The sequence below is a fragment of the Pyrgilauda ruficollis genome, unplaced genomic scaffold (assembly GCF_017590135.1).
Source record: "Pyrgilauda ruficollis isolate IOZ18807 unplaced genomic scaffold, ASM1759013v1 scaffold19, whole genome shotgun sequence".
NCBI lineage: Eukaryota > Metazoa > Chordata > Aves > Passeriformes > Passeridae > Pyrgilauda > Pyrgilauda ruficollis.
In genome coordinates this window covers 6,869,055-6,940,672 of record NW_024518095.1, presented here as the reverse complement: position 1 = coordinate 6,940,672, position 71,618 = coordinate 6,869,055, and the positions used below count along the sequence as shown (strand labels likewise).

Here is a 71,618-nt window from a genome sequence, read left to right as displayed (position 1 = left end):
CTTCCCCCATTTGCAACAAGGATAACATCTGTTGCTTCTTTGGCTGAGGTCATCATCTCTAAATAGAAGCCCCAAATAAAATGGGAAACATTTCCACTGCTGAGAAATAACCAAGGAGTATAGTTTGGTTAGAATGCCAAACACAATGGAACAATTCTATACTTATAGAAAAAAACATTATCTTTCTAAAGAGATGATTGTGAATCCACAACTGTCATCTTAAATTTTAAAGTATTTGGTAAGTACCACAGTATTGACAAATCTTCATACATATCATTACTTTTGAAATAAAGATGTCAAAAAAGCACAGAAAATTTTATTATTCTTACTGGAACAGCTTAAAGTTTCTACTTTAAATTCAGATTTTTGTTTCCAATGTTATGTATGGATCATTTTTACCAAACCTATTCTCAGGGAAGTGGAGAAAGTATCAGGATAAAGAATAGGCAATAAGGCTGAATTCTTTCTTCCCTGCCCAAATACTTCCAAAACACCTTACGAACTGTAGATAATGAGAAATACCAGAATTCACCCACTTCACCCATGTTACCATTGCCTACATAAAGCTGCAGTGTATTTTGTGTCTAACTTGGATAATAGCCACAAGGCTCCATCACACGTGATTGACGTGAAGCTGTTTCCAGCTTCCTGCCTTTCCAGATGCTGGGAACTGGAGAGAATAGACACCAACACTTCAGCTCCATAAATGGAGGATAAATGAATCAAGTGCTTCACCCCACCTGGCAATGACCTACATCCACCTGAGGAGCAGCGAGAGCATTATTGACAAAGCACCTTCCTGAGAGACGCTGATTGCCACATGAGGTTTACAGCCTTAACAAGTTGAGCTGGAAGGTCCTTCGGCTCTCTGAATGTTTCAGATCCATCTCTTAAAGAGAGTTCAACTGGAACTCTTTGGAGTCTCTGAGCAAGACTGAACATAAATGATTCGCATGCAGAAAACCTCAAATCATTTCAACCCCTTGGCCAGAAAAACCATGCTGTGCCTGGAAGCACCAGAGCAATGATGACAGAAGAAAAAAGATTTACGGCGTTGTTGTCTAATATAGGTTTTCCAGATATGTGCCTGGAGTCTTTCGTTTGGTGGTTAACAACCATGCCAATTGTCTGGTCAAAACCTAGAAAAAAGATAAAAACTTAATTTTACAAAGCCAACCAAAATGAAGATAAACTTAGTAACCAAGTATATACACCTTCCTAAATTTATTTTACTATAACACTGTTAAATCTCTGTAAGAAGACATCATCAGACTAAGCTAAATTACAGTTAGTTTAATTGGTACCTTCAAAGAATGGGGTAAAAATGCAGTATTTTACATTAGAAGTTGCTTCTTTTGAGAAGTTACACTTCTGTCAAATCTTCTCTCTTTATGTAGTTTCACAGCAAAGAAAGGAATGAAACAAGCTAAATTAGAAGAGGAAAAAGCTGTTCCAAGTCACTCTAAAGCAAAGGATGCTGTTTTGAACAGAAACAACTTATTAGCAACATGTTTTCTGGCAAGAAGACGTATTTCTTTTAAAAGGAAAATTATGGAAACAACATTATTACTTAATCTGACAGAAAACAAGCTCCTAACAAAGGCTGAATTTATAAATTCTATTTACATAGTAATTTTATTCTACTAGCAGCTATACTACTATTAGCTATTACTGTACAGATACCATTATCCTATGTTTTGTCCAGCTGCAACATTCTGTATGTTGACAAAAGCACACCAATCTAGAATGCCTGATCTTAACTCACACTGCAGTGAGTGTAACTCACTACAGTGCACATGCACACTTTTAAGGTTGGAACATTCCAAATGAAATCAGTGTATTTTATATTAATTTTTCTTCTTTTACATTTTACTTTCAACACTCACAACCTGGAAACTTCAAAGAAAGCTGCTACTTTAATAGAAAAAAAATTCTGCACCTCAGACAAAACTTAAAAAAACCCCTACTACAAACCTCCCTGGCAGATATATAGTTGGTAATACTGTTTTGAAACATATATTTAAACCTGGCCTTAAATAATGCAGAAGAGCTACAGAAAAATCAAACTTCAAAGTCTAATAGTCTAACTCTGAACACTTGCTATGTTTTAGAGAGTAGTACTTTCTTTGAGGAAAAACTGGAATTAACTGTTTTCTCAATATATGCCTCAATTGTACATAAAGCGTATATTCCGATCTTGAACAAGTAGGTAGAGTAACCAGTCCTTTTGTTAGCTTTGTTATTTACAGAATAGATATAGACTGACAACATGGGCAAATTTGAATCTTATTCTGCACAGCTATTCAATGTTTTAATTAATAACTGTGCAGTCAGGGGTGCATTTTCTTTCAGAAACAGTGGGTATCACAGGCTGTTAGATACACCACATCTAGGAATATCACTAAAAGGAAAAACATTGACAGAAAGGATTAGCAGCATACTGTTTTAAAAAAAAGAGACAATGCTTTATTCCCACTGCCATATTTATTGTTTTTCAAGATGCTTCAGAAACTAGAGGATTCCTTCTGAGTCCACACTGAAAAAAGTGGGCTGAAGGAGAGGCACAAATGAGCAGCACAGTTTTGCCAGAATCACATCACATATATACCACAGCACATACATGCACAACATAGTATACATACTCCAGGAATGCTTTTGAATTTGTAAAAGAAACTGTGTAACTTGCACGCTGTCCCTGCTGCAGTAAAAAGGTAAGTTGCTGAGCATGGAAAAAACACATGAAATGAAGAAGACATAGATGCTGATAAATGCAGGCATGCACTAGCTAAGTTTACTCCATTCTCTTAATTCATCTGCCTGATTAGGAGCTTGAAACATTGCCTGAGTGCTTAAGTGTTTCTTGCTCAGGACAGAAATATCTAAAAATTCATCAAATAGTTAGAAATATCTAAAAATTCATCAAATAGTTAAACATTCCATTGCATTTCAAACTTTACTGGAATTACAAAGAATAGAGCATAACAAATGCTGTATAGCCAAATCCAGAGCATCAACAACAGTTTGTAGATCTCACTGTAAAGGCAGACCTAAAGGACTTGTGTCTCTGAGGCAGTTCATCTGCACATTCATACCCTGACCTCCAATTAATAAGTATACCAACAATGAAACCTATAAACTTAAGTTCTCTCTGTAAACAAGCTGGCAAACAAGACAGTGTCACATATGGTTTCTAAACAATTTTGAAACATAGGATAAGTTTACAGCTTAGCCTAAAGGTTGTCTGTAGTGTTTATTCACAGGCAATGATCCTTCAAGGCAAAGAGTAAACACTGAAATAATTTAGAACCAGCCAGTCAACATTAAAAAAAAAAAAAAGCAGCATATTGTCTTTTTATTTAAAGTCACAGCTAGTTTGTGATAAGCTTAACTTATAGGAAACAGTGCTCTGTATTATAGAGCTTCTACAGGAAGCAGCGAAAAAACAGAAGGTAAACTATTATTCACTTTTTCTTACTTAATTCTTACATTTGAGCCTATTGCTAAGACTTCAAAATTAGGAATGGAGCTTCTGCAGTGACAACTTAATCCCAGTAAACGGATAATATTAAACCAACATTTTTTCTTATAAAATGTTACTATAATTAGACATATACAAAAGGAGAGGGCAGCAATTGCCTCTTCCAAGGTAAGCCGTTGGGTATCTCTGTCTCTTTGTCATCAACATGACAATAAGCTAGAATAAACAAATCAAAATGTGGAAAAGGGCCAACCACTCTCGCTCCTTTTCACTACTATGTCCATTTGCTCCCTTTGTCCTTTATGCTGCTATTTCTGTAATCTTTCAATTTAAAAATCATATCCTGAGCCCTTCTTGAAGTTCAAGTCAAATTTAAGGTTACATTGGGAGAAAGGGGGAAAGTAAAAAAGAAGACTCTTACCACTGTATTGCATCGTAGCTCCCAAATACGAATCGACAATTGATCCCAGTAGGCCAGCTGCTGCAGCAAACACTATAATGGGCCATTGCGGAGCAGATATTTCCAGATCAGTCACAAAAATGAGCTGAGTTATAAAGTAGGCTATACCTACTGTCATGCCTCCAAGCAAACTTGAGATCAGGCCCACTAAAGTAACAGCTCCATTAGTACCTAAAGCAAATAAAATGTAGCTGATTTACAAACTGGTTTTAAAAGACTTGTATTAAATGAAATGTTTTACATGAAATCCAAACTAAAGCTCCATAGTGAGCTTCTCTCCTTACATCTACTGCAGCTTTTTACAATTCCCATTATGCTGTTTAGCAGCTTAAGCTGTACCATTACTGCCTGTTACTTCTCCTTTCCTGTCTCTAGGGCTAGTTCTCTAGAAATATTCACCAGCATTAAATTAAATAAAACTAGACAGCACACACCTCTCAATATCACCTTGTATTTGTCTGGTCTAGGTGGTGGTGGGGAATAAAAGAAGAGATTTGCTCAAGAAAAACAGACCTTGAGATGTGCACTTTAAAGCAATGCCCTCTTTTGGAAGTAGTATACTAAGACACATTTCACCAACACATATAAAAATAAAAACCAAATCCATAGACAGAAATGTTTGATAGCTCATTGAATAAAATTTTGAAGAATGTATATATAAAAAAAATTCCCTTGCATTTAACTCCTATCCAACAAGATCTGTACCTCTGATCAATTTGTCAGCAAGGCATATTGCTTTAAAGCAACAACATCCACCATGGAGACAACACTTGACAGACAGAAAGTTCACTTCATTCACCCTTGGCAGGATATTAAAGGAAATGAGTGATTTGGTTATGATGTGAATTTTCTGTACTATCTCTATTGAATATATATGTATTCTACTGACTAAAATAATGCCTGAAAACTATCAGTTGATAACTTCATATTAGCAGTATTCTTCATATTAGCAGTATAAACTCTTACTATTGTCAGAGATTAGAAGTGACAGCATTCAGAATGATTTTAGCTCCGTGGTTGCTATGCCCGTGCATCTCATCAACAAGATGCAGAAGAAACACGGCTGACATATGCATATTCCATTTCAGAGAATGCATTCCTGGTAACCTTTTCAAATCCCAGATTTCTGATATTTCTTTTTCTATGTCTTTCTTGGAACTTTTCAAGTTGGATGCATAATTCAAAACAGATTAACAAAATATTAAGAACATGTAGAAGAGGTTACACCTTACCTACTGGAACCTGTTCCCAGGTCGTTATCAATCTTGGTTTGCCTTTACTCATAACACTACCAATCTCTGAAGCCCATGTATCACCAGCAGAGCATGCCAAAGCTCCCAAAAGGGATAAGCACATCCATGATGCTGTGTACTCCTTTGAAAAGTCAATAGGAATTTCACCCGGTCCACTTTCTATCATATATAAGAGAGCCAGCTCAGTAGGAACACCACCATTACAGAATACCTGAACCCAATTCCTCTGGCCACCTGAAGTATAGAAACTGAATTTTAGTAATTTCAGGCAACAGCATGAGGCAAAAGCAAAATAACACATACATAAAGTTAAATTTAAAAAGACACACATTCAAAACAGAAACTTTATGGCAATTTATTTAATAGAACAGAAGCAAAAGCAAAGTGGCTCGCTAATATTCAGGGATATCTAAAGAATTAAAAAAGAATCTAAAAGAATTAAAGTATTTTGGCTTACCTTCTTTGTATTCTGAATCTATTTGTTTCTTTATATCTTTTCTCCACTTAGTAAGTTTTGAAGAAGTAACAAAAAATACAAACAAAGAAGAGAAGAAACTGTAATTTGCGACTGTAAGGATAAATCCAACCACTAGTCCTATGAAGAAAAAAAGAAGTACATAAAGTTCCTTCATGTATCAATGGTTGTTTTACAAAGCAATTAAGTATTTCAAATTTTCTGAGTATGAAGAGTATCTTCCTGATAAACCTTAGACAATGATGCAATAAGAGACTCTATTGAAAATTCCTAATTTTATTGTAACTGAAGCATGTGATTTTTAAGACTTTTTGCCACAAATCAGTTATACTGTGCAAAATTAATAAAGAGAAGCAATAAAACCCCCAGAATACAAAGAATATATAATTGAAATTCAAGTACTCTGCCTGAAGAATATTATTATTTTTATAAGGAGCAGATATATACCTGTGGCTGTGCCTCTATCAGCAAGTTTATCATTAATTTAGGTATCAAATCCCACATCCAAGGTCTTTAAGATAACCTGTAAAACCCTCCTCCATATCTTAGCAGATGCTACTTCTCTATTCTTTTCTTTCTTTCCTTTTTTATTTTCTGATTTTTATTCCACCTCTTTATTTCTGTAATTTTTAAAGTATTTAATCTCCTTGATGCAATTCATTTTTATGTCCCCTTTCATGGGGGAGGCCTAATTTCACTCCTCACCATGAGATTACAATTCTAAAGGACTGAAAGAAAAACGGTTACATTTAAGAGCAAATGCCAGTAGAAATTGGCTAGCAGAGCTGTTAAGAGGTCAGAACATAAAAGTCAGAAAGATTTTTGTCAGTGTAGAAAATGCTTCCCTTAACTCTCACAGACAGAAGATTTGCAAAATGGGTGACAAGGGAAGGAAGGATTTGAGGCCCTGTTTTACTCCACTGAACATCAATTCAGACAATGTCACAAGACAAGGGTGAATCACCTCACCCTGAAACGTTGCATCAGATTTCAATAAACACTATTGTACACTACACTGGGCTTTTCATCATGTGGTCTAGAAAAACTTTTCAGAAACAGTCATTTGTTCTTAGTGAAGTACAGATTTAATTTTCTTATTTTGGCCAGGCCAAAAAATGCCTAGAACTGCTTCTGTTACAGAAAGGGGAACCATACAGAAAGGAGAACTGATTTCCCTCCAAGCAGGAAGGCTGCTGACATGATCAGTTTAGGGTTTTTCTTTACCACTACCTCTGCCATTTCTTTGTTTCTCTATGAATCCTTCTATAAGCTAACCAAACCATGTGATTTAACTGCATACTGTACTGAAGTTTAAAAGAATCTTCCAGGTTTATGTAACTATAATAGTATTAATTAAATCAATTACCAACAGTAGCACAGGGTTAACTTGACTGTTTAAACAGGCATGAGAAAAAAAATCCTAGTATGAATCTGGGGTATGTATGCTTACATTTACACTTTATTATAATAGAACTAGGTAAAGTCTTAAACTGCAAACAATAAAAATGACCTTTAGTTTACCAAATGTTTAGCTTAAGTCTCAGAAAAAACATACCTCCCAATGCACCACTGTGGTCAAGACTCTTCTTCTTAAAACCCTGTGTAGCAATAATTAGTGGAACCAATACTGAGAAAAGCCAGCGCCATGGAGAAATGGGTCGTAAAGTACCTGATAAATCAAATAACAGGGTTACACATGATCCTCATAAAGCCTTTATGTCTTCACGTCTGAAAAGTCATTATTTCCTGATATATACTTAAATTTTGATCTTAATAGAGATTGAAACTTTTTATCCTTCAGAAGAAGGATATTCATATGGACAGAAGGACAATATATCTGCAATTATCTACTCAATTTTTCCATTCAGCTATCAAAAGAAAATATATTTAATGAACTGAAATTAACTACAAAAAATAGCAAAATGTGACAAGAAATTAATATGGTGATATTTTCCATTCTAAAAGGGATTTCTGAACTTCAAAAACTAACATCTGAATTTACTGTGACAAAATTCCACTACCAAAAAAAGCCAAGCAAGACAGTCTGCTAGGTGAAAGTAGTGTGACCACTTTATGAAACATCAGCCCTTTCAGTTCTTCTGAAAGATGATGTAAGGCTCTTCAAAATATACTTTGAGCTGATGACTTTCTCAGCAAGATTTGAAGTGACAGTTTCAGTCTGAAAAACACACAAACTTCTAAAAGCTAAAGCCAATAGCTAATGTAGGTTCTGAAATAAAAAAAAATAAAAATTAAACCTTGAGAAGTTATTATATCCCCTATACAAATACAAGATATCACAAATCTTGCATTCAAGTAAGTCTTAATCTTGTAAAAGAAAGATTTCACAGAGGCTTGTCTTGCTGGAATGATAAACATGATGGTTTTCAACAAGAACTTTTGTGTCACCAGGACCCCAACCTCTGCACAAACACTGGCTCCCTGGTGCAAAGCAGGACATAGTGAAACACTCATTGCAACATAAAGATTCTCAAGAAAAAAAAGCTCTTCTATGTACTGAAAAGCCCCAAAGCCATAATAGGTGAGCAAGGGGGGTCTTGCAGCCCAGGGCTGAGTCAGAAATTCAGAAGACAAGCACCAGATGTGGATGAAGAGCCCTCCAGTGCTGTAGCCTGGTATTGCTTATCACAAACCAAGGCAGCTCTTGGTGCAAACTTGAGTGTAAGCAGTATTGGAACACAAAGGAGTTCCTTTTGTTTGGCTAACAAATAGAACTTTCATGTCTTCAAGGTCATTTTCAAACTAAACTTTTTGGATTTGTTTGTAGGAGAGAAAAGTATTTGTACTAAATTACTAGTAAGTAAGACCAAGGTAGGATGTATAATAATGAATGTGTTCTTCAACATTCTGGCTTCACTAACATCTGGCCCACTGTTTGGTGCTTAAGAATTATTATAAACTGTACATTAATAAAAGTACATTTGTAGTATTTTTGTATTTATATTACGGACTGTGAATTTCACCACTTTTATGGGCTGAACCATTTTAAGCCCATTAACTACTATATGTTTCATTCACCTCCTTGAAAAGCCATGTCTTTCTACAGTCTCAGGCAAATGAACAACAAGTTTTATGTCCTTCTTGTTGCACAACCATTCCCTACAAAAAGGAGGATTTGTCCGCAGTCTTCTCCTTTCTATCAGGCCCTATCCTGATTAGCTGGTACCAGGTCTCTCCATGCTTACTCCACTCATATAACAGAACGGGGACTAGAATATCCTAATTGTCAGAAAAGCAGACACATATAAATGAAGTTGCACGTTTAAATCCCACTTGGGTAGCTACAAATGGCACAAATAAAAGCTGGTTGTGAAGCCTGCTTCTGCCTACTTTCTACACATCTGGCATCTCACTACAAGCCAAACCAGAAATAAGCAGACAACACAGATTTAATGCTGTACCAGAACTAACCCATCCTAAATCACTGAAAAACACTAAGCAGAGACATACAATTGCCTCTACAAAAGTCAGCTTATACTGGTGGAGTATTTATTATAGCTTCTTCTGGACCCAGGGTGTTATTAGGCAGTTGAAGATGTTCATCCTCTATCCCTAGGCACTTTCAGCAACACTGCGATGACACTGGAGCTCTTCCAGCATCAAACCGGCTGGGGTTCGAATGATAAGTCTTTACCTGTCTTGGAAAAGCAGTTGAATTCTTCTAGGCATAAACTGATACTGCAGGCAGCATCAGTATCAGCTGCTTTTGCACACTGCTGTAAGAATGGTCCTAGAGCCGAAAAGAAAGACTACAGAGAGGACTTGTGTCCCTGCAAGTGGGAGCAGGAGGTGTCCCTGCATACAACTAAGTCACAGCCAGACTGAGTTGCCCAAGCAGAATGCTGAGCTGACAGTACACACCTCAGCCAGCCACTCCATGTACACATCCCTATCTTCTTATACCATTTCCCATTTCTCTGTCCTCGACTAAGCAAGTCTTCCTGCATGACCTGTCCCACACGCTGCGGATGTTGCTGATTCCTAAAACAGTCCTGAAAGCTGGCACACTCCTTCCATGCTGTCACATACTTCCCCTGACACAGAAAGACCTCTATCAGCTCAGTCTTTCTTTTCACTTAAGTTTTATTTGCTTTCTTTTGAAGAAAGAAATCACAAAGGACATCAGCATTTCAAACAGAACGTGATCCCTGAGCAGAGCTGCAAGTAAGCAGCTGTCAGTCTCTTCTAAACCACTATCGCCTACTGTAAGAGGTGAGGCTATCAGCTCTACAGACGGAGGAAGGGGCTGTGCACACCCCATTTCTGTCTCCTGCCTAGAGGAGCCGGAGGGGAGGGCTCGCCCGTGGCCGTGCCATGCCAGCCTCTCCCCGGCCTTTGGACTCACCGTAGTACGTACTTGCAGTCATGGACACGATCCAGAACGCCAGCGAAATACAAATGAGCAAGTTCAGGATGACCATATTCGCCATCATCTTGAGGTATTCTCTGAAGAAATCCTCCTGGTAATAGGACATGGGAATCAAGAAGGACAACACCTGAGGGGAAAACACAAGGCGCAGGGCATCAGCGATACCGCCACCATCTCCTTCTCCTCCTCTTTCTCCTCCCGCCCGGCCGGAACTGCGGCCGGGCCCGGTCCGCACCGTTCTCGGGGCGCTGCCGGGAGGCACCGAGGCGCTCATGGAGAGGCTGCTGCGGCCACCCCGGCCGGCGCACCCGGGCTGCGCTGCGCGGCGCCGGGCGGCCGGAGGCGCTCGCACCGCCCGGCCCCGTCACCGACCTGCTCCCTGCGGCGACAGGCGCCGCCGCCATCCCGCCCCGCGGCCTCGGCCTCCCCGCGCATGCTCCGCAGGCAGCCGCGCGGGCCCGCCCGCGCCTGCGCCGCAGCAAGGGGGCGCTGCGGCTGCGGCCGGGGCCGCGGCGTGAGGAGCGCTCTGTGCCCTGGGCGGGGATGGGGTCGCGCCCCTCCGACAGATGCTGGCAGCGGAGATCCAGTTTGCGAAATAAAACCAGGAACGACACGCCTGTGAAAGGCATGAAGTCTGTGGATAATTAGTGAGACCAATGAGTGCCTGGATGAGGTTTGAAACTTGTTGGAGCACTTCGAAGTTCATTAACAGCAGAAGAAAGAGACTTGAAACGTTTCCTAAAGCTGACTTGGGATGAAAACATGCCAAACCTGCCTGGTGGCTTTTCTTGGGGCACGTCAGAATGATTCCCAAAACACTCGAGTTGTAAATAAGCTGACATTAGCTACAGGACAGACTGCACAGCTCCCACTTCCACACATTCGAGGTTTCGTCAACAAAGCACAGTAAGAGGTGAAACTTCACAACTTCCCAAAAACCCATTGTTTTGAGGCAGCAGCCTCAAAATACACGAGAAATATATGAAATAAATAAGATTTCAGGCATCCCAGGAGACAATGCTGAAGAAGCATTTAAGTATTCAGCACTTGTTCTGTGGAACCTGGACCAAAACCTTCAAGTGGTACAGATGAGTCACCTCATGAACACCATGTGCTTTTTTCTTGTAGACTTCAGCAGCAGCAGCAGAACAGAGTATTTATTTAAGCATTCATCAAGAGGCAGGGTAATACAAAAAAGGACAGTAAAAGATCTTTGATACACAAGAGAAGTAGTTTTAAAGCTAGAAAATTCAAGTGAGCAATCTTGATTTAGGAGATGATAATTTCCTTACTGAATTTGGGAATAATTCTGGCTTGTGGAACCCATTTATTTTTGAGGCATGTTCTCTTATTTACCATTCAGCATCTGGAGTAGATTTCTGTCAAGGTGTGAACACAGCCCATGTGTTCTTTTTCTTTCAGAAGAAGAACATGATTATTTTCTCTCATAAACTTGGATATATTTTCATGTTGTTGTGAAAAAAAATACTCAGTTATGACTCAGAGCTGCATCTTCAGATGTTGTCTAAGCTAAGAAACTTACTTCTTAAAGATTTACAGATACCTGGTTTTAGCTGAAGAAAGTAGGCCTGTTCCAGAGGCTAAAGTTAATACTTGGGTGTTTACAATGTATTTTCTCCAGGCAATTAAAGACAAAACTTGGATCAGGTGCCTTAGAGAAGGCTTTATCTTATTTTCTGCTATACCTATTAGTAACAAATACTGGTAACACCCAAAATTTATCTCAAGTAGAGATACCTGAAACAGTAATACTAATGTAGGAGTACTGTTTTTGATATATCTAGTCTTCCTTCTTACCTCCCAAATTTTCATTAAACATCCATTTGAGGTCTGAATTTGAGATCTAACAATCAGAGACTCAGTAACTGGGCTGCTTTGTAAGAACAGGACACCTTTCAAGTATAGCACTGACATGATATTGCTTAGGTTCTTCTGCAAAAATCTGACTAGTTGAGATTTTCAACCAGAACAAGATCAACCCTACTTAAACTGGTGGCTGAACAAGCAGCTACTTGTTCTGGTACAGTGAACTCCCATAAACATACTCATTCAAATAAATCCTTAACTGTAATAAATTGTTTTATTTAATTTATTGATTACTTTTTGTTTTCTTAACTGTAACAGACTGATACTGGAATTTCTGGTGGAGAAACAAATGTTCCTGCAGGAATCCTAGAGCCCTGGCTGTTATGTGTGGTTCTGTAAAACTGTGGGACTGTGATTAATGATAACACACAAGCTGGTGTGAAGAGGGGGCAGGTTTGTGGAGCTCTAAAGGACTCTTCAGCTCCCCTCATAGATCCCATAGCCATGTGAAGTAGCACTTGGCACTGATTTAGGGACATACCAGACTATTGCACTGGTTTATCTACAGACCTGGTATCTTGGCTTAAAGGCAAGGCTGCTGCTGCTGTTGGAGTTTACCTGAGCAAGAACAGCAAAAGGGAAACATTATCTCCACTGCTGGTGTTAGAGTGTTAGAAAGGTGGTTCTGGTCAGGAAATGTCTAACAACCAGTGCATGAATAATGTTGGCTTTGACTCCTTTTTCAGCTCTGAGTCTTTTGTTAAATGTGGCTTCATACATCCCTCTTCCAGTGTTTCTGAATGCCAACAAATTTTCCTGCAGTAGCTTGGTACACATTAAATGTTGCAAGTAGATTAGAGAACAAGAAAGAAAGGCATGCAAAATTAGACTTCTTTCTACATTTGGAAGCTGAAAGAAGTAGCTACAGTTTTGAAAGTAGTATCTACAACAGCTCTGTAATTGCCCCATATATTGTGTTTAAACTACTCTATTCTAGATGTTGCCCTTTTTTTCGCTAGGCCTTGTAATAATAACAACACCAACACCACTTTTAATTAGTAAAAGCTGGGTTTTTAAAAAACTTAAATTGCCATCTAGATGCCTACAATATTGTGAACACAGAATGAATGTATTTAAAAAGCCATCCTAAATCAGTCAGAAGAGCATTATGTATATTTAATACATTCATTTCTTAGTAAGTTTTTACTTATAACCCTCCCCCATTCGTTATTCACACCTAATAGTAGTGATAAGCTTGAGAATTTTAAGAAAAAAAAAACCAAAAAACAAGAAACAGTTGCTTATGACAAATAGACCTGAAAGCTTTTCCTCACACTTTTCCATCCAAATTAATATGTGGAATAAGAAAAACATGAGAAGTTTAAATTAAAAAAAAATTGGAATTATAAGCTACCCAATATTTAGAAGAAGAGTTTCTTCTTACCTTTTACCTAAATGTATGGGATGCAAAGCACTGCCAGTGCAGTCTCTAGGAGAAAAAAAAAAAAGAAAAATAAAAAAGTGTTATGTAATAAGAGGCAGGAATGTGAGATTATTAAAAGCAGCGCAACAGAAAGAAGATAATAAAATGTTACTGTACACAGCATGCTAATAACTCTTTTATACTCACTCTTTTCCTAGGTATCTAGTAGATTTGCCATAACACAGCATAACATTTCTAAACTTTTATGACGATTTTAGAAGTAGACTTTCTTATTTTTTTGTATCTCTGAGATAGAACTTTCTATTTGTCTTCACTGCTTAAAACATTATTCACACTTATGCTTGATAGAATGCATTATGAATAATATAGCTTGAAAGTTAAATACTAATTTAAACATCTTTTTATCTCCTTTGTTAATCTTGTATTCTCAATAACCAAAAACTGATTGAAGAAAAAATACTGTTCAATACATGAAATTAAAAATCTGTAAAAATTGTTAACATTGTATTAAGTATAGCTGTTCACAAGAGCCTTGAATAATATTCACACTCTTAGAAAAGACAACATAGTAATACTGTAAAATTTTATGCTGATAGTGTATTTAGATAGCTACAGAAAACAGAAGGGGAAAAGTTATACTGCAGATAAATATTCATCTTAAGTAGAACATTCATAATTAGTAGTCACCTGTGAAAATGCCAGTCAAATTGCAAACAGTAATTTTCATACCAAAGGAGTTGCTATACAAATGAATTCCTAACATTTTTGAGGCAGTTAAAAATGTCAGTGCTTAACACTATAGCAAAACTATTCATACCAGGATTTGGATTGTGGACTATAAAGTAGCAAATTAAGAATAAATATCCAAATCGTTTACCAAAAAAGAACAGAACCTAGCATGAAGCTTAAAGTATTAAATTTATTAAATATGTGTGGATAGGCTTTTGCTTTGTGTTAGATGAATTTATCCAAGGACAATGACATCAATTAAATTTATTAATAGTAGCCTAATTGTTCTTTTCTGGGTCATTTATTACAAATGACCCAGCTTTTTACTATGTGTTTATGCTGTGATTTTCTACTCTATCAACTAATTCAGGAAAGAACCCACATACTGAAAGTAGCATGTGTTCAAGATTGTGATAGCTCTAGTACATTTGCATTTTACAGAGGAGGAAGTTAAAGAATTAAACTAGAGTGCCAAAATATGTTAATGAAAAAAAATAGAGTTCAGCAGTGGGTAATTCAGTAACGGGGAAGGGTAACAGTAAGCAGGGCAGGTAAAGATCTAAAAGAACTATGCACAAGGAATGACCATCTTCAGTCATAGACTTGCCAAGATGGTAAAGAGGCTTTAAACTAAAGTTGCCAGAGGAGGAGAACCTCCTTCCATCCCAGTCCCACTGGGTTGATGCCAGTGCCCCAACAGAGATGCCCAGAAGCTGGAGGAGGATCACAATGATACCTAAAGATTTTTAGCTTCTTTATAAATTTGTAGCTTTGTAGATTTTAATATATAGCTGTATAGTTTCTAGCACTTTCTTACACTTTAGAACAGTAGTTACACTTTCTCACCTGTCACCTTCTTGAAATGGTGTTTGGTCTTATTTTCAAGGAAAAGGATTTCCAACAAGGACAGCTTATTTTGCACCAGCACATGGGAGACATAAGAAGATACAGGGCTAAGAACCCCTCGGAGGGACTCTAGTGGGGCAGGTCCAAGGGTGGGTTACCAGGGCAACCAGTCTCCCATTGGATGTACTAGCTAGGTATACGAATTAAAATTATAAAAACTATGAAAATTTGATGCTACGTGTGCACACAGGGAAAAGCTTTTATTAAAAGACTGCTCATTATTCTGTCCATTCTAATATTGTTTGGAAAGTTTTTCTTCTGATTTTAGGCAGCCATAGGTTAGCAGGAGAACACCTGAAGAGCATCACAAAGGATTTCCAGCTACTGCAGCCAGTGGGTTGGTTTCATTGGGGTTCCCAACATAAATGGCTCTATGCAAACACACACAGCATGGGGAATAAACAACTGGAGTTAGAGATGTGCACATGCCTGCAGGGCCACACTCTTACTGGCACAATGGACACATGGTGGGATGGCTTCTGTGACTGGTGTTCGAATGAAGTCATACCAGAAGGATACATCTCTTCAGCGACAGATAGGAGCACCCTCTCATTCACAAGCCCTCACCTTCCCAAGAGACTTCATCCATATCTATTGGAAGGACAACACAGCAGGCCATAAGCAATACAGGAGGTTCCTGAAGTGTGTTGATGATAACTTCCTTCTCCAAGTGACACAGAAGCCAACAATGAGACGTTCTTTGCTGGGCCTTGTTCTCACCAACAAGGAGGGGCTGCTGCAGCATGCGATGCTCAAGGGCAGCTTTGGCTGTGAGTGACCATGGAGTGGTGGCTTTCAAGGTGCTTAGGGCCGTGAGGAAGGTGCACAGCATGCTCACTGCCCTGGACTTCAGGAGAGGAGACTGGTCTCTCCAAGGGTCTGCTTGGTAAAGTACCACTGACTGGCATTGGAGCTGCATCTCTGCTGTATGATGTAGAGCACAGTCTATGCAGAATTATAGCCATGCAGGGAACAGGATCAACTGGATTTCAGATTGAGATAACTTTTAAATGATTCAGAATCACTAAGTTACATACATTTTTATCCTGTGAAAACTCATGTCCTCCACATCTGCCACAGTAAGTAGGTGTAACTTGTCATACATAATGACTCAAATCAGCAGTTTAACTTGTTTAGGCAGACTGAACAGCAGTGATGGAACTATGCACGTATATATTTTTCCCACACTGGTCATAGTTAGATTTTAGGGTCTTGTTGGGGTTTAAACCCAACAAGTTAAGTTTAAATCCAACAAGTTTTAGTTGGCAACTAAGAACCCCACAATCATTCACTTACTTCCTCCCCACTCTGGTGGAATGGGGAGAAGAATCAAAAGCAAAACTTGTAGGTTGAGATAAGAACAGTTTAATAATTGAAATTAAAAAAAGAGTAATAATAACGACAGTAAAAAGGAAAAACAAGTGACGAACAAAGCAATTGCTACCATCTGCTGACTGATGCCAGACACCATCCCTGCACCCCAGTTAGCCCTCCTTACAGGTAACCCCCTCAGTTTATGTAACAGGGCAGGATGGTCTATGGTGTGGAATATCCCTTGTGCCGGTTCAGGTAAGCTCACGGTTCAGTTCACGCTATGCTCCCTCACAGTTGTTTTGGGTTTTCTTGTAGTCATTGGGTTTTTTTGGTGGGGTTTTTGTTTGTTTGTTTGGGTTTTGGTTTGTTTTGGTAGGTAGGGGTTTTAGTTATGTTTTTTAATTTTTTTTTTTGGTGGCTTTGGTTTTTTTTTTTTTTTTTTTTTTTTTTTTTTTTTTTTTTTTTTTTTTTTTTTTTTTTTGTTTTTTTTTTGTGGTTTTTAGTTTTGGTTTTTGTTTATGGGTTTTTTTTGGCTTGTGTACCACCTCACTGTCAGAGCATGAGACCAAGAAAGTCCTTGGATAAACACAGTTTAGCAACAACCAAAACAGCAGGGTGTTAATCTCATACCAAATCCAAAACACAGCAATGCACTAGCTACCAAGAAGAAATTAACTGTATCCCAGCCTAAACCAGGACAGATCTTCAGCTCAAAAACTCTGTCATATGTACATTTAGGTTCTTTAGCAGACAATTATAGTAAATACTGCTAAAGATTTAAGATGACTAACTTTCATTGTGCTTAAAATAATTTGTAAGAGATACTGGGAGGTGAGGGGGTCAATCAAAGCTATATTTACGTACAGAATAACATCTTAATAAAAAATATTGCTTCCAGGTTGTTAGTGACCAGGCCCGGATTCTTACAAGCTTGCCAAGCATTTTTAAATTTTTTTTGTGTTTTCTTCTTATCAAGATTGAATGTAATGAGCTGATAAAGAGATATCTGACTGCAGGCATGACAGTTTTATCAATTCAAAATCACTGAGCATGTAGAAGACCAATACTTACTACTCTTGACTTGCCAAAACTAAGCAGAACAAGGATGAAAATTTGATTTACTGTTTTAAACTGACTATTCCAACCACCAGACTAATGGATTTCCTAGGGAATGTCTGTATTACAATAGTTTTGTTTGCATTCTATACTGACTTTAGAAGCTTTCCAACAAAAAAAAAAAAAAAACAAAAAAACAACCCAAACAAAACAACAAAACAAAAAACCCTGTAACAAACAAAAAATAAACAAATAAACAAAACAAAACAAAAAATCAGTTACAACTGGTATGTTTTGATATTAGCTCAGCAGCACTTAGCAAAAAAAAAAAATATATATAGTATTCTTAAACATTTCCTAATAAAGAAACCACATGAACAGGCTATCAAGTCCAACTATTTGTGAATTTATATTTCATTGTAGAGGTTTAAAACGTAGACCACACTGTGAGTGAAGATGGAAGATGAAGAGCAATGGAAATGTGTGGCTCATTTCAAAAAATAATCTCCTTAATGGGATGGTAAATTACCCTTTCTTTGAACAATGGCTCAAGTACCCAAATGCTGTGTCTATGTAAATAGTTTTTGACTGAGACTTTTCAAGCAGTTGCTGATAATGTCTTTATCTGCATCTGAAATAAAAGGGCACTAAACTACACAATGCTGTTTGAAGAGTAAACTCTGGCAGTGTAATCAATGGATGACAGTGTTTCATCTGTTGGCTCTCCAGTCAGGATATGACTTTGTATCTTCTCCATTGCCTTTTGCCAACATAGTGTTCAGTTGCTCTAGGCCATAGTGACTCCAGTTCTCTGCCTTTTCCATGTGAAGAGAGTGGGATGCTTTTGTAACAAAACAGACCCCATACATTCTGGTGTGAACCCTTTGTGGCTGTAAGATGCTTCAATGCCATGCAAGTCAGGGAAGATGTAGTGATATAATGTGAAGACTGACCCAAAAACTCAAGGGAGATGATATCAACACCACCAAATGGATGAATGAAACCACATGATGAATACTGATGGGCTCCTGATAGTTCTGATAGGAGAAATACAGTAACCATCTCTTCACTTCACCCACTATTGAATGTAGTCCTCATTTATGTCTGTTTCAGTTGATTAAGATTGAAGGCACAGCAGAGGTTACTGCATATGTACTTATTTCAGTTCTGACTACGAAAGTATAGAAAAGTAGTTGCCATACCTCTTTTCTGCAGTTATATTTCTTGGTTTACATTTATAATCCATTGTATACAATCTACTAAGGTATGTAAAAGGCCTCTTAAATCACCTTCAAATTTATTTCATCTTTTTATGTTACTAAAGCATGGAATAGTTGAAAGTGAAGTATCAAAATTAATATTATTATTTAAACTGAATAAAGGCACTATTTGTGGTACATTGTGGCTGGGTGTTATATACAGATGAGAGGAACAAGCATCACCTACAAAGACACAGCTTAAATACTGAGGATATTGTGTCTCTCTGAATTAGCAACAAGTACTTTATGTTTCTATAGCAGTTAATCATAAGAAGTTAAAAAAACTTCACAAATGGGCAAAGTTTAAGGAAGAGAAATAATATTGGTCAATGCCTTGTTCCAGATCACATGAAAAACTTAACAACAACATAAAACCAGATGATCTGCCATTTTTTTATACATAGTGAAACATTTTATTGAACATTTCTAAAAGTTGCCTTGAGCCCTAAGCAGAGTCTCTGGATCCTGTAATAAGATAAATTATAAAATCTTTCTTCAATTGTTACCCATATAACGACTATAAGGAAAGTTAATGAGGGAAATATTCAGCTGTGAATTGAATGCAAATTCAAATCCACAGCATAATGGGACCTTCCTCATTTATTACAATGTAGAAATCTTGTACTGATTTGGTCTTGTGCCACAGAAGACTCTACACTTTAGTAGTAGCCTATTAAAAACTACTATGGGCAGCAGTGGTGTCTTACGTTTTTGAAGAGAATTATTTTTCTTACTTACACTGCAGCAATTATTAAGAAGATTATAATAAATTAAAACTCATAATTCTTAGATTTACTGCAGATTGTAAATTTGTATTTATAAGGTCGTATCTGAAAAATTATATATGGTGTCTTACCTGGGCAAATGTTCAGTTTTTTGTAAAACCAGATTATTATTACTTCCTCGGAGAGATAAATATTGGAGGATAATGCACTTGCCAAGTGCACTACAGGTTAGCTGTATTTTGCAGATAGACAAAAGCCGCAAGTACTCTATGGTCAATAAACTGGATTTTGGGAAATCTACTTTGTAACAAAGAGTTTTCTTATCATTGACTATTTTTTAAATCAAAAAATTAAGTCATGCAAATGCAATATTCTGACTTTGCCAGTACAGAATTTTGGTCCTGGTTCTCCCAGGGCAAATACCCACACATCCAACTTCAAACACTACCACAGAACTGAAGATTTTTCAGTTTAGAAACTGGATAATTTAGTATGAAATGTGAAAATATCCTGGAAAACTAAAACTACAGAATGAGGAAGGAAAGTTTTACCAACAAGAGGTGGCTATAACAACACAGGTTCAAAAGTTATGCAGAAATATCCCTTACCTTTTTCTCTTCAGTCCGGATTCAGCAGAGCTGGTGCAGAAAAAGTATTTCAAAAGTAAAATGCGTTTAAGTCCTATAGCAAAGATTCCCAATGTTTTCAGCAACTGAAGTTTCTCATCAGAAAGACTCTTGCACTGCCTATTCTGCTGCTTTGCTGTGATAATGTATTCCTATTCTTTCAGTCAACAACCGTAAAGTGATGCCACAGGAAATCACTCCGTCCTGAAGCAGATTAAAAATGGAGAAGTCAAGACATGAACAAACAGGGTGGAGCCCAAGCCACTCTTCTCGTGCCAAAACAGTGTCAATTAAAGATTTATTTTTTTATTCTCCTGACTTCAGAGATCCACCCAGTGTCAGAAAGTGGTATTGAAGTCCCAGAACATCCTGTCACTCTACACAACACTCTAAGGTAGCACTAAATTTTTAATCTCTGAAAAAAAAGTTTTGACAAGCTGGGGGTGGGGGTGTGTGTGGAAACACCTTCTTCATCTGTGAAAGGAATCTGCATTTATGTCTTATTTATGCCTTTCTCATAACAAGCATAAACAAAACTTGGTGCTCTGCTTTTCAAGATACTAAATTCTTCAGTTCTGTGAACTCTAGGACATCACTATAACAACAGGAGGTTATCTCCCAGCTGCCAAGTCTTGCAAGTAATTTATTTTTTCTTGATGACATGGACATTTGATAATATGGCTGGAGAAATGAGAATGACTAGGATTCAAACAAAATCTACTCAGAAGAAATCTCAATAAATAAATAAAAAGTGAACATTTTAAACATCCATAATTATTTTAGTAGAATGGCTCATGACTTTTAAAAAATATATTTTGCAGACTTTTGTCTTGAGACTTTACCAGCCTGCTTTTATGTTAATTATTTGAGACTTCCACATGTAAATATGTCCAACTATCTGGAATTCATCTTATATGTTTAATTTCTCTTATGTCAGACACTGATTTAGATGTCAGCCTTAGGCATGCTGGAGCTGTTTTTTTTTTTCCCTTCCCCTAAAGATTCAAACCCAAAAGAACATTTGTCAAAGACTGTGAAAATGAGAAACTCAAGAACTCTTCCAGAGTCAGAATGCCACACAGAGAGCTTCTGAATTTGTTGTTTTTTTTTTTTTTCCTGAAAACTGATCTTACAGTTTTATTAGGAAAGGCTCACATGCAAATATAACTAGTAATTAAAAAAATTCTGTACAATAATCAGGGCACTAGTAGCTGCTGGCTGCCATGAGGTACTGAAACTTTTGCAGAAATGGCTCATGGCATGATGTTCAAGAATTGTCTTAGGACATTTGCATATATACAGTCAATTTGAGCCTATTGATGTCACTCCCTACTAAATAACACAAGGAGATTTCTGCAATGTATTGCCCCTCTGAAGTCACTTTATATCAGGGGAATTGAAACAACCAGCCAAGAAACTTTCCTTTCTGCATTAAATAAGAGAGAAGATTTTGATTATCTATTTATACTGCTAAATGAGAAAAAAAAAAATAGCAGCTGCGTGCAGCTGAAACACTGACCTCTCAGTAACTGACACTGTTTAACTGTAAGGCTACTCTCCAGATGCGTTTGGACTGCTCTGAGGAGACGATTCCAGGAAGTCCCTAGAGAGTGGGTTAGTCCTAAGCACCAGCTGGTCTTGAAGGATTGAATCTAAGTCCACCAATTTAGCAGAACAGGCAAAGTCAAATATCAACCCTCTGTGCTTTTGTGACTACCAACCCCTTCAACTTGTTTCCTTGCCAATTTAAAGTTCCTGAGCTTTCCTGAAAATAGTGTAAAGAAAGTTGTTTGGAGTTGGACAAAACATTTAAAATTCTTTAATTTTCTGACATATTCATAGTTCACATTACATTTTAAAATAACAGTGAAGTGCTGCAAGAAAAGCTGAGAAATTGTCCTGGCACTGAGGGTCATGTCACACCTCTTTATCATATCAGTTTAATTCTCCAGGCCTGCAGTCCCAACACTTCACAGCTACCAACTGAGAAGTAATATGCATACTCCTTTTTAGTAATATCACTTTTATAAGCCATTCATTTTTTAAAGTCTGGCTCCCTTGTTGGAATGTTTAATAGTATAAATAATCAGGCAACCTGGTGGCACAGTCCAATGGGACGTGTTTTTCCGCTGGTGTGAAAAGACATCAAATGGAAAAAAACAAAATAAAACCTAAACAAAAGAAATAATGAAAAGTCATTGCAGCTGGTTTGTTGTGGTTTTTTTTGTGGTTTTTTTTTTTTTTTTTTTTTAATTTAAAGAAACCCCACCTTGATACTCTGGTTCTAGGATATCCCCTAATTTTTGCTGTTCCCCACCCTGTTGCAGCCCTTTTTTAAAAGGGAAAACTCTGCATATTTCCAACTAGCACAGACACATTTTCCAACAAAAACTCCTGTCAACAGCCAGGACTCTTGATATTCTGTCCTTAACCCTGTACCATTACATCGTGGCCCTGCCTGTGGAGATTGCCATGATGCCCTGCTGTCATAGAACGCTTAGTACCCTTCCATGACACCAGAAATTTTCTCCTAGAGAAGACAGACATAATCCCTCTTTTAGATGGCTCCCTGTGGCTCCACAGGCCATCCAAGAGTCATAGAATGGCTTGCATTGGAAGTGACCTTAAAGACCATCTACTTCAAACCAACCTACCATGAGCAGAGACATTTTCCACTAGATCAGGTTGCCCAGAGCCCCCTCCAACCTGGCCTTGAACACTTCCAGGGATGAGGGATCCATGAATTCCCTGGGCAACCTGTTCCAGTGTCTCTCCATCCTCATAGTAAAGAATTTCTTCCTAGTATTGCTACTCTCTTTTAGTTTTAAAGCCATTCGCCCTTTTCCTATCATTACATACCCTTGTAAAAAGTCCCTTTCCAGCTTTCTTGTCAGCCCCTTTAGGTACTAGAAGGTGCTAAAAGGTGTCCCTGTACCTTCTCTTCTCCAGCTGAACTGCCACAACTCTCTCAGCCTGTCTTCATGGGAGACGTGCTCCAGCCCTCTGATGCAGCTCCAGGATGTGATGTCTGTACTTCTACCAAAGGAGTGGAAACTTATGATTGCTCTCCAGTACAAACTGCTGTCCTGATTAGCCCTTCTGTACTTGCACAAGAGCCATTGGCTTTCCTTAGCCATCTGTGTTACACCGATTCCTGATATACCTTTGGGGCTATGCACAGGTGTGGATAACTTTAAAGCAGTTCAGCTTCTTAACACCCCCTTGCACTCCTACTCAAGTGCCTTGCTGCTATGCTGAAGCTCTTCTGCAAGCATTAGTACTGCCTGCTCCTAGCAATAGTAAAATATTAAACTCATGGTTTTCCTTATGATGATACCAAACAAGAAATGGCCTTAACTGATCAATCAGCAAGGACAGTGGGTCTTTCTGGCTGGCACTGTCCTGTAAATGCTCTCATCAGCCTTTCTACACAGCAGTCACCATTTGCTTATCTTTCAGAGCCGTTTTGCAGGACTCAGCCCTAGGAGATGAAAACATTGCCTGGCTGTGCCAGGAGTGCCAGTTACACCTTGAGTCCTCATGGCCGTCCCCAGATGACCACCTTGTTGCACCTCAGCTTCTCCTCACTTACTTTGCTGGTGCGACTCAGCTGGTGGCTCATTCTAGCAAGGGGGTGTGATTGCATTAGTAAAACAAGCTTGGTTTGCCCCAAATTTTCTCTATGACCACAGCAATACTTCAGCACTTATCCAATTTGTTTGGTCCATAATATCAGATGAAGGGTCAAAACCAAAGATGCAGCACACCTAGATAGATGGGTTTCCTTTGTGAATTTGCAAGTGGATTTTATGCAGGTGTCCAAACAATGTAACCACAAATACACTTATTTAATCATAAACTTTTTCTCAGGATGGGTAGAGGTCTGTCCATGTAGAAATGCTGATGCTGCTACTGTCACTAAGAAACTTTTCAGACAATGCATCATTTTGGAATACTCATTGTACCACACAGTGACCAGGAGACTCACTTCCCAGGACTGGTTGTCCAGGGAGATGATCTGTCAAGCCCTAGGAACCCAAGGGCATTTACACTTTGAAGCAGCTGAAAGGAAGAAATCTGTTTAAGAATTATACTGGCCAAACTTTGTGAATAAACTAGCCTAAAAGGGACAAATGCTTTCCATTTGGCCCTAATATACATCAAGATCACTGTGAATAAAAACACACACTATGTCCACGGGAAATTGCAACAGGTAAGCCCATAAGGTTACTGCATAGCTCACCTAATCCACCACATAGATCCAAGCTACAGGTGAGCTCTAACAGTGGCAAGACTATTCACTCACAGGTTGAAAAAAATATCTTTCCAGAACTTGCCTCTGAATGTACCACCATTGTGGACCACAGACCTGAGTCTACACCAAAGTGACACACACGACTCAAGATCAAGAGCATCAGATCCATAAACACGCTCTGCCCTCAAACAGTTGAAATTTTTTGTATCTTTGAATAAACTATTAAAATGCCTTTCTTCAGTTGGCCTACCATTATGCTAAAGACTTAAATATTTCAAAATGCTGGGTGTGTTCCAATATCCCTCTTCACTCTAGTGAAGATGTCATCATGCTTCCCATAGCATGTAATTTGTCAATAAAACAACCCATCTGGAAAACCCTGAAGGCAGAGATTCCTTGTCCAAGATCACAGATGGGAAGTGATCCAAATTGATCCAATAGAGATATGCATGAAGCTCCAACTCCTACCTATCACCTGGGATTAGTTGAACAGGGAACACTTGTTATTTAAAAGCAAATGCAACATGCCACATGGGATAGAGTAATTCTCAAAACTGCAGGACATGACAGGATATTGCTTCTATATGTTTCTACAGTGTTTTTAACAAAAAGAAAGGTATTGTACCTTCCATACATAGATGACAATGCAACAGTATAATTTCAGAAAAAAATCTCAGGAAATTATTGTGAAGTTTATTTCTTCACTTCTTTCTCCTTCCAGCATTCTCTGTGGAACCAAATCCATTGCAGTATTTACCTGTTAAATAGAAAAGTTACAATTGCTTATATTATTTTGAATCATGCTAATTTGAGCTTTTAGTTTCAGACTTTATGTTTTGAGGAATATCTGAAGTATTTAAAAATAACTGAGGAAAATACCAAAACAGAGGAAAGTACTGCAGGTAATCTACTCTGTATGTACTTGCATATCTATCCAAGCGTAAAAAATTACCACAGACACTTGGTCTGTTAAATATCTTTAACTTGGCTGTAGCATCTGCATGCTATACCTAACACTATAAATAACTATGACCAACCCTGTCTGTACACAATTTGAAGAATTGAACATGCCATCAAAGGGCAAAAATAAAGCATTACACTCACCACAGTCTTTGGGGTTAATTATGGGCTAGGTGTCCAATACAAGTTCAAACTCAACAGAAAAAGCCTACAGTCTTCTTTGCGCTAAAGAGGCCATGAGTTCTATGGTTCAGTTTCTGACCTTGCTTGCTTACCTCTCTTCAACACGTTGCTCACTTCTAGGAGTTCTTGCTCAAAGGCTTGTGTAGGGTCTCAAGGAGCAATGCAGAATCCTCAGTTGAAAACCTCTGAGGATACAGGAAAGGGTGCTGAGGTTCCTGAGAAGAAATTTCCATTCTTTTTAGCAACATCTAGCAGGAGGGAGTTAATTGCTACTTGAGTGTGTTTCATCTGAAGTTATCTGCAGTGATTATTTTATGTTCCTAAAAATAAAGTCTCTTGCAAAAGAAAAAAGCTTCTTCCTATCTTTTGGGAAGACAGAACTCTTAGAATCAGCTCTTCCATCAGACTATTAATACCTGAGGTGAAAACCTAAAATCACACTTTGACATCTTCCAGATTTTAAAAAAGTCTTTTTCAGTAACTGATAGGCATTGAATAATTGCAGTCATAAAAAGGAGGTTTTTCTCAGCACTAAGTGCATGTCTGAGAACATAACAATGTGACTGTATTTTACCATTAATTCACCATAAATACCAACATAAAAATTCCAGACTACTTTTTTATTTAAAAAGCTTTTATAAATAGTCTTCTGTAAAATATCTTATTTTAGTCTCTTATCTCATATAAATATCTCATACTTTTACCTCATCCAAGGTAAGATTCTTTTAGGTATTTAACATAATTTGCTCAGCTATATCTCTTGGTAAAATATTAATTAATTTTAAGCATGTCATAAGGCAAGTATTTAATTTTATCACTATGCAGCTCTGCCTGCTATTTGAATGTGATTCTTTGTTCTTTTTTCAATCTTACTGTCTCCTCAACTTTTTATTCTTTTTACTTTCATATGTATTTTGAAGGCATTGTGTTCAAGACAGTGTGTTCAGACTATGTTCAGTAAGAACTTACCTACACTTAGTGCTTATTTTGAAGTTGGATGTTCCTAATTGGAATGAAACGGCTTTCTTCTTTGGAAGATTTCACACAGCTTTCTGTTAAAAAAAAAAAATAAACAAACAAACAAAAGAAAAAAGAACGAAAAAAATCCAGAAGAAATTAGTTAAGAAACAGAACAACAAAATTATGTCAAATTGTGCAACAGTATCAAATTGTGGATTAACTGGACATTGTGTCAGCTGGCACAAGCAGAACACAGGAAAAACCACAAAACTGTGGAAGACATGCAAAGAATATATTTATCTTTGTTAGCTTACCAACAAGGGGATCTACCCTGAACCTATGATCGTAATTGACACTTGCAAAGCAAGAAGAACAAAAATAATTTTAGCCTAATCCAAATATTATAGTACCAAAATATACTGAATGTCTTTTATATTCTGAAATCTGGCCAAGTTATTGTAACTAACAATACTGTTAGTTACAGAAGACTGTGCTTCTGTAAAAACAAAATTCACTTTACTTTTTGTCATTGAATTTAATTTAAATGGTAAACATGTTACTAATTTCCTGCCTCAAACTTTGAAAAAAGTCACACTCTGTGCTCATGTACTAAAATATACAGTCTTCTGTATTTTAAATTATTCTATTTGTCCTTTACTGAAAATATACCCACTATTTAATATTTTTTTTTTCTCCAGCAGCAATATAATCTGTTTCACAGGCATGAAGTCAAATGCAGCTAAAATAAAATGTCTTCATTTTTTCTCTTAAGTTTACACATTGCAATGAAACCTCACAAAAAATTCTTTATCTATTACTTGTGCCATAAGCAAGGAAGTTTCTACATGTTTTCTATTCGAATGGCAGCTTCCTTGCGGTTTTCAAATGTTTATGGCCTTTGTTCAAATGTGTAGGTAGCAAAACCATCAGAAAAACACATTCTTTTTACATATGCCCTTTTATTCCCTTTTATAATAAAGAATTTAACACTGTCAATTTCTCTATTTATTAACTGTGGTGAATCTGCTTCTTTCTGAAAATTTAAAATTACTCATGTGATAACCCTAGATGATAGCAAAAAGCTAGGAATATCAGATGACTGAAATGAAAGAAGGGACATATGATACCATAGGATATACAAAACCACTGGAAGATTCTCAGGGTATTCTTTTACAGATGGTTAAGTACAGATGGTTAAGTTTTCCCTTAGACAGAAATTTATAATACAGATCATATAGCATTTTTGAATAAATTCAGCACACTCGTTGGATGAACAGTAAGCAAACATACAATAAAAATCAACAGAGTGGGTATACCCATGTCAGGGTAATTTCCCATAAAAGAGCTGAAAAGTTTTACCAATACTTTACAGTTCTATAATAAACGTTTTCCTTTCCAGTCTAAAAGCTACTGACACTAATTTCCTACTGGTGTATGAAAACACTTAGAAATGAAGGTAACTGTTCAAATGCAACTGGAATCAGATATATGCAAAGCTCTGGGATGTCTAAGTAAGGACGTGTGCTGGGAGGGAAATTCCTGCAGCTTACATGTAGTGATACTGAAACTGCTTTGTAACTATGGTGGATTAGATTTCAGACATGGACATAGGCACCTAGCAATGTTTACAAACCTGCTTCACCTCCAGCTGCTACTTGAGAAAGTTTTCAGTATGACCTATGTAACATTTGCATGTTTTTAGTACTGTGGGATATGAAAAATAACGTAAGCCTGATTCCTAGAGACACCAACAATTTGAATAGAAGTACTGACACACACAGCATACTAATGTAGAATGATGTATATGTGGGCTGGGGAGGGGGAGTGAAAAAGCAAGCCTTTAACTTGCTTTCCTGTAAACACCTTCAAAGAATGCACATTGTTTTAAACAGAAAAATAATTGAGAAATTGAGGATATGATAGACACCTTCCATTACTCTATCCTGTTTTGTATGAGGTCACTGCAATGGAATCTGTTTTGAGTCATATAGTTTGTACTGTTAGATCAAAAAAAGAGGGCGAAAAGTGTTTTGAGCAAGGAAAAGTAAGCTTGTTTGGCACAATATTTTGGACTTTACAAAGCATATGCGTTATCCACTCCCTCTATTCTTGTTGAATTTAAACAAAGTCTAGAGAGGAAGGCAAGGGAAAATAAACAGCAACATGATACTGAGTTTTATTTTGGTGCTTGTGATTTCATAGCACGTTACTCACAAAACAATAATCTACAAAACATCTTAATAATTCACTCTTAGGAATAGCATGAAGACACAGCCATCTTTCTCCAAGTTTGAAAACCATGGCAAATCTGCAAAGGCATTTAGCATGCATAATTCAAAGGTATCTCTCAGGTTTCCCAGTTTTTAAGGTCAGGGTTTCTGAGTTTTGAGGAAACACTAATCTGACTTGGAAAGGCTTTATTTGAGTTTTTTTCCTTCACAAGCAAGTCATCACTGCTCTCCAGTCAGCAGTCTTGGTAGGATATTGCATCCCTTAACAACCAGCTAGCTAGCAACAGAATGCTACTTAAGAGATATGAAAATAAAACAAATGATTGAAAGTGTTTATGCAGTTGTTTTACACACTCTGATGCTCCCTTGTCATTTGTATCTCTGAAGGCATTAGGGCATTGAACTTCTAGGCAACTACAGGTCTGGAAAGCTTTGCAGAAACCTCTTTCTTGAAGATTTTAACATTAGTTTAGCTACTAGGAGGGTTCTGGGGGTTAACACCCGCTGCTTTCCCTTCCTTAGCAGCCTGTGCACTGTTTGGGGAGAGCAGCAGGGCACAGGCCACACCGACAGAGAAATGGCACCCAGCATCCCCAATGAGCACCCAGGAGGCCCAAGCCCCCGCGGCCTGGACGGCGCTAAAGGGAGCTGCCACTGATCATCCCGCGCCGAAGGGGAAGGCAGGGGAAGGCAGGGGAAGGCAGGGCAGGGCAGGGCAAGGCAAGGCAAGGCAGGGCAGGGCAGGGCACCCCGCCGCCATGCCACAGCTCCGTGCCCTCCGATAAGATGGCGGCCTCCTCCCTCCCCTCCCTTCCCTGCCAACATGGAGGGCCGCGCGCCCATTGGCGCTCGCTGCCCGCCGCCGCCGCGCGATAGGCTGAGGCGCCGGCTTCCTCCGGCCGTGCTTTGCACGGTCTGACCCCGAGTGAGGAACTACATTACCCAGGATACCCCGCAATAGGGGCGTTGCTCCGAGCCGCTACTTTTCTTGCGCATCGCGGCTCTGTCTCCTCCCAGGCGGGAGGGACGGGGCGTGGTCTCGCGAGAGTCCGCGAGGGCCAGCGGAGCGGGCGCAGGGCGCGCTGAGACCGTTGTCGTGGGCCCATGGCGGCCGCGGAGGCGGCGGCCGCGCCCGACCCCAGCGGGCTCTCCCCGAAGGAGGAAGGGGAGCTGGAGGATGGCGAGATCAGCGACGATGACAACAACGGCTTCGGGCCCTATGGCGGCGGCTCCGAGCGTGCTGGCGGCCTCGGTAGCGGCGGTAGCAGCATCAGCAGTAGCAGGCCGTACTCGAGGCGCCGGCCGCCCCCCGGGCTCCACGGGAGCGGCTCCATGTCCTCCCCCGGGCGGCCCTTCCCGCGCTCGCGGCACCAGCCTCCTCCCGACACGGGACACGTGCACGGCCACGGCGGGTACCGGCCTAAGGACTCATTCCGCTCCCACCCGCCGGCGCCGCGGATGCCGCCGGGCTCGCACTCCGACACGGGCCCCCGGCTCTCCTTCTGGGAGCGCAGCCACAACGCGCTGGATCGGTTCCGCTTCCGAGGCCGGCCCTACCGGGGAGGTGGGCGCTGGGGCCGGAGCCGAGGCTGCAGCGATCGGCCGGGCAACCCTCCGGGGAGACCGCCCGGAGGGGGAGGCGGCGCCGGGTTCAGTAGCAGCCAGGGCTGGAGGGAGCCCTCGCCTCGAAAATGTATCCTTGAGACGTCAGCAGGGTGGGGGGCCCGGGCTGCTGCGGTGGGCCTGGGTGTGGCCGTGCCGCGCTACGTGGCCGAAAGCCGTGGGGAGGGACGCGTTTCCCTCCCGCTCTGGCAGTGGGATTCCCGCAGCGGTAGCGGAGAGGGAGGCTCCCAAGCTAATCCTGGGGCTTGGCCGGGACAGCCGGCCCTGCTTAAAGAGAGGCTGCTGGGAAGTCGGATTACTGCCGTGGCCTGGCTTGCGGCTTGGCCGATCCGTCGGGTGCAGGGAAAAAGGAAAAGCATAGCCTGAAAGGAAGCTTTTGTCAATTGGATTCCGGGCGGCTGCTTTTCTAGCCCCAAGTGCGAATATTGTCAAGTGGGGTCAGTCTTTGGTGCGGCAGTTTTAATATGTGTAACTAGTGTCACAATTGTAAAGCTAAAATCCTAAGCTTGTTAATTTACTATATTGGGCAATGAAGGATCTACTATTTTTTTTCATTTTCACTTTCATCCCTTCAGAGGCTATTACAGCTAGGTTTAGCTTTAGTTAGTTTTAGCTAAGCTGGAGTGGATCTGCACACACAAACTGTAGTTTGTATAGGCATTCAGATGAAAGCTGTACCCACCATTTCTTGTAGTATGTTCTCCACTGATTGCTCTTAAGAGTTTAGGTGACTCATTACAAGAGTTCTGATATTTGGTCCTTTTAGGAGCCGGAATTGTGAAAGTGGTGGGAAAAGCTTCCCTAATTTTTCTTGTTTGCTGTAGGAAGTAACGTAAAGAACTGATGCTGAGTGTAGCTTGAGGAGACACTAATCTGACTGAGAAAGTCAGATTTAGCTTGGGGCAGCCTGGTTACTTGACATAACTGCATTGTTGCCTAACTGCAATGTAGATGAGTGTAAAAAGCAGTGAGCAACAGAGATGGTGGTTGAATCCTGTTGTCCAGAATTTTACAGTGTTCTATTGTCCTTCGTATCAATAGTCAAAGGATGTGTTTTTGCTAGAACCACTTGCGTGGGTTGATTTTTTTGGTCTCTTGGATCTTGTATTATTTATGTCATTAATATTTCTTAATTTGTTTAAATGTAGATGGAATATGTAAATTAGCAATACAGATGCTTATATTTAGTCTTCAGTTACAGCATTATTGAAGGCTTCATTGTAGCCCTTCATTCGAGGGTTTTATCTTGAGAGGCAGCAAGTGAAGATGTGATTTGCCCAAGGTTTCACAGTAAGACAATTGTAATGCTGAAAATAGTTTTCAAGTCTCTTTGCAATGTTGCCCTGAGTACCTGAAAGTGGTTGCTTTCTGTGTAAGGAGTAATTTGCAGGGCAAATGTGGAGATAGTCCTGAACAGAACTTGCAGTGTTTCTTAATGAGACTGATGCACTCTTCTTCTCTCTTTTAATTAAAAGAGCATTCAGAACGACTAATTCCATTTTCAAACCAAAAGTAGAAAATGAGGATGTTGAGAGTGTTCTTATTCCTGGCACTTAAGATTTACGCATCTGTTGAAACATGGTAGATGGAGGATGTTCTATTACTCTTGCTCTTTAGTAAGTGAACATTCAGTTGTTTATGGATCATATAATTAAGGAAGGTCCATGATTTTCCCTCAATATGAGTTACTTTCTGTTTTTTTTTTAACATCCTTGCCACCAAATGCAGTCAACATTAGAGAATTAATAAATACTAAGGTACCTCCATGTTGCTAACATTAATGGAGTACCAGTGTAGTTCATTAGCATGTGACTGCAGAGGGAGACTTCAATATCGACTGGTACAGGGAGGCTTGTGGCCTGGAATGGTATCTGAAGTTCCCCCTGGAAAATAAAATGTTTTAAGTGTCTTGAGTCCTAATCTTGGCTTCTTCTTAGTAGCCTGTACAGTGCTGTGTTTTGGGTCTAGTGTGAGAATAATGTTGGTAACACACTGGTGTTTTAGTTGTTGCTGAGAAGTGCCTACACTAAGTTACGGACTTCCAGCGTCCCATGCTCTGCCAGTGAGGAGGTGGACAAGAAGCTGGTCGTGTGCAAAACTGAGACCCAAACTTGGCCAAAGTGGTTGCATACCACAGAATGTCATGCCCAGTGTATAAACTGTGGGGAGCTGGCTGAGAGCCACTGATTGCTGCTTGGGGCTGGGCATCTCTCAGGGGGTAGTGAGCAATTGTGTATCACCCTCCTTCCTTGGGCATTATTCCACTCTCTTTTTATCTCCTTTTTCATTATTATTATTGTTTTACTTGATTTCTGTTATTAAACTGTTGTTTTTTCAGCCCACGTTCCCTCAACCCACATTACCTTTTTCCAAGTTCTTTCCCCATCCAACCATGGGAGGGAGGGAGGAGTGAGAGTATGGGGTAATAAGTTGCTGACCAGGGGTAAACCTTGACAGTCTGGTGAGACAGGGATTGTTTACTTGATTTATCCTTGGAACTTGTGCTTTGCACCACGTTTTGTAGGAATATATATGTAAGTGGAGTAAGGGACATTCCTTAAGGTAGAACACTTAAAGAATTCCAGTTACTTTTTTTGGGATGTTAGCTTTTATTATGCTTTTCTCTTTCAATTCTTGGCAACTTGAAGCTGTTATATAGTAATTCTCCAGGAATGCCTGCATAGAGAATTGTGGAATTTGAATCTGAAATACAGAACCATTATGGAACTTGCTGTTTCCATTGAATTCTGAGCTTTTCACAGTGTACATTTTTCTTCATTTTTAACTCCCAATTTCTTCTTTTTGGTTCTTGGATGAAGTTTCTCTTGACTTGGTTGAAGCACAGTTGTTTTAATATGTACATGCTTGTCTGCCTTTCACAGCACTTCATGGAGTCTTGCATTCTATGTGTAGAAGCACTAAAAAAAAGTTTCTGCATGTGTGAACCACAGAATTTCTGCTGGGAGTTTCTAGCAATTGCATTATCCTGAGCACAAAAAACATCTCAGAACTGTCTTGTTGTTCATCTCCAGATGATTTTGGAAGCTACTGAAGTATTCCAATAGGAAATAGCAGTTAGGCTTATTAGTTTCAAAATTCCATGTGACTTATTAAATTACGAATGTAGCTGGCTCTTTGGAAGTAGATATGTGTTGGAAGGGAATTTAGCAGATATGCTTATTGCATAATTTGGTGTTATACTGCGTACAGCTTTTAGCATTTCAAACATATTTATAGACTGTTTGATTGCTTTTTGGATTTTATGTAGTTTATCTTTGCTGGTTTCTGCTTTTTTTGCTGACACTTGAGAAAGCACTGTATAGCAAAACATTTCCTGGTATTACGGAAGTAGCTTTTGCGGGATACTTACAGAGATTGTTCACACTAATGTTAGAACTTAACATAGCAAAACATCCAAATAGCTTGTTGTGAGCAGAAGAAAATATGTTTTCCTTTGGAGTCAGTATGTCTGCATTCAGAGGACACCTATTTTAGCTTCTGGTTTTACTGTGTTTATTGTTTTAAGAGATGATGTTGTTGAAAAAGCATTTTGTGTAACTGGGTGTGTGAGTCAGCTGTTATCACAGTTGGGTTGATACTTCGAGTCAAATGAGTAAAACCTGACTTGGTATCCTGAAAGACTTCCCCTTGAGCATGATTATTTTACATGATCATTTTCGAGGATCAGGTTAAGGTAAGGGGAGTTGATAGTGACATAATAGTGACTTAATAGTGACAACTTTTGTTCCGAGCAGAGGTGCCTAGGAATATTTCCACTGTTTGCCTTGAACATTCATAGGTAAACTTTTCTGAGTAATTAGTAATTCCCAGTTGTCTTCAGCATTTCTGAATGTTTTGATCGCAAGTCTTTGTTATTTTTTTTTATTCCGTTCAGTTGTTCATTGATTCTTCTGTGCCTCAGCTCATTTGCTGAACTGCATTTACTGCAGTGTGTAATTGTGCTATGGCCAGACTTAGTATTGGCTAGATGTGGCATTTTATGAAAGTCTAAAATGAGTAAAAAAGAATTTAACCTGTCTTCTTCAGAATGTCAGATGCCAAGTCAGTACTGGAGTTATGAATTCTGGAAGTTTGACTTTCCATGAGAACCATCTCAGCGTTATAGCTGTTGTTTCCAGGAGGGTGGTGTGAGTAGGAGATGAGACTTCTCAGCAGTTCATGACCTTCTTGTCATAAGTAGGATATTTGAAATTGTTTGTTTGAGAAAATGTTTGTCAATATGTGATAACAGCTACAGTTTTCGTATGCTGTCTGTATTTATTCAGGATATTTTTCAAAGTAGCCTTAAGGTAAAATATATGAGAATGGTCACATTTGTCTTAATTGGTCTTCAGTGGTAATATTGTTGCTGTTTTAAAATTATACAAGTTCTTGTCTTTAACTTCTTGACCTGTAATTCAGCTAAAACTTTTGGAAGGTCCCCATCTAGAAAGCAGAACCACTCTTCTAAAAATGAAAGCTCTGTGGAAGAAAGTTTTGAGGATCTGCTCTTGAAGTATAAGCAGATACAACTAGAACTTGAACACATTAATAAAGATGAAAGACTGGCTTTGAGCAACAGAGAAGAAAATGAAAAACAAGATGATGAAAAAACGGTGGACACTGAGGACCAAAAAACTGTAGAAAATGACAGTATTAAAACGGACTCTGTAAAAGAAGGACCTCCTGAGGAGAAAAATCCGGTTATGGGCTTTCAGGCATTTGAACTGAAACCTCTCAGACAAAAACTGCCTACTCCAGCTGAGAGGAGCAGATTGAAAAAAGGCAAAGAAGGAATGAAGCAGTCCTCACAAAAATCTGAAGCAACAGAATCTGGCCAAGGTAAAGAAATACTTGTAAAGTTATTTTACCTTGTGAACTTCTATTTTCTTGCTATTGATGCCTTGTGAGGCTACCTACAACAGAGGCTAGACAGTGTTAATGGAATAAAGTAGGTATTTATTAAAAAGGCCTTCAAAGGATACATTTCAGGCAGTACAAGAGCCTGGCTGTGGCTCCACCTAAGATGGACGCTTGGTCCCAAGTGTTTACAATTTTATTTTTGGTCTATTTACAAATTGGGGTTAATTGTCCAATTACAGCTTCAGGTTTTGAAGTCCAGTCCTCCCAGATTGCTCTCCTCAATTTGCTGTTGTTTACACTTTTTGGGCCTGAAGCTGCAACAGTGTTCTTGGTTCTCAGGCTGGAAAAGGTTTGTTTTGTCTAACTAAACTGTGAAGAGAACTTGCTAACACTTTATATGAAGTTCACAGTTGCACACTAAGGCAGTACACTAAGGCAGAATCTGAAAAATATGAAAGCTAAAACTTAAGGCATCACTATTACCTATTGTATTTATTAGGTGTTGGGAAAACTTTTCTGTAATTAAAATGTTGAAAGTTACAAGTTAAAGATTTAGTGTACTTTTGTGGTTTTTAATTCATTGAATTACATAAACATGTTTGGAAGCATGCTTTTGCTTCGGATTTGTATTTTAAACAATGTGTTTTCTTAGACTGATTGTTTGGCAGAAAGCATGAGGACAAGACTTGAAGGTTTTAATTGCTGTTCACAGCAGAAATCATTGACTTTCTACTGAAAGTTTTACTTTTGCCTTGTTCTTTTCTATAGAAGCAAAATGTGGTTTTTTTTAGCTGAAAAGAGCATTTAGAGACCCCTTTTTCTGCATTTCACCTTTATGTGTTTTCTTAAGTGTAAGATCAGTGTTATGGAGTATTCTGAGTTGGAAGGCAAGGATTATCAAGTCTGACTCTTAAAAGTTAATGTGCCATCCAGAGATCAAGCCCACAACCTTGGTGTTAACACCATAAGATACTTCACAAGAATTACTTTGATCATTGTTGATATTCACAAATAGTCAAGAAATCATAGACCAGTAGTGGAAAGGATTTGTAGACAAAGTGAAGCCAAAGGGTAGAATACTGATGTCTTGTCCAAGGTAGTTCTGGGCTGCTGACTAAAAAGGGTAATTGCTGAGATGCATTAGCCAGTTACTGAAAAACAAGTGACCATGTCCACCTGGCCTGTACTAAAAGCACTTGAGCTTACTTCTAAGTCTGCAGCAAAATAAGGCAGCTGACTTAAGCTTCCTACTCTTAAGGCTGCATGTTGTTCTGGTAAGTGATTGCTGTGGTTGAGGGTGGTGCTTGAGGCTATGTCATCTGGTGTTCACTAATTTGCCAGTGTGTGTAAACTATCAATTTGAGTGGGAAGAGACAAAGTAGTTAATGGATTGAATAAGAATGCAGGTGACTAATTGGCAGGAATATGAACAAAGGTAGGACTGGAGCACTGAAAGAGTGATTTATGTGTGACTTCAGAACAAGACAGATCTTGTAAAAAAACAAAAGAGTAAACTGATAATTAGTAGTCAAACCACTTCATTCTAGGTAATTTCTCCCTCTTGTGTGTTTCCCATTAATAATAGACCTTTTTTTCGTGTTCTTTAAGAGGTCATACAGGTTTCATTGACAGATATGTAGAAAACTAATTTTGGTAATAAAAACTAGTAGTCTGTAGGAAGAGAACACAGGGGTAAAAGAGCTATTTAAAAAGCAAAATAGTCTCAAAAGTCCAGTTTCCAAACTTAAAAGCACTGAAGTTGATAGAACAGTTGATATGATAGTGAAAAATAAATGCTGTAATATGCATATTAAAAGCATTTAATTTTTGCATGATACTCAAATCTATGATATGTGAATGATCTGAAAGCAGACAGACTATGTATGAGTGAATGTTTATGACAATGTAAAGCAGTCTTCCAAAGAAAATTCAGCGAATTGGAGTTATTGCAGATTCATGTGTATTAAGTGAATATATACTACCTTAATCTCTTTAGTGCCACAATACCTGCTGCATGTATTGGGAAATCAGCAAAATTTGATTTTCACATTTTATTTATTTTTAAATAGTGTGCTAGATGTTTCTGCAGGCTTGTAAAAGTTGAGGAAATTGTCTTAAAACTTAGGAAAGTTTTAGTCTCATATTAATTCTCTGTGGTCGAGGTGCTTTGACAGGCTTGACAGTATTCCCTACTTCCCATGTTGTGCATTAGCCTGTTGTGTCCGTGCTGTCCCCTTCTGGTTTGAAAGAGCATTTGTACTTGTATAGAATGTCCATTCATATGCTTTTATCAAAAAAAAACTACTGTACCATCTGTCTTCCTACTTTCATCCTGTGAAGTGGATGGTTGGGAACTATACATAGTATACTAACTTCTTTGAATTTTTTCTATAGTTCATATGGGTATTAGATATTACTCTTTTTTTGTATGTGCATTTTTAAAAAATGCATGCATGTGCAAAGAGGAAGACTTCAGAATTTTTTAAGTTTCATTTTTGTTTACATATAAGGTATTGAGCCTTTCTGAATGTAATTTTTATGAAATGCTAGGAAGAGTTAAAACTGTACAGAATCTGAATTTATTTTTCACCGTTTTGAATTGTGGGAAGGAATCTTTCTTCGAAGAAAAAGTAATATAGCAAAAGAACTCTAAGCTTCTCTAAATGTTTATTTCCTTTGTCTGACGCATATGAACATGTATGGTTATATAAAAAATGCGTAATTATTTTCAGCCAATTATATCACTAATTATTTGCTATAATAAAGTATGTAATACTGCAATATATACAGCATTATGTATACGTGTGTAAAATACAGTATGTTAATATGTGTGTGTATATATACATTATGAATATTGTCTATATTTTGTGACATCTAAGAAATTAATATTTTAGCATCTAAATGTTTCTAGTGGGAAAACAGTGCTGTACTACTCATTTCCACTGTTCATTCCATGACTACTTTTTTGTTTTCCTTTGGTGCGAAATTGAGCAAGTGTGTTCTCACTGCAGCTTTGGGCCTTCATGTTTAATTTTGCAAAAGAATGACCAGTTACTCAAAATAGCTGCCAGTGAAATAGGAGATGCTCAGGACAGCAGCTGATATGAGATGGTGGTGTAAAACACATGACAAGAGGTCTTCTTTTCCCTTTGTTTGCAAATCTGTTTTTCTCTGTTTCTTGAAACATGTGAACCTTAAGACAGAGTTACTAAGACATGACAAGTCTTGCCTTAGGCTTATGGAGTCATGATTTTATCAGACATGCTAAATTTATATTAATGTTTGTTCATGTGATCTTGCATGTACCACTGGTATTGTTTTATACTGTGTATCAGTGATACTGATAAAATATGGTTGTATAGATTAGAATTCATGTATCATTTTAATGTAGCTCTGTCTCATGAGAAACAGCTTGTTCAAAAACGCGCTGTTTTTTCTCTTGGAAGGTACAGAAGACAAAGAGCAAATATCAGTGCGAAAGCTTGGCAGTTCAGATGTTGCATCTGAAAAGGTAAGAAAATACTCCTCCATAGATGAGGCATGATTTTGCATTATGATACTCTGATAGCTTTTTCCAAATGGCAATCCAGAAGCATTCCAGTAATAGGAACTGTCAATTTTTAATAAATGACTCTTACCAGTAAAGTAGGATTTTGAGCTTTTTTTATTAAAAATATTGGGGAAAGATTTCAAAAGACCTTGTAAAGAAAAAGTTGTTAAATTATATTTCTTGACTTTTTGTCTTGTCCTTTCTTCTGTTTTCTTCTCAAGAAGCTGCTTGATGATGAGGAGGAGATGTCTGAATTGCAACTTAGGCTTCTTGCACTTCAGTCTGCTAGTAAAAAATGGCAGCAAAAAGAACAACAGGTGATGAAGGAAAGCAAGGAAAAATTAACAAAAACGAAAAGCGTAACACAGAAAATGAAAGCCAGTACAAAAGCACATTCAACAAAAAAACCTAGTACTACAGGTAATAAGTTTAATGTTACTGAAATGGCTGTCAATGGCATAGCCTCAAAGAAAAAGGTTAATGTGAGCAATGAGCCTTTAGTCATTCTAAACTCTTTCACATTTACTCAGAGCTCTTAAAGAATCTAGGATTAGGTGGAACCAATTAGGTAAGATGGTGTTAATCACAAACTTTTTTATTTAAAGGCAAGCAAGCTTTGAGGAAGCAACAGACAAAGACATCAAAGAAGATGCAGCAGCAAAAGGAACTAGACAGGCGGCAGAAAGAGGAAGACCAGAGGAAACAAGAAGAAGAGGAGGAGAGAAGAAAGAGAGAAGAAGAAATAAGAAAAATTAGGGACCTCTCAAATCAAGAAGAGCAGTACAATCGATTTATGAAGCTAGTTGGAGGAAAGAGGAGATCAAGAAGCAGGGTAATAAATTTCTTACATGGTATTCTGGCATTACATTTAGGATTCATGAATGATTTCTGTCTTGCCTCAACTGTTTTTGTGTCACCATCCTGTCTGAATCCCCCTGTTCTTCTCTCTGCTTCTCCCACCCCTAGAATAATCAAAATGTAGCAGTGAAAGAAAAGCTCAATGTACTTCAGTGTTTACAGTGTTTTAATCCCATGCTAGACAAGCATTCCCTTTGGATTTGGAAAATCAGTTTTCTATGAGTTGTACCTTTGCAAGTCACTGATTAAGCATTTTTCTTCTAAAGACATTTTGAGCACTGTGATCAAAGAGCAGCCTGTAACTTAACAATAACCAATCAGTAAAACTCTTTGGCCTTCTTCTTTTGGATTTCAAGGTTTTCTTCTCCACATTTTCAAACTTTTTCTGTGTATGCAACTTCAGTGGGTTGCTTCTTTCAAAATGTGATTGGAGGGCTTGGTTGCTTTGTAGTATTTTTTCAATTTAGTATTTAATCTATTTTGTTGAGGCGTAAGATATGCCAAGACAAAAGATAATTAGTTTAACTTCACATAGTATCAAATTGATGAAGTAATAGAGTTACTGCAGTGGTCATCATGCTGTCTTGTTCTCTCATATTGAGATTAGCAAAAGGCACTTGAGTAACTAATGTCTGTCTCTGAAACGTTGGTACAGTACAGAAAAAAAATTACTGTTTCTATAGCATTCATTCTTTCAGCCTGGAAGCAATACAGCCATTGGAGCTGGATGCTTCAAGTGCTTGGAGCTACTATTGCTGTAAGAAGAAACAGCATCTAAGGGAATTGGGGCTCCTGTTTGAGGTCATGTTGGAAAAGAATCATATTTATATTGAGTGGAAAATGGAGACTAAAAATGTTTGACTGTGAACAGTAGATATTCTAGAAGCTACCAAAATGTTTTCTGTATGCCTCTGGAAGATACAAGTTAAGGAGCCTGAGAAGTCATACTTAGGTGTTCTGCATATTTTCAGTCCTGAACGTTGACTGGCATCTATACATGTTAGGAGATCTTTAAACAATCTGATTTATGAGTTGACAGTCTCAGGGTTTGTCTCAGTGTGGCATGTGGCTTCTTCTGGGATAATAAAAAGATTCTTTACCTGAGAGTTGTTTCTAGCAAGGGTAGTTCAAGCATTCTTGGTAGTTGCCATGGCAGATTACCAGAAATAATAAAGCATTTCATTCACATGCAGTCTTTCAGAAATAAATAACCATGTCCATTTACCAGATACACAATGACCTAAAAGGTATTTAAAAATTGTTTCTATGCATCATAACACCCCCCACCCTATCATCCTGGAAGAGATAATTTTAAAACTGCCTGTGGATTTGTCTAGTTGCTACTTGCAGTAGATTTGATTAAAAGGTAATATTTAGTTTCTTGTACAAGATAAATAAATTGTATTTATAAATCAATTAAAAGAAAAAATTTTAAGGGCCTTCTTCCAGAATGTATTTCTTAGTGGTTTACTCTGAAATAATTATGTAAGACCAGGTAAATAAAATTCTTTTTTGTGTGTTTAGTCATCAGATACAGACTTGAGATGGTCTTTGGATAAGCAGTCTACAGAGAGTGCAGGAGGCATATATCAGTATGATAATTACGATGAAGTCGCTATGGATACAGACAGTGAAACTAACTCACCAGGTAAGACTTAGTTACAGTTTTCTTATATCGTGGTTGGTAAAAATAGGTTAAATGTAGGAAATAAGCCACTGTTCTAGAAAGAAAGTGTTTTGAGCTGTGTGAATTACAGAACTAATATTTTAAGGTGAGCTAATTGTGTTAACGCTGACTCTTTCCATCCCTGCTGTAGTGGTATTTTTAAGGTCTTCAGGGTATATTTTTCTCATTGCAGTAATGTAGGTTTGTGCTTGTATATTCCCAATCAGCTGTGCAGGGTGTTGACTGGACAGATAGCAGCTTTGCAAAAAAAAGGGCATGGGGTCCCAGTGGACATTGAGTGACATGTTGGTTGGCAGTATGGCTTTGGGTGAGAGGCGAGCCACAGCCTGCGTTGTGGCACTGTGACTGTTGGGGGTCAGTGGCTGGAGGGGCCTGTTAATCACTGGTGAGATTGCCAGTTTTCTGGTTTCACAGTAGAAGAGAGTGACATTCTAGAATGAGCCTAGCAAAAGACCTTTTTGACTAAGGAAAACGGTTTCAGGCTTGTTTTTCATAAAGTTCATTGGGAGACTGGAGCATTTGGCTTACAGAAAGAGACTGAGAAAGCTGCATTTGTGTTGAGAAGGCTAAGGAAGGATTTTGCTCTTCAGCTGCTTAGTGAGCTGTTGCAGACAAGACAGAGCCAAACTTGTCAGTCAAATGGCAACAGAAGGACAGGTGGCAACACTTGAATTGCAACAAAACAAATTCTGCTTAGATAGAAGATAGTCAAACACTAGCAAAGGTTTAAATGTTGTGGAATCTCCATGGTGAAATATACCTGGAACTTGACAACCTGACTTGGGGGCAGCCCAAAGTTTTGGGCGCTTGTGCTGGGTCATACACCTTCCAGAAGTCTCTTCCAGCTTAAATGATTTATTGACTCTCAAGTCTGAGGTGCATTTAAGGTAGTTGGGTTTCTGTGTTCCATCTCAACATGTGGAGAGTTGAGAACTTCATTTAGAATAGTACTTATTGGCTACTTCTTCTCTTGCTTTTCATCTTCCACCCTTTTTTTTTTGCTTCTTTTTTCTCCTTTCTTGTCAGCCTTCCTTACACATTACTTTGTTAAAATACTACACCTGCTATTTTGTATGTGTAAGCTACACAAATCTCTCTCGATAAAGCATCTCAATTTCTTGTTCAGTGTTTCAGAATTTATCAGCAGTGCTTTGGGTCTGCTTCTGTCCTACCTTGTGTTGTGTTTTTGGTAGTCTGCAATCAGGCTACTGAGATTCTTGTTTGAGAAGGTAAATTCTTGCAAATTAAATTCAGTTTGAGGGCTGGATTACCTCAGCAGTACTGGTTGGCTGTACTTATATTTTGTATGTAAAACAGAAAAAGAAAATGTAACTATTCTTAAAAAATACACGTGCATGTAAAGAAAAGGCATTGTGCTGTGTCTGGTGTTACCTTTAAAATTAGTGCATCGTAAAAACATTTGTCTCTTTCTGCTCCATTAAATCAGTTGATGCATGAAGCATGAGTTGTTGTTTAATAAATACCTGTCAGATATCTTACATTCAGTATTTTAATTGCAGCTTCTTCCCCAGTTCAGCCTCCTTTCTTTGAGTGTCCAATAGGATATTTTCCACCTCCAGTACCACCAATTTCCTTGCCACTACCTCCTCCAATTCCAGTAAGTAACCTTGATAATTCTTGATAATTTTGTATCTGATTCCTAATGCTAAAGATAGGATTAAATTTAGTTTCTGGTTTTGGTACTATACTCTGTTTAATGATTCCCTTGAACTTTCTGTTAGACTTGTGGTTGCTTTTAAAAAACTCTTTATTTCAGCTGCCTCTTGGCTGATGCAGTTGTTGGTTAATGAAGGTTTTTCCCTGTTAAATTGAAATTCTCTTCATTGTTAGAGCTGTGCTTTTTCGTACAGAAGACAAAAATTGTGTGAAGCACATAAGGGAAAAGAATGATTTGGAGCTGTTAGCACAAGGCAACTTTGCCCCTTATCTCTAGGCCACGTATGTAGGTAGATAAGCTTGATCTCTGACTTGTTAGCTAGAGGTGGGGGGAAAGACAAGACATAGAGCTCATCAGTCATTCAGACTTCGTGCCTTTTGACTGTGTTTTCTGTCTTCTCACCTAAGAGTCCACATGGAAGTTCAATTAGTGCGGAAATTTTTCATTGCTATTTTTTTTCAGTGAATGATTGTTACTCAGAAAAGCGATAGAAAGGTACCATTTCTTCTCATGACACCTTCTGAACTTTTTGACTAAGGGAAATAGTAATTTTGTTAGCTAAGACAGTTTCATAAAAGACTGCTGGTCAGCTATATTTCTCTGGCTAAACTACCTCTGGTTCAGATTCTCACATTTAGTTTGTATGTCTCCACAGCTTCCACTATCCAAATCTAACCTTATTGCTTCCATTAACCTCTGTGAGAAATAACTTACTGTTCAATCACAGCCTTGGACAGGGATGTTAGTGTAGTTTGAATGTTAATTAAACTGACACAGTTTAGGTTACTTTTAAACCATGGAATAATCTCAGTCTCAACCTCTGCTAAGTAATCATAAAGGGGTAGTAATTTTCACATTTCAAACCTTTGTTTTATTTTATTTTCTCAGCCTGTAGCGTCTTTGAGCCATCTTTACATGGAGGGTATTCCTTGTGTTTCTCTTGAGCCACCTCCACCTCTTCCCCCTCTTCCCCCTGAAGAGCCTGAACAGCCACCAAAACCTCCATTTGCTGACGAGGAAGAGGAGGAGGAGATGCTCTTAAGAGAAGAATTACTCAAGTCTCTAGCCAACAAGCGTGCTTTCAGAGCTGAGGTACTCTATTGTTTTTTGAATGTAAGCCTCTAGATGGCAGCCTTGACCAAAATTTCCATGTGACCTGCTGTAAGTGAGGATTACAGAGGTATTATGCTGCATTTCTAGAGACTTAAAAATCAACAAGAGCCACTCTAGAATTATAAATTGCACCTTTCATGTTATTTCTGAGTGAATTAGTAAAGTTCAAGGTACTGAAAATGGAGTAAGTCAAAGGAATGGGAGTTTTCTGCCAGAAAATGTTTACTACTTTTGAACTTTCCAGTTAGAAAGTAAGACCAGTAACCTTGTTTCAGCCTCCTAGGAAAAGGGGTTGGAAGAGGTTCACTGATTTTTGTTGTTGTTTTGGGGATTTCTCTTGGAGTGAGAAGCTAAGCTTCTGGTTTTGAAAAATGTATTGGTTTTGACCTTACTTAAAGGGTCTTTGGCAGTTGCCCTGTGAATAACTGGCCTTTTTGATATTACTGCAGAATTGCAACATTTATCTGGTACATTTCAATAGTCTGGCTAAATCACATTTTCAAATTCCAAGACACGTATGAAGCAGTCTCATTTATACTGATGCTTTTTAAAACAGCTATATATAATGTGTATTTTTAAGACCATATTCTTGTTCTCTTTTTTAGGAAACATCAAGTAACAGTGGTCCACCTTCCCCTCCTGTTCCAGACAACTTGCAGCCTGTGCCAAGAACTAATCTGTCTGCTGTCAGTATTAATACTGTGTCTCAGCCACGAGTGCAAAGTACAAAGTTTGTTAGAGTACCGAGGCTTCCACGAGCAGTGATTACAGTAAGGAAATACTGGTGCTTCCTACTAATAAGGCTATGAGTTGAAACTGAGTTCAGTTTAAGTGAAGAGCAGCCTTAGGTTTTGTAGTGATGCAGCACAGAAGAGTGAAGCTTCAGTTAAGCATTTGAATTATTAGTGAGCTTTTGACAATCCTTATGCTCTTCTAGAAAGACTTTGACACTGAGGCAAGAATTTATAGCTGAAGAGAGCATCAAGATATGCCATCATACAGTGAACTAAGAGATTGTAAATATAGTTCAATTATTTTCTTATCCAGACTAGCATAGACACCATTGCCAAAACAGAGGCAGTCTTGCTCTTCCTCTTGCACCTGGCCAGTTCGTGTTTTCCTTCCTTTAAAGTGGGGTCTGGAGCATCAGTCCCATTGCTGAACTTACGTAACATGCTAAATTGGTTAGAAAACTAACTTCTGTAGGGGAAAAAGTACTTTTCCTTTTAGGAGGAGTTGAATTTTTTCAGTGAATAGTGTGTACATCAGAGTTAGCATGTCTATGAGTGTGGCTGGAAGAGAGTATTTGTGAGGAGAGCCAGTGCCTTGCACCAACATAAACTGGAATTGTGCCTGCCTATCCTGTTGTGGTGAAAAATTGATGCAACTGGAGTATGTTCAGCAGTAGTAGATAACCCATATCTTGAGAATTGCCCAGAGTATCAAAAAGAACTGATTGTGGAAATTTGAGTATTTTTCATTTTAAAAAAATTGTGGTTTTTTGGTGGGTTAATGCTTTAGAAGACACAGTTTTGACAAAGTTCTATTCTGAGATGAAGGGTAATGTATAGCTATAGTTGTCCAGATCTGCAGTGGAAGATCAGAAGAGCAGTCCTGGAAATGTGAAATAAGTTCCTTTTTTCTATGCTGTAACTCCAGAACTTCTGAGGTTAATCTCAGTTGTCTGCTTGTTTCTGCATTTTCCTTTATGCTGGAATTGGCAGTCACCTGATCTTCAGTGAGCTTTTTAAATTTGTGTTTGCAAAAGGTGATTAATCATTATTTCATCTATTCATTAGGTTCTGTTGATGTTCTGCCAATTAAAATGCCTGAGCAGCTCACTGTAAGATCAGCTAAGTACAACTGTGGGACAAGAGACTATGTAGCAGAAAGATGAAGGGTTTTGGCATGGCTGCCACACCAGTTCTAATGCAGACTTGATTGGCTGTTACCTCTCAGTTACTTGAAAAAATTCCTTGCAAATGACAGATGATAATTTTAATTGCAAAGAAATTAATTAATCAAGTATAAGAGTTAGGTGTTTGAGATTTGTATGCTATGACCATGAACCAGTAAATGTGCTGCAGATACTTGGGAGTAGGTTGAAAATGTTGGAGTACCTTTCATGTTGCAGTATCAAGACTGTGTAATATTACTGTCTTGTGGAGATGTACAAATGCTTATTTTTTTCTTACAATGTGGGATTGGTGTGTGTGGTAACAAAAGGAGTTAACCGTCTTTTTCTCTTCTTGCAAGTATGTTCTCTGTTACACCCGTGTCTCTAACTTTGTCTTCTTATACGTAAAACTTTTTACATTCTCACCCCAGCTTCCAAAACATAAGTCTGTTGTGGTCACATTAAATGACTCAGATGACAGTGAGTCTGATGGAGAGCCCTCTAACTCAACTAGCAGTGTGTTTGGAGGACTAGAATCTATGATAAAAGAAGCAAGGAGAAATGTTGAGGTAAATGCTGTCAAAATTTTCATAATTTTAATGATTTTTCTTTATATATGGAATTTAGAATTCAGTCAAGAAATACTGAATTGCATCAGAAGTGAGTAAGGGTTAGTCCTGTCTGGAGAACTACATTGTAATTTGGATTGCACAAGCGAATCGAATTTTTTTGTTGAAGATGGCATCCTGAAGATAGAACTTGGAATATATTTTGGTTTGATGTTTTTCAGTTAAAATTCAGTGCATTGTTAGGCAAAAATGTAGTGGCTTAAAAGATCTTACTAGTCTTGAACAGCTTCAAGTAAGTGCTGAAATTCCTCTTATGAATGTTACTTGACAGCTGTATTTTAAACTAGTGTGATTGGTACTGACTTGAGTCTAATTGTAACAGGCATCAAAAATCAAAGCCCCTCCAAAATCAGAAAAAGAGAATGATCCAATGAGAACTCCAGAGGCTCTGCCAGAAGATAAGAAAATAGAATACAGACTTCTAAAAGAAGAGATTGCCAGGTAACCTTTGTTTAATTGTTAATGTAAAATGTGGTTTATTTGTAGCCCTTTACTATCTAGTCTACTTTTGTAACCTGAAGGAAGATCTGAGTTTGAAAACCTTGCCATCACCTTCAGGTTTTTCCCCCCATGCAGTTTTTTGGTAAGACAACATAGAGGTCTAAAGAAAATCCTGGGATTTGAACTGACTTAGAGTAGCTGATTGCATTGTGGAAAGTACTTTTTCTTTTAACTTGAAATCTTGTCCTGCTACTCTTTTCAAATATTTAAAAACTCTTGGAAAATGAATGTTGAGGCTACTGAATTGTTTTTAACATTTGTTTCAGTCGTGAGAAACAGCGCTTAATTAAGTCTGATCCAGTGAAGAACAATTCGTCCCCTGCAAATTCTGATGGTGAAGTTGATGGAATTGGGAGAATAGCAGTAGTGACCAAACAAGTCACAGAAGCAGAAGCAAAGCTGAAGAGAAATAGGTATACGTTTCACTGTCATAAGTCCTACCTTTTCCTTAACGGGATGAAGAGTAAATATTTTCAAATGTGTAGCATTTAAAGAAAAATGAATTATTTTTCTTGTTGTCTTGAATTGTTCAGCCTTAAATTCTATTGCTGTGCAAAAGGAATTGTGTTGTATTGCCAGTGTGGTGTTTGATACTTTTAAGTAGGATTTGTCATACTAAGTGTTTTCAGCTGTATTTATGTTCAGTGACGAGAATATGATTTGTGCCACCTAATATGGCTTTTCTCTTCTGGCATGCCTCTTCCATGTTTCTCACCCTAATTTCAAATTATGAAGTAGTTGTAAGTAGAAGTGCTTTGCATCCTCTTCTCAGCTTCTTTTGCCACTTGATTATTTCTGTATGGTCTTGTGAACAAACTGGGTTGTGGTCAGTCATCAACTGAAGAGCAGTCTTCTGTCCTCTCTTTATCCACACCCATCTACCTAAGAGTTTATCTTCCTTTGATGCATAGCTTTTCGTAATTTGTCTACTCTATTTTTGTGCCGTAATATTATGGCTTGTAATCTGGTAGTGTGTGTATGTCCTCTGAGATGGAACTAGGTTGTTACTTAAGAGAGAGCAAAAGTGTGTGTGTTTTGGTTGTCATTATATTAAAAATAGTCTTAGAGCATTTGCTTACCTTCCCCTGTCCTTTTAACTAAATGCTTTTTTCTGCGTTATACTTACATGCTGAACTTGGGATGCTGAAATGTGCTGTATATATTGACAATATTTAGTGTCTTATGGATGATAGGACTGTCTGGAGAGGCTTAATTTGTAGTCTTCTTGTGAGTGAGGAGAACTGTTTTCCTAAATAACTGGGGTTTTGGGAGGAGCAACAGTTGCCCTAAGTAATTCACCTTTGGAAAAAATTGTGTACATTCTTTTTATTTCAGAATGCTGTTGATAAAGGATGAGTCTGTCTTGAAAAACTTATTGCAACAACAGGCCAAGAGGAGAGAGAATGTTCGAATTGCTGAAAATAAAATTAACAAACTGGCTGAACAGCTACAAGCAACAGAGAAGATCTTGAATGCTAACAAGGCATTTCTCAAGAGGCTTCAGGAGCATGTAATTGGCACTCTGAAATGTTTGTTTCCTAGAGCTGGGAATCTTGAAATGGGATGCCTGATTTTTGGAGGCAGTAGAATTTTCTTTGAATTACTTACTAACTCCTGTCTAGTTATATTATATCTCATTAATTCCATGTAATTATATTTTATTATCTGGTCATATCTGTAAATTTGCATTTTGCTGTAGTATTTAGTTTTTATTTTTATCTTTTCAGATACATAAAGTTCAACAACGAGTTACAGTAAAAAAAGCTCTGGCATTAAAGTACGGAGAAGAACTTGCTCGAGCAAAAGCAGTAGCAAGTAAGGAAATTGGGAAACGAAAGCTAGAGCAGGATCATCTTGGTGTAAGTCAGCATGATTTTAAACCAAACTACTTGGAAAAGAGTATCAATTTTGCTTAACAAAGTTCAAGTGGAATTTCAGGAAAACATTTCAGAAACAATGTAGGGAATATTCCTATTGGTTTTTTTCATTTTTGAGAATTCAAAAAAAAGGCATTAATGATTTGAGGAAGAAAAACTCTTCAAAACCTCCATTTCTATGCTAGGGGAATGGCATTCCTAGATAAGTAATAAGAGGAGCCATATGGCTGTGAAAAAAGAAAATACTATGTGTAGACATCAATGATTTTGTTAAGCTATCAAGCTAAGTTGCTGCAGAATGGATCTGATACTGTTTTGAAAAACAAACAAAAACAAGGCTAAAATATTTTTCTAAATTTTAGTTCTCCTACTCCCAACATCACCGTATGCACTTGTTTTATAGCTCAACTTTTAACTGGGGCCAGAACTTCTGTTGAAGCCCAGTACATGATGTAGAGTAATTTTTATCACAAAACCTGCAAATGTGCTGCTTAAATTGTGGCAAACTTTTGTTGTTTTTCTGCTGTTTTTTGAAATCTTCAGGCAAGAGTTTAAAATACATTTTTATAAACTCTGAATTAATATTTTGCCTATGTTTTTCCTTTCTGTCGATAGATCAGTAGATGAGAAAATTGAAATGTAAAAGAGTTTTTTTTTCCTTTTTAGCCAAGCAAAATGTTGAAATTGGATACGTCCCCTGCATCAAGTCCAAAAAAGCCTTCAGCAGAACTGATTGCACTAGAGAAAAAACGACTGCAGCAGTTAGAGTATGAATATGCTCTAAAGATTCAGAAGTTGAAGGAGGCCCGTGCACTTCAAACCAAGGAACAATCAAATACTACGCCTCATGTAGAAGAGGAATCTGAATTTGCATTACCTCAGCCGTCGCTTCATGATCTTACACAGGACAAATTGACTTTGGACAGTGAAGAAAATTACTTCGATGATGAAGTTTTGTCTAATTCAAACAGAGAACGAAGGAGATCTTTCAGAGAATCGAATTCTTTTACTAAGCCAAATCTTAAACACATGGACACTCCAAAACAAGAAACCATAAACAAACTTTCTAAAAAGGCTTCTGAGGAGCCTGAGTTGTTCCTTGGGTTGAATATTGATGAACTGAAAAAACTTTATGCTAAAGCTGACAGCTTGAAAGAGCTGCTAATGAAAAGTACTGCCTTTATTGTGCCTAAGGAAGATCTCTTGTGTGGTCAGGTAAATGTTTTACAATTAAACATGAAGCTTGTCGTTATTAGGTGCTATTGCAACTACTGGATATCTGTTTATCTGTTTCCTAGGAAATTTCAGTGGACATGGATTTTTTTGCATCACAAAGTAAACAAGCTGAAGTGAAACCATTTCCGTTTGGACCGTATCGTAGTCCTCTTCTATTATTTAAATCCTACAGGTATGAAGACTGTAGCAGCTCTTTGACTTATGCTTGTGTGTTCTTGTTCATATGGTCTCCAGTGATCTTCCTTGATACCCAGGCATGTACAGAAAGATAAGTCCTAGTGAGAAACTTGACTATCCCTAAACAATGTTACCTGGTTTAGGGAATCTAATGATTTTATTCAGTTTTTTTTCCTGCTGTGCACATGTCCCTTGGTTTTGTGCAATATGCTGCTTTTACATTTTATTGCACATTGTTTGATGCAACTAAACTAAAAAAGTGGTTAAGTGTTTGGAAACAGGATTTTTATATCTAGTATGAAGCAATGTAAATCCAAGAAGCATATTTCAGTTATGCAGTCTTTGAACTTGGCTAGGATTTACATAATCTGAGTCAAAATTGGTTCAATCTTCTATTTTTGGATTCCTCCTCAGTGGAAAGAGGCCATAATCATAGTGATTCATCATGACTTGACAGTAATATCTGCAAGTGTAATCAATTTGGCACATCTGTCTTTTGACTAAAGAGAACTTGATTCCTACACGTGAAATTTCAGGCAACAAAAGTTGACTTTAAATTGGAGAAGTTGTATCCTGCCATGTGCTTCAGCTTTTTTATTGCTGTGTAGTAGAAGATGGAGGATGCCATCTTTACAGGAGTATTCATTTTAATTTGTGGGTTATAATGTCAATTTCTGAAGGAGCTATAAATCCCCAAATTGATTTAGTCAAACTTTAGCTAAAGATTTAAAACAAGTATTAGTCTGCTAGACTAAGACTAGTTTTGTTTGTTTATGCATTCTTAGGTTGATATATTTTTTCCTACTGTTTCTTCAAGTTAGTCTTTAACAGTTATCTTTGCACTTCTATTTGATGTTGGTCTTAATGCTGATTAGAGCATGAGATTTTCTATAAACTACTGAAATGCACTTTCTGTAGTTGCCTTCCATACTTTTACTGCACTCCTGTTTTCATATTAATGAAGTTCTGCACCTAAAGGAGATGAGAATGCTAGAGGAAAACTTAGGTTGAGAAGTATTCCATTGTTCCCTTCCTCTTGCTATTTCTACCTTGTTCTTAGCCTGTAGGTTAATGATGCTTTTTTTTTTTTGACTAGTAGCAGGATTTTGGAAATAATGACATTTAATACTGTGAGTAATTTTTAATTACTTTTTTTAGAAAACTGATGTCTTGCCTTGTGTACATTATGACAATAATTCGCTGTTTCATTTTAGGTTTAGTCCTTATTTTCGTACCAAGGAAAAGCTGTACCTCAGTTCAATAACATACAGCAATATGATTGAGCCAAAACAGTGTTTCTGCCGCTTTGATTTAACAGGCACGTGTAATGATGATGACTGTCAGTGGTAAGTTCTTTTTAATTTTTGTGGCTTAATCTAAACCTCTCTTCTACATGTCTGACTCTAAGTCTGAAATAAGTACTTCTTTTTAATTTGAAAGATCTGGATATGTGATCCTATGCACAAGTTCTAGACAAGGTTATTTTTAATACTCTATTACAGGTACTTAGTTGGAAGAAAAACCCCTTTCAACTAAGCCATGAAGAAAGGGGAGGCTCTTTAGATGTAAATTTAGAAAAATAATATGGCCTGATAGAGAATATACAACATTTTTCTAGTCAAGTGGGTCTGGTTATACAAAACTTCAGCATAACTTCAACTCATAGAACCTCAGATAGTAGTTGATACTGTTAAACACATTTAATATGAAAAATGTATACTAAATAAATGATTAAGTTAAAAACCAATAATATTGTAGTGTTATTCTAGTTTCCTGGAAAAGTACTGGCTAAGTTTGTTTCTTTAAAAGCTGGAGTTAATTGTATTAAAAAATAATTTGTTTACCAATTTTGTGCAGTACATTTAAAAGTGGATATAAATTGGTTAGGAATGAACTCAATATGGAAACCTGACTACTGGTAAAAAGGAGTGAACTTGATTCTGGATCAGCTTTTAGCTGCTGTCATCAGACCATTGTTTGGCTGTTTAAAATATAAAGTGATATCTAATTCTTATAATTACCTTATTTGAACTGTTCTAAAGTTCTAAATACTGTGCTCTAGGCTTAAGTTGAGAAAAAGCCCATATGCATTTAACCAAATTTCAAAGCAAACAATACTTTTTCTGTGGGTATTGTTTTCTTTATGCCTCACCCAAGTGTGTACAAACATTTTCTTAATATTTTCTTGCTATGATAAGTGTTTTAATTGCTTATTTATTTGTTTTAGGCAGCACATGAAAGATTGCACTCTTAGCCGTAAGCAGCTCTTTCAGGATATTCTGTCTTACAATTTAGAACTGATTGGTTGTTCAGAAAAAAGCACTGATGAGGAAATCAGCACTGCCACAGGTGTGTCTTTTATTATTGAGTCTTTTATTCTCCTTTGTATCTAAAAATTAATTTCTGAAGGGAATGAGTTTCATTAAAAGCTCTAGGTGCAAGGACTTCGATGTGAAGTGGATATAAGATAGAGCTATATGAAGTTTCTTCGGTTGTCCGTTTCAGTCCTTTGTTAGTGGGTAGTTACATTGGTGTCTTACAGAAAGAAAAGAATCACTGGTCTGAGGAACATTTAATTCAAAAAGTATTGCTGGGATTCAGGGTGTTGGGGACCAGTGAGCATGGAATCTTTACCTCTCTCTCCTTCCTCAGTTCTTTCTGTAACTACTGGACTGACCTGTTTCAGTGGAGCTGGAATTTTATAATAATGCCTTTGCCATGTAGGCAAGTTGCCAAACTGAACTTGCTTATTTTTCATTTCTTTGTGCTAGTGTGTTAAATTACCATGCCTCTTGAAGCAGTCATATTTCATAAATTCGTCATAGATTGTGTTAAAATGTTGTTAAGTTACTTAACTGTTTTAATCTATATGCTTACCTAAGCTGCACATATTCTTGTTTCAGAAAAATATGTTGAAAAACTTTTTGGTATAAACAGAGATCGTATGTCAGTGGATCAGATGGCTGTTCTTTTGGCCAGCAATGTCAACGAGAGTAAAAGTCACAGTAAGTAGCTTGGTAGATCAAATACAATATATATAAATGTGTAGAAACTATGGAAGTACCTTGATGACTTTGTAAACAAAGAGTATATTTTAATAGAATTTATTTAACTTAGTATTATAAATTGTGATTATGGTAAAATAAAGTCTACAGAATTTAAGGCAATAATACAATAGTTTTGGAGTTCCATTTGTAGAATTTATTTATGCACTTAAGCACAATAAATTTTAAATAAGTCGTATTGAAATTTATGCACTTCTGTTGAACTCACAGAATCTTATCTAAAATTAGGAAAAATATTTTACTCTTGAATACAGAAAAATGAAAGAATTTTTTTTTGTTTTGTTTGTTTACAGCACCTCCACATACAACTTGGAAAGAGAAAAGGAAATGGAGACCAAAGTACTGGAGAAAGCCTCTGCTAGATAGTAGCAGCAGTGAAGAGGAACAGTTTGGTGGACCTGTTAAATACGGTAATCTGGATGTGTGGCACCCTTCAAATGACTACTAGAGGGAAAAACCTACCCACCTCTTTCCAACACTTGATTTTTAAAGGACTTCTTGAGAAAACCAATGCTTTTGATAGTTTTCTTGACTTTATACTTCCTGTATGCGGATTTTATTTTGCATAAGTTTTTGGGTAAATTACACTTGTAATTCTGTTATCTTTTCCTTTAAAGAGACTGGAAGTGAGGGTGGAATTTCTAATTACGTGTTCTTAAAAGGAGCATAAGGAACTGTTTCCCTAGAATATGTCAGCCTTTCCCACATACCATTAGGATTTTAAAAAACAATTATTTTTCTTCAGCAGCCCTACTTTCTCCTTCCCCCTCCCCCTGAACTTTAAATAGAAAAGCATCAGTGTTCAGTTACCTTAAATTTGTACAGAATTTGTATTTGGTGTTAGGTCAGGTGTTAAAAAAAGCTGTAGTTAAGCAACATTTGAGACTTAAAAGCTGCTAGAGCATCAGTAACCTGTTAGCATTTCACATGTGACTCTTGCAGGTAGGAGCTTCAGGTTTTTTTAGCAAATCTCTAAAAAGGATTTTTTGAGACTCATAATTGAGATAAATTTTTCTTTAGCAAATGTGTCTAGTTCCTAATGCTGCCCTCATGAACTGCCTTAGTTGGTGTCTGTTGATCAAGGCAGCCTTTACTGCTAATCCTTTCATTCCTTCCCTTTTGAAATATAACCAGTTCTGTACAGACAGTGCAGTTTGAAGGGTGCTGAGACAATGCTATTTAATTGTGATCAATGGGTGGACTTGATATATAAATGCCACCTCTTGTGAGAGTTAGAGGTCCACTACTGTTTTAAAAAGGAAATGTTCTTTTATAAAAAATTTGTATATTATTTACAGCCCATCCCACAGAACATAAAAAGAGAGTTCCGGTGCTTGATACTGTGGTGACTCCAGATGATGTCCGGTATTTTACAAGTGAGACTGATGACATTTCCAACTTGGAAGCAAGTGTGCAAGAAAACCCCTGTGATGTACAGCTTTGGATTAAACTTGCATATAAATACTTGAATCAAAATGAAGGGTATGTCTTCTACATTTGAGACTTGCTACATTTGCCCTTGCTGCTATGTTCAAATTTCCTATTTGATGTTACAGAACTTTCTTCAACAATGCCACAAATAATTAATTACTTTAAGCAGGTTAAAAAAATAGATTATTTTTGCTACTGTATTTAGTGCAGTATATGAGTAATAAATTATGCTGATGGTTTATCTTCAGATAGATTCTTTTTCAGAATGGAAGTTGATGGAAAGTAGTGTGGGAGAAGTAATTGTTCATGTTTGAAAAGTGTTCTGTGAAGATTACAGTGGAATGTTGTACTTCCAGCAGTAAAAGTGGACCAATTAAATCATTCTCATCTACAGAGTGAATGCTTGGAATAATGTTTGAAATTATTTTCATCAGCAAACTTTCTTATAAGTACAGTTCTGCTAGTTTTATCCCTGTGGAAATCATCCGGTTGAGCACTTGGTTTCTTATTTTGGTGTTTTTTTTTTTTAACTTTGGTTTCCTGAGTTTCTCTAGCTTCTCTTCCTTAAAATTATGCTGCAGGGTACCACGTTTCTATTGGCAATCAGATCATTTGAATAGGAGTTCTGTCATGATGGTTTCATCCATTATGATGATTGACTTCAGTTTTAATAGTGAGGTACAGTTGAGCAACTGTAGCAGGAAGCAAGGGGAATGGAGAGGAGCAGCTCTACTTTAAAAGCCTTGTTTAAACTGTGGATAGTGGAAAATATAGGTAAACATCAGTTTATCAGTAGATGCCTGAACAATGGAAGGGGTAGAACTGCAAAGGCCAGTAATGGAAGTATTACCAGCAAGAAGCAGCATGAGAAGAGCATGCCTTCTAAATATAAGCAATCAGGAAAAGAAGGGAGAAAACTTAGTGGAAGATATACATCCTTTTCTTAAAACACCCACCTCTCCTATTCCTACTTCCTCAGTACTCTGAAGAAATTTGACTGCTCCAGTAAGTGAAAGTAGTGGGATTGGGAAAGCTTCAGACTTATGCATGGTTAACTGTATTAGCTTTTTTTGAGACTTGCATATTTCTTCTCATAAATGTTCATGCAAAATAATTTCTAAAGATGTTTTCAGAAAAAGTGGGACATCACAAGCATTCTGTAGTTCTATGCAATATGTATTTATGAATTAAAGCTCAGCTCTGTGGTTTGCAGTACAGTCAGTTATTTCAGCTGATTTTATATTACTTGGTGGGTGTCATCTCGTGATTTTTTATTTCAAAAAATAAAATTTCAATTTTTTTAATGTCTCAGAGACAGAACACGTATGATATGCTGAAATAAAGGCTTGTATTTAATGACTGTAGAAAGTAAATTAAATATTTAACAAAAATATAACTAACTTTACTACACCTCTAAAATATCTACTTAAGTTCTTAAGCCTGTATGATGTAAATGCCTTTATATCCTTGCAGCTTGAGAACTTTGCTTACAGATCAATCTTACCAATTTTCAGTTAATTCAGACTCTTATTTGAATTGGCAGTCTTCATAGAGTACTTAGATCTGAGCACTATGATAATTGTACCTCATAACCTCTGAAACTTGAAAACTTGCTGAGGCTTTGAAACCTTGATAGTAAGGGACAACATGTGAGAAAAGATGCTGTGTTTGACTTCCATTCTAATTAAAAGCATCTATTTTCATATTTGATACTGTGGAAGTCATAATACCAACACAGTTGATGTGAGTCCTTTTTTCAATATTTAATTTTTACAGCTCATCATCTGAGTGTTTAGATTCTACTTTAAATGTTTTGGCTCGAGCCCTGGAGAACAACAAAGAAAATCCTGAAATTTGGTGTCATTACCTCAGACTTTTCTCGAAAAGAGGAACCAAGGAGGAGATACAGGAAATGTGCGAAACAGCAGTGGAATATGCTCCCTCTTATCAAATCTGGTGGACAGTAAGTAAAAATTTCAATGTATATATTAAACATTCCTGCAAGTTTGTTTTCTACTCTATCAAGTCAGCATGTGTGACAGGGAAAGTGTCAAATGAAAAGCACTGTAGGCTTTTGAAAACTCAAAAATTGAAAATGAAGTTATTCAAGTTCTTGCAGGTTATTTGTAGAAATCAGTTTTCCTCAGGTAGTAAAAGATATTTAAAATCAGTGTGTTAGATTGAGTGCAAAACATGGGTGTTCTTGGACTATTAAAAGTGATATCTTTTGGGGTTTAGTATGAAAATTTGGTGCGATGGAGGGAAACATAGTTCATAAAATAGCAAAAGGCATTATTTGAAGTTTATCACACAGTGATTGTGTGATTTTTAAACTGTAACCTAGAAGCTTTACTTGTATTGTGATTGTTGTTACTATGATTTATTTCTCTCTAGTTTTTGAATTTGGAGAATTCCTTTGATGGAAAAGACTATGTATGTGGAAGGATGCTGCAGTTCCTAATGGAAGTGCCAGGAGGAGGAGAAAACCCAAATCTTGTGTCCTTTCAGTTGCTGGAGACTCTTCTCTACAGGGTTCATTTAAGCCTGTTTACAGGAAGACATCAGAATGCTATTATTCTGCTGCAGGTAACTTCCAGGTTACCACCCCAGGAGTGTTTTCATAGCTTTACCTTTTTAATGCATGTGACTATGGTAGTCTGAACTTGTGCCCTCCTTTAGAAGAATTTCTTCAGCAAGTAGAGGCTTCTGCTTTGAGCTATGATGCCATTGTAAAAGCCCGATATGCCCTTGGGGGTTTTGTTGCCTACTTTTTTTGTTTGTGTAGCTAATAGCCTAGACTACTATGTCTCAAAAGAATTCCCAGGGACATACTTTATTTTTTGGTTTCTTGTAAACCATAGATCAGGTTTTTGCAGTGAAAGGTCTGTGAGTATTGCCTCAGGTATTCAAAATTGCTACAGAAATTATCAAACCAGTAGTTCTTGGGAAAGAACATGGTAGTTATCTAACAGTATTGCCCTACTCTCAAATCTGGAGACTGTTAAATTAGATTTTATTGCTCCTGTCAACTCTGAAGTCATTGAGTTATCTCAGGCCAGAGCTGTGACTGTAGAAGTAATTTAGGTGACTGTTAACTGTTGCATAGATGATAAAAGTGGTGGCTGAGGGTGAGAAATGGACATCACCCTCTCCCAAAGTGGGAGCTATGTCCTTTCAGTTGCAGGTTGTTTCATTCCATCCAGCAGGTGCCACCTGTTGCTTGCTGCAGCGTGTCACTGCCCTCAGTTGGAGAACCTCAGGCTTTTGTCTGGCTCCAGTTGGAATAAGAAAGCACAATGCTGTGCTGGCTTTCCCCAAATGTACTGAGAAATGTAACTCTAAATGCATAAAAAGAACAGAGCTCTGGAGAAAAAACTGTTTGTGTCAAATCAACATGGAAATCCAGGGAGAATAACACTGGTTGGTTACCCTTACCTTTCTGCAAAGCATCATCACAAAGTTAAACTTTTTTTTCCAAATTAATCTGAAGTGTGTAGTACAAAAGAATGGCTTGGCAAGAGATTATTCAATTGTATTTCAGAGAGAATAATTTTGAAGTAACTGCTACTTCAGGGTAAATAGCAGTGTGTATTGGAGAAGTTGAAAGCGATTTTTTTGAAGTATTTTGTGGACTTATTTTTCAAGTATTAAGTGAAATGCTTTTGAAACACCAGTTTTCACCAACTTCAGGACATGTGTTCTGCTGAATTTTGCATGAATTTGCAAATATATTTATTCTCTTGAAAAATGCATTCTTTGAACATACTGTTTGTCCAGAAAAATGTTGGCACATGACTAGTCATGAGGTTCTGTTGTGTTTTAGAAAGAACTTGTTTTTAGACTTCATTTAATTGCATACTCTAATTATTTTATTTGGGATCTGCTAGTTTAATTGGACGATTCTATTTTTGCATATGACTAGTACAAAAATTTGAAGTGGTATCCTTGTTCTCAGTAAGGTTTCCAAAACATTTTTTAAAACATATCTGGAGATGGTGGTCCTTTCAGTAGACTTGAATAGGTGTAACTCAGTAGTTTTATAACTAGAATTTAATAAATAAAAAGCCCAAGCCAAACAAACAACCCCAAATGCACAAAACCTAGCAGGATATAGCAAGTTGAATCCAGGTTGTAGATGAGTTGTATCTAGAGATACTCTATTATTTCTATGGAACTGGAAGAGGAGAATAAAGCAGGAAAATGGAATGAACACAGGTTGAGAGATGCATGTTTTCAAAGTGTCACTTCACTTTTTTCAGTAACAATCTTCTGCAGTTTTTCTGAACCTTTTACTAGAAACTCTGCATAATTTGAATATCCACGCATTCACATAAGCTGAATATGATTGATTGACGTAAATAATTAGTTCTTATCTTGTCTCTACAAAAGTTTTGAGAATATTAAAACCTACTCTTCCTGTTTTCCCATTCTTAAATCTTAAAGACTGTGGCTGAAATACATTATATTTCTTTCAACCTTTACAGAATGCTTTAAAATCAGCAAATGAAAAGATCTCAGAACACCTTACTGCAAGTGACCGTTGCTTGGCTTGGCTGGCTTACATACATCTAATTGAATTTGGTGTTCTCCCAGTCAAGTTCTATGATCCAGCTAATGTCAGTCCTTCAAGGATTGTGCACAAAGAGCCATTTTTAATACCATGGCAGACAGTTCAAGATGTGAAGACTGATCCTGATACACTTTTAGCTATGTTTGAAGGTAAGATTAAGGTGATAAATATTTAATACATTCTTCACCTGTTGTAATTCAAGAAGTATTATTCAACTATGGAATTTCAAGTCAGTGCTGATGACTATGTTAACCCATTGAATTAATCCATGCAATTAATGAACATGACATTTTGACTTGAACAGAATAGTGAGGAAAATCCATGTTCTTGGGTGCTTAACCAGCACTCTTTGAGTTTTTCATCTGTGGTTTCAACCCATGGCTTTATCTTGGTAGAATATCATAGTTCAGAGAAAAAGACCAGTCAGTGGCTTGTGATTGTATGACATTGCTAGTTTTCTTGGGCTTATGCAAGCAGAAAGCCAAGCTTCAGCTGTCTTTCTTTCTTACTCTTTTCCCCCTCAGTAGGATATGTGTATTGGGAAGTTACTTTCCTGGAATATTAGTGTATTTCCTTAAAAGAGGTAGAACAATGCATGTGTTTATCTTAATTCACAGTTTAAGTAAATTGAATAATTTCTTAAAAATGAAAAATGAGGACAGTAGAAGAAATTGAGTTTTTCGCTTATGGTGTTGCTGCCAGAGGTGGACTTCATGGTAGCCGACAAATACTGTTATATAGTATTTATAAATGTCAGTATTTAGTGGTTAGCCAGCAGCAGTATTGAGTTGCCATGGAGAAATACCTGCTGTTGGTAATGCAGTGTTGAAATACTCAAGGGTTAATGGAGTAGCCCTGCTGTGTGAGTGAAGGCAGCCTAGCTATGGTAGTGGGGTGTTCGTTGTTGGATGACTTTTTGTTATGCTGAGGAGAAAAAGAATATCCTGCGTTAGCTTTTGCCTCAATAGCTTTCAGCAGCTATGCTGGAAATCCTGGCATGTCATTTTAAATGTAGGGATATGCTTCTGTCTGTGACATTGGTTTAATGTTTCATTGGTAGGATGTTTCCTATTTTTAAAATGAGTAAGAGATGAAACTGAAAGCTTTGTCTTTGCACTGTGGTGATAAGTAATGAGAGCTTTTCCAAAGATGATCATCTATTTCTAATAATTTGCAAAAGCAGCACTCTGAGAAATCTCTCTTCAAGCTTATGTATTTTCCTTATGTTCAAGGAGACATTTTATTAAGGCTTCACATAACTTTGACACTGAGGTGTAAAGGCTTTGTTTTTTACTTTTGTTTTGAAGATGCAGTCAAAACATGTGCTGATGAAAGCCTGGAGGCTGACAAAAGAATAGCTACCTGCTTTCCTCTCTATAGGAACATGATAGCTTTGCTGAAACTTCTTGAAAGGTAAGTTGTTTCAAGACATTCTTAACTGGAGTACTTAACTCTTTTTTTTTTTGTTGTTGTTAAACTTAACACTTACTTTTTTTTAAGGTGGGAGTCTGCTGCAGAACTTTGTAGGTCTTTATTGGAGCTCTGCCCTAACAACTGTCAGCTCTTGGAGAGTTTGGCCACCTTGTATTTGCAGATGAAGCAGAGTGAAAATGCCCACAAGGTGTGGATTGGTGCTTTTGAGAAGAATCCTCAGAATGCAGAAATTTTTTATCGGTTGTGTAAATTTCTTGTTTCACAGGTAATACTCCAAAACTTACTTGCTGGGTTGCTAGCTCTGCAAAATTTGGGATTAGTGTGTTCTATAAAAATCTTACCAAATTGATTCACCTTAGTGGTATTTTTGTAATGTCTAGTATGCCTTCCTATAAATAGGAAAAGTACAATTTGCAAGACAAATGACATAAGATAATCTTAGCAATTACATAAGATCATAGATTTATAATTTGTCTTGTTCTAATTCAGTGGTAGTAATATCCTTAAGCAAGAATAACAGAAAGTAAAAGCACACTCTGTAATATTTTTTCAGTTTCTTTCTACCGCTGACTGCCCCATTTGAAGTTCATTTGTGAGAAAATTAAGACAGTGGAGCATTACAGAGATAGACACACCACTTATTTATTTTGCTTATATTAGTCATACCATATTCAGGTTGATGTTTGCTTATATTAGTCTTACCATATTGAGGTTGATGTTTGATTCTTTTTTTTTTTCATTAAAAAAAAAAACCCAAACAACAAAACAGGAAAGGTCAAACAGTATTCTTCCACTGTTACAAGATTTCGTGGCAGCTTTCTTTGAGAATACATGCCAAGAGCATGGTCCCATGGATCTCTTAAGGTACGTTTAGAATAATATTTTAATTTAAATTCTGGCAATATTGGCATTTCCTTGAATTACATGATCATTTAGAACTTTTAAACTCTTGTTTTTTAGCATGGCATGTTTTGCTAAAACTTCAGTGAATAGCTATTTGGTATAAGGTTTATACTTGTTTTTGCATAGACACTAATTTATAAAGCCATGAGAATCTAAAAACAGCAAAAAGTTGAATGTCTGGATTTGGGTAATGAAAATCAGTCATATATATACCAAAGTTGTGGGTTTTTTTTTTTTTTTCCCCTAGAGCTAGGAGCCTAAAATTACATATCTAAAATACACTGTGGTACTTGAAAAAGACCTCCTTCAAGAGGTCCAGCATGTTATTAATTAGATTTTTGTTGAAAAGATACAGGTTTCATATGTAGCCTGATGATTTTCCCTGGAATTTAGCACCTAGTTGAAAGACAGAAGTTTTGAAATCGACAAGTTCCCTATGGTCAAAACAGATGCCTGTGTAGGTCTTCAAAGCAAAAGCCTTCCATGCTAAAGCTTACTCAGATGAGCTTTTGAAATGTTTTTATCTCTAAGTTAGGTGTTAGATTTTATTCTTCCTTACATTTGTTTATGTACTTGATGCATTTTGTGAAGGAAGAGGAGAGTTTGTCATTATAAGGCAACCTTGAACTTTGTATATAATTAAAAAGTGAATGCCTTCTTTATTAATTACTTCTATATTTCTGTGCTTTCTGTACAGATTTTATCTGGGTAGAATTAAACTGAAATCCAGGAGAAGTGCATTTTTTTAGTATTTTTCATGAACTGGACTTCTTAACTGAATGCTACACCTACATAGGTGATAGGATTCTTCCATGTAGAAGGCTGTTCTCGTTTACTATTTTTTTCTCTTGTAGATATCTCTTGAATTTTCCAATGCCAATTGAATTTACATCACCTCTCTATAAAGAACATCTTACAGATGATGTTGTTAACCAGCAAATCCCATATCTGTGGCAGATCTACTGGTGAGATTTTCCTAGGAATTTCTGAGAAACAGCTATTGTGTCTGAGTAAAATTGCATTTTCAAAAGCAGAGTATTCTTTACTTGCCTAAGGGTGTCACTTTGGATTCTCTGAATAAATGATTGGCCAGTCCTTAGGGAACCTACTGGCCTGTTGCACGATAGACATAACTTTATAAACTGAGTTGCATGTCAGCTTACATTTTCCACTTGAGAAATCTTTCAGAAATTCTGACCTATAGGAAAGGTAATAGGTATGTTCATATCAAAATGATTTTTGTTTGATTTACTTTTGGTTTAGGTTGCTGCTACTAGTAGTGTTTTTCTTTCTCTTGGCTTTCAGTTGTCTCCCTTTTATTTTACAATAGCTTTACTTTATAAATGTTTCCATTCTGTTTAGTCCTGATCTCCCCAGCTCCTTGACTTACTGTTTTAGCTGTTCATGGAGAAGCTCCACAGCAAAGTAATGCAGGACGGTGACCTATTCCTCTGTGAGAGGTTGTAAAGGAACGTGTCTCTCATGTATACGCAATTTATTTTCTTTTGTTTTTTTTATTTTTTTTTCCTATTTCTTCCATCATTCCTTTTGATAGCAGCAGTATACAGGATTGCCAGACACCACATTATTAGCTGTTTGTAACTTACACCAGTTACTTAACTGTGGTTACTGAGGTGCTGGCTTATGCTGTTTGAGAAGTTTACCATTTTGTAGTCCGGGTTTGTCAGTCTTCACAAGTAGCCATCAGGCTTTTCAAAAGGGGACAAGGGTGATATTGCTTCTCATACTCAGAACTTCTTCAACACTATTGCTTATTGTTTTTAATTGGTGGACAACTTACAGGAAAAATGAATGGTTTTCAAGAAAATTGGATCAAAACCTTCTTTAAAGATTATCTTTATGGGATTTTTTTGCATTATCTATTGTTATCAGCTTAAAATAAATTTTTTTAAACAAAATACCTCTTGACAAGCTCAGTTTTGGATTTGGCACTTAGACAGTAGAAAACATTGTTACTAAGACACTTGAGGTCACTAGTCATAAGGTATGCTGACTTAAGCTCAGATTCTCCTGTATTTTAGCACCTCCTTCTAGGAGGGAAAATAAGTATTCTTGAAATAAGTACCTAAATGGCTTTCAGAGCTAATAACTGAGTGTTTCTCTGTTTGAGTTTTGCTTCAGTAAGTGTCTAGGTACCTGGGCTTGTGTATCTATATTACCTTTCTTCAGGTGTGGAGGACAAAAAACATAGAAGTTCACTTTTACCAACTAAAAATAGATTGAAATCTGCAAAGCCTTAAAGGTCTTGTAACAGTTTTACTTTGAAAGATCATTTGTGTGTGCACACGTGTTTTTGCACACAAATGTATACACACACTATTTTAGAAAGATTAGCAATAGGTGATTTAGTTAATAATTCCTGGGGAAAGCAGGAGTAGAATCACCCACAGATTATGTAGCTTCAGTCAGGAGGGCTTGGTAGCAAGGGGTCAGACCTATCTTAGGCTTGGTAGCAAGGGGTCAGACCTATCTTACTTAATATATTTCTGCATACTCCTCCTTCATGAGGTTGTTAGATTTTGCAACACCCCCNNCCCCCCCCCCCCCGAGTTACTTCAAGTCTTACCTTTTTGGTCATTCTTATGTGACATTTTGTGTAACATTCTTATGTTAAACACTTTGAAATACTGAGTTTTCACTGTGTCTTGATCTAAGAATGTGTCTGCTTCTGTCTTTGATTAGGTCTTGTGTGTTGGTCTAACTGTATGTTTCTTTGAGAAACTGTAGAAGAAAATTAAGAGGTGATTTTTTTTGACCTTTCTTGTCAGGTTTTTTTTTCCCTCTGACACAATCAGTTTGTTTCTACCTTAGATCCTGGTAATATGTGTTTCAAAATAGTAACTTTGTTGCTAGAGACTGATACTATTCTCAAGTGGCTTTAATTGGACTTCAAAGTGTATTGTTCTGGAGCTCTCCAAATAGAAACTCAAGACTTGTCTCCATATTCTGTAGCAATTAGAGTGTTCCTATTATTATTAGTAAAGGGTACTTTACAAGAGTAGAAGATGGTTTGTAATATTTATTTTTAAGGGTTGCATTTCAGACCTCATGGTTGTTTTATTATTCCTTGTTACCTGCTTTTGAGGCTTACCCATTCTAATAAATTGACTGGTAAATTAGTCCATGATACAGTTAAAGTCAAAACACTGTTTTTTTATTGCATCTGAGAATGGAAAGTTCTTAATTGTGTCTTACTCTAAATGTGTAGTTACATGTATTGATTATGGCACACAACAGTTTTTATCTTTTTATTATAAACAGTTTGTGCCAGTCTCTTCATGCAAGTGTTGGTGAAGCACTGGATGCTTATGAAGCAGCTCTGGGGGCAGTGATGCAGCAAGAAACTGTTCAGAACATTTGGTTGGAGTAAGTTCTTAAGGGAAGAAGGTTAATTAGTCTCAGCTATTAAATGAACACTACCAGAGCCATCTTTTTTCTTTTCTTTTTTTTTTTCTTCCAGTTACCTTGTTTTTCTCAATAGCAAAGTTGTTGAATCCAGCAACAAAGTTCAAGAATTCAAGCTTTTTACTGATCTAGTGAACAGATGTCTGGTGACAGTCCCCACACAATATCCAATTCCATTTAGTACTGCTGATTATTGGACCAATTATGAGTTTCATAATAAGGTAAAAATGTGTCTGTGGGCAGTTTTAATTAAACAAAGCAGCTGATGACCTGTTGGCAGGTACCTGTAATCTCTTCGTTCAAGTCCAGCATTAGCATATGAACACTGACAGTTAGAAAAAGAAGGAAGTGTCTGAGTGTAGTAGTATTTTGGACAGAAGAGTATCTAGCAGTGATATTTTCAAATAAAGGTCCTGTAAAGGAAAGAGAAACTTTGATGTGGTAATGAAAAATTGTTTGTCTAGAGAAAAGAGAAAATTGGTAAGGGATGGAAGATACTGTTACACAAGAGGTGTCTGCAGATGGAAAGAGTTTTGATCGTAGAAATTGTAATGGTTGAGAAACAGAAGAAATAAAGTAGGAGGAAAAAGTTGAGCACTTATACAGACAGAATAGAGCTTACAGAAATCTTGGATCCCATTTTGCTAACAAGCAGTGCATTTATCTTTATGTAAAAATAGGTGGCACTAGCAACTTGACACTAAATTCATATTCTACAAATTGATTTATGTACTCTTGAGGGATAGGGTTTGAAGGTGGCAGCTCATTTTATTCATAGTGTTCATAGTTTGTCATACCATTATTCTTAGCAAAATAAGACTATAAAGTGGATTAATGTTTATAATTCAAATTCTACAGGTAATTCTTTTTTATTTGAGCTGCATTCCAAAATCTCAGCATTCCAAAACCTTGGAACGGTTTTGTTCTACCATGCCTAGTAATCCTGGACTTGCACTGAGGTATGTAAAAATACTTTTAAGGCAGGCGGTTAACGTAACTATTGTTTTTTTGTGCAAGGTATGCATGATTTGCTTTCTACTACAGAAGTAAAATTATTCCTCTATTACTGCATGTTGCTTGAGGCATATTGTGACTTCTGACATCACCTCAGTCTTAGATTTGACAATGTTCTGTTCTAGCTACAGACAAGTTATAATTATACAGAAATTAACTCTGCATTGTACATGATGACTTCAAATGGTCAAAATTTCAAGTGGGTGGAGAAATGTCAGAGATATATATACTAAAATCTTGTTGTTACTTGATGATCTATTACAAGTTTAGTTCCAGAACAGTTAAAAAGGAATATATCAGTCTATGACAGTGCTAGCTTAAGGCTTAATATGACATTTATTTAGCAATGATAAATCATAATTTAAAGGAAATCTGATGGGAAACAACCAGTTCATGTAAGCATTGCACTGGCTCTTACTTGAACAGTATTTCAGAATGTGCTCTGCCAGGATTAGAGTTCATGTTTTACTGTGTTCAGGTGTACTGAACGCATGAATATTTGAGCAATATTGAGAAGTCCCAAAACACTGTTCATCATCAACAGTGACCCCAAAGAACTCAGAGCAAGGCTCACCTGTGGTTGTGGGCATGGGGAGAGTGTGACACACCTGCCTTTGGCACATGAAGTTGAATGGCTTCATTTTAAACCAAGTTGCGATTCTGTCTAGATGGAACTTGCAGCTCCCTTAGACAGTGTTGATACTGCATGAAATGGGTGAGCAGAACTGACTGAATATTATCCCTAGCCCCATTACTATCAAACTAATTTGTCTCTTTTCAAATGTGCAGTTACCTTGTGCATGCTGAAAGTGAATCCACTTGTAATATGCCAAGATCATGTGTTCTCTCTGAGTTCACACTTAGTTACTCTCTGAAAGTGTATCTTAACTTGTTTTGTTCTGAGAGCATGATCAAATCAATATTGTATATGGTGGCTTGGGTTTTTTCCTATTTGCAACTCTTGACTCAGATTAGGTATAGTATATTTTGTGTAATGTGTTTATATCTTTGGATAGCTTTTCTGTTCCAAGTGATTAGAGCACTGGTCCTTTCTCATGAATGCCTTTTACAGACTGCTTCTGCGATACTGGGAGGAGAGCAATGTTCAGATTCTGAAACTACAAGCCAAGATGTTTACATATAATATCCCAACATGCCTGGCCATCTGGAAAATGTAATGCAACAGTCATACATCTGTTTTCATAGCTATTGCTTTTGTTTGTAAGGTTTACTTCACAAAGGTAAATCTGAAATGTCCTTGTAATTGGGCTTGTACTCGAAGCTTCTCTTTCATTAGCTTATTTTTTTGAGAGTAACTTCTTTACAGCAGACAGAGATACTGTCACTTCTTTAAAATGAGAAAGGATATTTCCCTCTTGGGGAAACTCAAGTGAATGGATATTATGCAGATAAATATGAATTATGTATTTACAAGTTGCCTTTTAAAATTCAACTATTGACTTCTGTCTCCCCCTCTCTACCCCTCCCCTTTATATATCACAGTATATAGCAGTATTCTCCATTATCCAGTGATGCTGAACTGATCTTTTTCTTCAGTGTTTGTTCATAATGGGGAACCACTGAAATGTCTTGCTCATGTAAGGTTGTTTTTAAAAAATGGCTATTTTTATCTTTTCACAATAGATTAACCTCATTGGAAGTTAGTTTCTTCTCAAGGAATTAGTAATTCCATTCCACAGTCAGTATTCTGCCATTAATGGCATTTAAAATAATTCAAGAATAAATGTCTTTATATATTTCTTTTCCTCAGAGCCATTGCTGCCGAATGCTTTCTAATGGGACAAAGAGAAGTAAGTCAACACAGTGTACTAAAATGAGTAATTATGAAATTCTGTAAAACTTCTCATTCCTTGGCTTTGTCCAAAGGAATGATACTCTTGTAAATCCAAGATTTCTAGTTAGTTGAAATACTCTTGTTTATAGACACCAAAACATGTGCCTCAAGTGTGAGAAATGTTTTTGGCAATTGAGCTAGAATGGATTGTACAACGAGTGCATGGTCTTTTTGTGTATCTTTCCCATACTGGGAAGGCTGTATTCTTCTCCCATTTTTTTTTTTTTTTTTTTTACCTGGAGGAGATTGTTGTACTTGAAGTTCTAGCAGAGGGAAGCATGACTCATGCTGGAAGATGCTAATGACTATCTTTACAAGTGGACAAGAGAGCTGGAGAGAAACTTTTTGCAAGGGCATGTCATACTAGGGTGAGAGGGAATAGCTTCAAACTGAGAGATAGATTGGATATTTAAAAAAATAGCTTTATTTTGAAGTCGTGAGACACGAACAGGTTGCCCAGAGAAGTTGTAGATTGCTTCCAGAGATGATGTTTCTATGCCAGAATGGGTGGGGTTTTGAGCAACCTGGTCTAGTTCAGTGGAAGATGTCTCTGCCCATGGCAAGGGGTTGGTTATCTAGATGGTCTATAAAATCCCTTCCAACCCAAGCCATTCTTTGAAGTAGTTGGAAGGGTGGGGTCTGCCAAACTAGTGTATGAAAAGAGTTTCCATAGTTCCTGACCCCACACAAGAGTCCAGTTCCTTTTTTCCAAAATAATAGGTTTACTTACTAGTACTTAGAGTCGGGGAATATCACTCTGTGTACAAACACAAAAGAGGTTTTTTGACACAGCAAATGCATCACTTTTCAAATAGAATTATCTTCCTGGTATTGTTGCTGTCACCTTCAAAATACTCTTCCACCTGTGAAGAGATGCTGTGTATTTGAGGGTGGGGGCTGTCATGAGGCCCTGGATTTGTGATTCATCTCTTGCTTGTGGTGTTTGAGCTACTTCTCTGCTGTATCTGGTTTTGTGTCATCTTGTAGTGACTTACTCTTAGCATCCTTCTTTTGCCAGTGGTCTTCTGAAGCAATATTAAAGCTTTAACTGATCCATAAAGGGTAGCATGGCTGTTTTTAGACTCTCATATGAATTGTTTTCTTACCTTTTCTCTGGTCTCCTAGAATGTATAAGAAGAGCATCCCCTAAGCAGAATGACTTGGTTTGTGAGATCAGATAGGTCAAAGTCAGGAGATAACAAAGGCTGGATTGCCTATTCAACCTTAATTCTGTCTCTGCGTTGATGGTTTGGTGTAATCTGTAATTAGTCACAGATCCCTGCTTCAGTCATTGTATTAGATGGACTACATCTTAAGACACTGCCTATAGTAAGGCTGGTGACTGAAAAGAGCTCTGATTTGTTTGGTTAAAAAAAAATATATGTCAAATACATAAAAAGAGGGCCTTTAAAGAAAATGCATCAATTAAAATGAAGGCATATGACATTGTAGCTGGATTACACCCAGAAGAAATCTTGTGGTTTTCTTCTGCAACCACCTCACTAATTATACTGTATACGGTAAAATCACTTAAGTAGTCACACACAGTGCAGTTGTGTTTTTGTGGGGGTCTTGGTCTAGGATGTAGTGAGCACTTAAAACTGTTTACACAAATCAGTGATTGTTCCAGATAACTGGATTTTCTAGTAAACAAGTAGGATATTGGTTTAAAATTGAATTGTGATTCAGATTCTGGATTTCCTGTTCCTGGAGAACCTGTCATTTATTTCCTTCAGTGGTCATGTAAAGGTTTGTTAAAAAAATATGAAAATGGGTACAAGTATTTAAAATGCCAACAAATACTTCCCCTAGTGACTCTGATTGAAGTTGGGACTTAAGATACCAGTAGTTGAAGGACACTTGAGTAAGTACTAGTATTAAATATTTTGGTCCTCTGTTTCAAACTGTAAAATGGTAAAACCATTTTTTTTGAGTTGCAAAGACTCATGCTGATTGTTGAAGCATAGATAGATAGATGCTGAAGGAAAAAAACCCATGAAACAGTTACTTTCATTGCAGGATTGTGATGATTTGCAATAAACAAGACTTGAGACTACATATTGAGTGGTGAAAGAAATACTCAGTAAGCTGCTTCATTCCCTGAATGTGTTCCATCCTGTGCAATGAATGAGGCAAGAATCTTGTGAAGAAAAATAGCAGGTCCTCATGTAACTAATCATATTCATACAAGAGTCAGAATTAAGGTCAGACATAAACTTGCCTTTGCTTTTAGTACCATTTAATGCTTGGCTTCAAAACTATTTAAAAATTATTGCAAGAGATTTTTGTGCTTCGAATAATTAATTTTGAGTACATGAAATTGTGCTGACTTTTAATACTTGCCTTTGTTTTACAGGTCCATCATTTATATCAGAGAGCCCTTCAGAAGTTACCTCTATGTGCAACACTATGGAAAGATGTAATGTTTTCTCCTTATGATTAAGTTTGAGGTTTCATATAAATTCTCTGCATATCCCATATCCATAGATGTGGTGATGCTCAGGCTCTGGCTAAATCTTATATCTGCTTCCCCATCTCTTTCAGCAACTCTTGTTTGAAGCATCAGGAGGAGGTAAAACTGATAACCTGAGAAAACTAGTTTCCAAGTGCCAAGAGGTTGGAGTCAGCCTAGATGAGCTTTTAAATTTAAACACTTACAGAACAGAAAACAAGAATCTCTGAACGCTGGGTATGGTCAGCCATAAGTCCTATAAAATGCCAAAATCAGTTGAATGATTCTTCAGGCTGATCCATGCCCTAAGATCTATGTAAGGCAGATGAGTATTGCTGAGCATATCAAGTCTTCAGTCTGCTTTCCTTGAACCTGGAAACAATTAACATGACCTTCCTCTGGAAACATGAACTCCCTGTCTGGCCTTGCTTCTGGGCCCTGCCAGATTCTCATAACGTCATCTACGTAAGTATAGTTAATCAAAATGACAGACTTTATTTTTTTATGTTTTCTTTTTATTTACTGTTTTCTTTGTTTTGCTGTTCCTGATTCACTTGACACTCTCGCTGATGCCTGAGAGATCTGTGTTTGGGATTAATTTACTGGGCTGTGTTTACAGTAAAAAGCAACTAGTCCATTTTGGGTTTTTTTCCTTTTTTAAACCTTTTTTGAGACTTTTTCATTACAGGATTTAAAACAAAAGCAGCCGCTCTTAAGGAAAGTGTAACTGCCGTGGCCACAAGTATGCTTCTTGCACTTGAAGGCTCTAAGAGGGTTGCTTACTGCCCTTTTCTGCATTGGACTCATGGCAGAGACTATTAAACTTGAAGATTAAAGAAACTTTTGCAAATGCCAGTGCATCAGAACCTAAGAGTGGTCAATTATGTGCAATTTTTTGTAAAGAAATTTTAATTTATAATAAAGTTTAACAGTTTAAAGAAAAATATCTGTTTTGTTTTGGTACTACCTTGCACTATTACAGGTGTTTTTACAGAGATTTTCAGTACAAGCTGACCTTTAAAAAGAAAAAAATCTGTTGGTTTTTGTTGTTTTCATCAAGAGATAAACAAATGTGGTTGAGCTCCCTATTGTGGATATAAACCCTTGGGGGTTTTTCATCCCATTGCCTCAGGTACACAGTTGTTTGTCCCATAACAGCTATTCCTGTCAATAATACCACTTCAGTAAAGGAAAATGCATTTTATATTGTCTTTTTTGCCCTTGATGAAATTAGGCCCACTTTCTGAA

At 37.4% G+C, this 71,618-nt stretch overlaps 2 protein-coding genes and 1 long non-coding RNA gene across 10 annotated transcripts in view; 1 reads left to right on the top strand and 2 right to left on the bottom strand.

Moving 5' to 3' along the window:
* The window catches only part of TMEM19 (transmembrane protein 19), an 11,146-nt gene extending 665 nt beyond the window's left edge, over positions 1 to 10,481 (bottom strand). Inside the window, exons 1-7 of one of the 4 annotated variants that reach the window (XM_041465677.1) lie at positions 10,429 to 10,481; positions 10,033 to 10,183; positions 7,222 to 7,335; positions 5,649 to 5,786; positions 5,171 to 5,425; positions 3,900 to 4,109; positions 1 to 1,139 (exon numbers count right to left, since the gene is read on the bottom strand). The exon at positions 1 to 1,139 is cut by the window's left edge and continues 665 nt beyond it. In XM_041465677.1, coding sequence (XP_041321611.1) covers positions 976 to 1,139; positions 3,900 to 4,109; positions 5,171 to 5,425; positions 5,649 to 5,786; positions 7,222 to 7,335; positions 10,033 to 10,162 — 1,011 coding nt within the window. In that variant the 5' untranslated portion in view covers positions 10,163 to 10,183; positions 10,429 to 10,481 and the 3' untranslated portion in view covers positions 1 to 975. The other 3 variants (XM_041465674.1, XM_041465676.1, XM_041465673.1) reach the window with 3 other exon arrangements.
* Positions 10,482 to 24,730: 14,249 nt separating this feature from the next.
* On the bottom strand, positions 24,731 to 29,549 carry LOC121352513. The gene is made up of 4 exons (XR_005954939.1): positions 29,474 to 29,549; positions 26,310 to 26,392; positions 25,433 to 25,555; positions 24,731 to 24,954 (listed from the first exon to the last, which is right to left on the bottom strand). It is a non-coding gene; the product is annotated as an uncharacterized LOC121352513 (long non-coding RNA).
* Positions 29,541 to 71,314, top strand: ZFC3H1 (zinc finger C3H1-type containing). Of its 5 annotated transcripts, none has more exons than XM_041465534.1 (35): positions 29,541 to 30,224; positions 34,577 to 34,996; positions 38,470 to 38,528; positions 38,792 to 38,987; positions 39,173 to 39,399; positions 40,950 to 41,073; positions 42,633 to 42,730; positions 43,679 to 43,882; positions 44,509 to 44,673; positions 46,232 to 46,369; positions 46,752 to 46,870; positions 47,197 to 47,343; positions 48,266 to 48,440; positions 48,658 to 48,789; positions 49,474 to 50,022; positions 50,106 to 50,215; positions 51,435 to 51,566; positions 52,448 to 52,569; positions 53,124 to 53,225; positions 53,579 to 53,695; positions 54,584 to 54,767; positions 56,493 to 56,679; positions 57,111 to 57,302; positions 59,201 to 59,435; positions 60,594 to 60,699; positions 60,787 to 60,985; positions 61,490 to 61,584; positions 62,478 to 62,588; positions 64,906 to 65,010; positions 65,105 to 65,270; positions 65,908 to 66,008; positions 67,136 to 67,237; positions 67,835 to 67,874; positions 70,275 to 70,337; positions 70,463 to 71,314. In XM_041465534.1, exons 1-35 carry the CDS (start codon positions 29,636 to 29,638, stop codon positions 70,598 to 70,600), a joined length of 5,949 nt encoding a protein of 1,982 aa, XP_041321468.1. In that variant the 5' UTR covers positions 29,541 to 29,635; the 3' UTR covers positions 70,601 to 71,314. The 5 variants fall into 5 exon arrangements, with proteins under 5 accessions (XP_041321468.1, XP_041321467.1, XP_041321466.1 ...); XM_041465533.1 differs by having other exon boundaries at positions 38,789 to 38,987; XM_041465532.1 differs by having other exon boundaries at positions 38,464 to 38,528.
* The last annotated feature ends 304 nt before the right edge of the window (positions 71,315 to 71,618 follow it).

Excerpts from the sequence above, each read along its gene's own strand:
- ZFC3H1 (XM_041465531.1), top strand. The coding sequence starts at position 29,636 with ATGGCGGCCGCGGAGGCGGCGGCCGCGCCCGACCCCAGCGGGCTCTCC. Across the intron at positions 44,674-46,231 it reads TTCCACGAGCAGTGATTACA|CTTCCAAAACATAAGTCTGT; the intron begins GTAAGGAAATAC and ends TTCTCACCCCAG. Across the intron at positions 48,441-48,657 it reads TCAAGAGGCTTCAGGAGCAT|ATACATAAAGTTCAACAACG; the intron begins GTAATTGGCACT and ends TTATCTTTTCAG.